General features: G+C 50.9%; 2 protein-coding genes and 1 long non-coding RNA gene across 4 annotated transcripts; all 3 read right to left on the reverse strand.

Annotated features, from left to right (window-relative positions):
* Window positions 1–3,972: 3,972 nt before the first annotated feature.
* On the reverse strand, window positions 3,973–11,249 carry Cldn15 (claudin 15). The gene is made up of 5 exons (XM_036172564.1): window positions 11,033–11,249; window positions 6,912–7,076; window positions 5,047–5,128; window positions 4,839–4,955; window positions 3,973–4,751 (listed from the first exon to the last, which is right to left on the reverse strand). Exons 1-5 carry the CDS (start codon window positions 11,247–11,249, stop codon window positions 4,649–4,651), a joined length of 684 nt encoding a protein of 227 aa, XP_036028457.1. The 3' UTR covers window positions 3,973–4,648.
* A 1,873-nt stretch (window positions 11,250–13,122) lies between these two features.
* Window positions 13,123–27,778, reverse strand: Fis1 (fission, mitochondrial 1). 2 transcript variants are annotated; one of them, XM_036172494.1, is made up of 5 exons: window positions 27,494–27,778; window positions 16,705–16,837; window positions 14,174–14,250; window positions 13,660–13,765; window positions 13,123–13,450 (listed from the first exon to the last, which is right to left on the reverse strand). In XM_036172494.1, the coding sequence occupies exons 1-5, from the start codon at window positions 27,515–27,517 to the stop codon at window positions 13,353–13,355; spliced, it is 438 nt and encodes a 145-aa protein (XP_036028387.1). In that variant the 5' UTR covers window positions 27,518–27,778; the 3' UTR covers window positions 13,123–13,352. The 2 variants fall into 2 exon arrangements, with proteins under 2 accessions (XP_036028387.1, XP_036028386.1); XM_036172493.1 differs by lacking the exon at window positions 27,494–27,778 and adding an exon at window positions 17,577–17,732.
* A 20,492-nt stretch (window positions 27,779–48,270) lies between these two features.
* Window positions 48,271–60,226, reverse strand: LOC118572428. The gene is made up of 3 exons (XR_004943493.1): window positions 60,115–60,226; window positions 56,931–57,116; window positions 48,271–48,589 (listed from the first exon to the last, which is right to left on the reverse strand). It is a non-coding gene; the product is annotated as an uncharacterized LOC118572428 (long non-coding RNA).
* Between the last annotated feature and the right edge of the window lie 9,712 nt (window positions 60,227–69,938).

The raw sequence follows: 69,938 nt of genomic DNA on the forward strand, positions 1-69,938 counted from the left end.
TGTGTGTGTGTGTGTGTGTGTGTGTGTGTGTGTGTGTGTGTAGAAGATACAGCACAAGTATAGAAATCAGAACAACTTCTAGGAATTGGTTCCTTTCTTCCTCCATGTTGGTCCCTGGGGTCAACCCCAAGTTGTCAGCACGTGTCTTTACCCACTGAACCATCTCACTGGCCCCGTTTCTTAGTTATGAATTTAGTTTGGAAGGAGGAGGAGGTTTTTAGAGTTTGTGTGTCTTGGTGTTTTGAGACTGGATTTCTCTGTGTGGCCCTGGCTGTCCTGGAGCTCCCTCTGTAGACCAGGCTGACCTGGAACTCAGAGATCCGCCTGCCTCTGCCTCCAGAGTGCTGGGGTTAAAGATGTGTGCCACCAAGCTCGGCTTGGAAGGAGATATTTTTTAATCTTTCTGGTTCTGAACTTTTTTTTTTATTTCTTTCTCCCCCCCCAACTTCTGTTCCCTCCTCTCTGCTGTCTCCTTTTTTTTAATGGAATTTGAGGAATTGCACAAGCTAGACTAGCCCCCTTCTACTGAACCTCACCTCCAGGCCTCAACTGGAGTTTTCTGGGTAATCTGGGTAAGCACTCGACCCCTAATCTACATCCCAAGCTCACTTTTCTATTGTATAGTTTGAAGCAGGATCTCACTAGTTGGCCCAGGCTGACCTCACTCTAGCTCCAGCAGCCCTTGAACTCGTAATCTTCATGCCTCTGCCTCCCCAGGAGCCATAATTATAGATTACACTATCATCAACCCTTTAAGTATTTTCAGGGTTGAGCTGGCTTCAAGGGCTGAGTAACTGGATTGGTGGGGTGAGAGCTGAGGAATGATGTAAAATAATGTGAGACAGAACCTGTTCTCTCTGATACTAAATGGGGTCAGTCAGGCCGACTCTTGTCCCTGATGCTACTAGTCAGTGTGCAGAGACAGTTGTCCTTAGGATGTCAGAGGTGGAGTGTGTGTGAAATTATTACCAGCATACAACCAAGACATTGCTGGGAAGCATGGGGACAGAACCTAGAGGTTCTGTTGCTGCTGGTGCTGGCCGCTGAGACTGACATGGCATTTACAGGATCCCAGACTCACTACTTATTTAAGTGGACTGCAAGCAGTAATCACGTAATCCATGAAATTACCCTGCTAAACACACAGCAGGGGTGTCCTAAGTATTTGTTGAACAAATGACCTTAATAAGCTACTAATGAGATCCAGCAAGGATTTGTGAGGCTTTTTTGTTTTTTGTTTTTTGTTTTGGTTTTTGGTTTTTGTTTCTTTGTGTTTTGTTTTGTTTTGTTTTAAAGATTTATTTATTTATTATGTATACAGAAGAGGGCGCCAGATCTCATTATAGATGGCTGTGAGCCACTGTGTGGCTGCTGGGAATTGAACTCAGGACCTCTGGAAGAGCAGTTGGCCCACTTAACCAGTGAGCCATCTCTCCAGCCCTTGGTTTGTTTTTTGAGACAAGTTCTCACTTAAAATTTTGGGTTGGTGAGATGGTTTAGTGGGTAGAGGCACCTGTGGCTGTCTGAGGACCCGAGTTTGATCGTTAGGGCTGACTCCCACAAGGTGTCCTTTGACTTGTGAGTGTATGCTGTGGCACATATGTGTACACACACACACACACACACACACACACACACACACTAATAAGTACTTAAGTGCTTTCTTTAGCCAGCCAGTGGTAGCACATGCCTTTAATCCCAGCTCTCGGGAGGCAGAGGCAGATGGATCTCTGAGTTCGGGGCTAGCCTGGTCTACAGAGTGAGTTCCAGGATAGCCAGGACTACATGGAGAAACCCTGTCTCAAATAAATAAATAAATAAATAAATAAATAAATAATTTTTTAAAAGGAAAACTTTTGTTTTTAAAAGTTTCCCTTGGTCTTTCATAGTCACATAGTGACCGACAAAATGGAAACCCAACCCACCGATCATGCTCAATACAGTTAAGCGTTCAGTTGTGCGACTCGGCTCAGGTTTCCTGGAAGGAAAAGGAGAGAAGAGGCAGGCAGGGGAGTTGATGTAGTTGAGTGGATGCGGTATAGAAAAGGGTTGCTTGGCAGAACCCAGAGGCGGACCCTGGTCATCACTCAGTGCTGCAGAAGACACCTAGTCAGCTGACGTCCCGTCCCGTTCTCTCCTCCCACTGGACTAGAGGTTTCTCTCTAGTGGCTTCATTTTCTTTTTTTCTTTTGGTGTGTGTGTGTGTGTGTGTGTGTGTGTGTGTGTGTGTGTGTGTGTGTGTGTTTGCAATATATACATCTGGTGTTCTAGTTAGCTTCTGCTGTTAACTTGATACAGCCCAAAATTATCTGAAGGAGTCTCATTTGGGGGACTGGCTGGATCAGAATGGTGTGTGGGCACATCTGTGGGGATATTTCCTTAATCCTTAATCGCTAATTGATGAGGGAGGGTCCAGCCCACCGTGGCTGTTTCCATCGCTAGGCAGGTGGGTTTAGACACTATAAAAATACTACTGGAAAGTGCAAGTAAGCATCATCCTGTGGTTTCTGCGTGAGCTCCTGCCCTGTCTTCCCTCAATGATGGAGTGTGACCTGGGAATTAAAAGCTAAAATAAACCCGTTTCTCCCAAAGTTGCTTTTTAAATTTTATTTATTTATTTATTTGTGTAGCTTTGCACCATTCCTGGAACTCACTTGCTAACCCAGGCTGGCCTCGAACTCACAGAGATCCGCCTGGCTCTGCCTCCTGAGTGCTGGGATTACAGGCGTGCGCCACCACCCAGCTCTAAATTGCTTTTGGTCATGGCGTTTATCACAGCCAAAGAAAGCAGAGATGTCTTGCTCAGTCACTTTCCACTGTATTTGTTGAAATGGGGTCTGTCACTTTTACCTGTAGGTCGCCAGTCTTGCCAGGCTGGCCAGCCAGAGAGGCCCTGTCTTCATCACCCCAGTGCCACATATACCGCCATACCTAGCCCCCTCCCCCCATCTGTTAATTCTAGAAATAAAACTCGGGTCCTCATACTTGAAGTCACGTTACCAACTGAGCTAGCTCCCCAGCTTTTTTTAGACATGGTCTCGTAGCTAAGGATGACCTCGAACTCCTGATTTGCTTGCCTCCGTCTCCCAAATGCTGGGATTACTGGTGCACCACCACACCCAGCCTCCTTTTCTTTTCTTGAACAGGTACCAGCTCTACTAGGTCCACATCACACTGCTCACAACACAGCATCCCCACCAAACCAGCTGTGGATATACACGAGCCTTTTTCTGGAAGATTCCACAGCTTTCCCACAGGAATGTGTACATACCGGGCCCGGCCCATCCTTGATGACCACACTCAGGCCCAGGTGAAACAAACAAGATGCTGTCCCAGTGGCTCCTTTTTGAGGATCCCATACCATATTTTGGTGTCTTACTTTCTAAGACTTCTAAAATGCCGACATCCACGCTCTTGGGTATCATTTTCTTAGTCTTCTCTTACAGAGTTTCCGCCTATATTAAAATATCTCTATTAAGGGACTGAAGAGATGGTTCAACAGATAAGAGCCTTGCAGCTCTGACAGAGGATCAGGGTTCTGTTCCCAACACCCACATGGGTCAACTCACACCCACCTGTAATTCCAGTTCCAGGGGATCCGGTGCCCTCTTTTGGTCTTCAGACACCTGCAGGCACATGGTGCGCAGAAACACACGAAGGCACACACACATGCATGTAAATAATGCATCTTTTAAAATATCTTTATTAAACCCCAAATCTAGCTCAAACACACAAACTCCTGTTCTAGACCAACTGCTCCTCTGTGCAGCTGTAAGAAAACAGGTTAAGAGTCAAAAGAGAGAGACTATTAGCTGGCCGGGGGTGTCCCAGCTAACAATAATTCCCTGAGGTGGGTGACTCTGAGCGGTAATTAGCTATTCTCCTTTTCAACTCACTTGCAACACCTTTTTGTTAAGAGCGTGCACACGTGTGTGTGTGTGTGTGTGTGTGTGTGTGTGTGTGTGTGTGTTGTTTGTGCATGAGCCTGTGTGCCTGCAAAGGTCGGAGGAGGGCTTCTAGCACCCTGCTCTATCATGCTTCACTTTATTCCTTTGAGCCAGGGTCTCACATTGAACCTTGAGCTGGGTTGGAAGCCAGTAAGCCTCAGAGAGCCTCCCCAACTGCGCTCGGGTTACAGGAATGTGACCATGCCTGGCTTTTTACATGGATTCTGGGGATTTGAACTCAGGTTCTCATACTTGTGTGGCAGATGCTCTAACTCACCGGACCATCTCTCCAGCCCCCTGGCACACTGTTTCACTGGATGAGACAGCTCAGGTGGACAGTCTTGACAGTCCATGGTTGGAAAATGTAGCCCCTTATGGGCTGCAACTTCATGACCCCCAAGCCCTGAACAATCACAATATACATTTATTCATACACATATTTATATGGTGTCACAAACTGCAGACACCTCTGTCCCCTTGGGTCCAGCTGTAGGAGGCCATGCAAGTTGCCTCCGCAGCTTCTGTTCCAGGGAGATGCTGGAGTGCGGGATAAGGTGTGCCCAGAGCAGGTCGTGGCTTCCAGGCACAGGGTGGAGCCTGGAAATGGTCTGTCCTGAGGTTATTAACTGGAGAGTGGTCTGAGGGTCCTGGGGACACTCTTCTGCTGGGGACAAGAAATGGTGTCCACCAGGCCAGACCTCCTACACGTAGGCGTTTTTGCCATATTTACCAAAGCTGATGTCAGTTTCATCTGAGGTGGCTTTGGGTACCACAACTGTAGAAGCCTTGTAGGGAAGGCCAGTCCTGTGGAATCAAGAGGAAGGCAGGGTCACGGGTGGTCATAGCACATTATAGTCCTCAATCCAGTCCTCCACCCACTCGTCCCCTCACCTGGTGGCTGGCTCTTCCTTAGAGGTGCAGCAGCAGGTGGAAAAGAGACAGATGCCACCCAGAATGGAGAGCAGAGAGGCACTCCAGCCCAAGTAGAGGGCGGGACCCAGCTCATACCTGGAGGAGTGGAAGAGGTAAGTGCCAGCCCAGAGGGGCCGGGCCGAGACCCACTCACCCACTGTCCCCAAGGGCAGGGTTCCTCACTTACTTGGTTCCAACATACAAGGGGTTGAAGAAGTCAGTGGTGATGTTGATGGCGTACCAGGAGATAGCCACCATTCCGCAGGCCCCTGGAGAAAAGGATGGAGGATCGTCCTAAAGGCCCTTCGTGTGGCCACAACCTCTCAAAGCAAGTGAGCTGTGAGGAGCCTGAGGGACAGGCCATCACGTTCAAGAGTAACAGTTCCTTCCCCCTGTTCTAGCCTGCCACTCAGACGTGTTCAAACTGCAATCTTCAGGCCACTTGAAGCCCAAGGTATCTTACTTTTTTTGTTTGTTTGTTTTTTGTTTTTCGAGACAGGGTTTCTCTCTGTAGCTTTGGAGACTGTCCTGGAACTCACTCTGTAGACCAGGCTGGCCTCGAACTCACAAAGATCCACCTGCCTCTGCCTCCTGAGTGCTGGGATTACAGGCGTGCGCCACCACCGCCTGGTACATTTTTTAAGACAAGCTCTTAGGAAGCCTAGGCTGGCCTTGAACTCACCACATAGCCTGGCATGACCGTGATCCATTATAGTTATGAACCGCCACACAAGAGTTTACTCGGTGGGCTCTGTGCACGCTAGCCCTCCAATATACCGAGGGACTAGGGTGGAAAGAAGATTCCCTGGGAGACAAGGAGGGTGGCCATGCCTAGGTAACAAAGATGGTGAACTTCTAAGATGGCTGGCTTCTCCCTCCCTCCTGGACTTGAGATGAAAGCCTAGCAGCGGAAAACAAAGGCCTTGTGGACTCCCTTTTTCCCCTGCCAGCAGTCTTTCCTGGATGAGCTGACAGTTCAATGCTGGATCAGGACATGTTACGCAACAGCTGAGGGCCAATCGGCCATCCTGTCTGTCTTCAAACCAACCAATCCTAAAGGAGAAAGGCTCTTCAGACTTAAAGGTCCTGCCTTTGAAAAGACACGGGACTTTTGCCTTCCCAATCCTCCCTCGGCTTTGCGGAGAGTCTTTTTCTGTGTGTCGGCTGCCTTCGTGTGCTTCCTCATCCCCAATAAACGCCTTTCTTCAACTGCTGAATCATCTGCTGTGTTCAAGGTTTCTCATCTGCGACCTGTCCAGCTTGAGGTTTTTCTCTGCCTCTTAATTCTTTAACTGGCAGAGAAAGTGAATCTGATCATGACCCCTACATGGTAACCATACCCATCTTGAAAGCCCAGCTGTCCAGAAAGTCTTTCCTACCCACTGACATCCCTGTGGCTTATCACCTCCTCACTGCCACACTGGCTAAGGGACCTTTCCAAACCTTCAGATCTAGAAAACGGGAAATACCCACCCCGTCAGGGTTTTTAAAAAATGACTACTGTTCTTATTTTGTTATTTGGGAGTGGTATATGTGTGTGAGTGCAGATGCTCATGTGGAGATCCAAGGGTAACTTTCAGAAGTTGGTTCTTCCCATCTAACCCTGGATCAGTCTTGGGTCATCACTCACCAGCCCTGCATGGTTTATTGTGAAGGACTGTGTGCAGAAATGTAATAAGCTGAACAGTGATAGGCCATCAGTAGCAGTGTGTGTGTGTGTGTGTGTGTGTGTGTGTGTGTGTGTGTGTGTGTACATGCTCTGTCTCTGCTCCCTCCCAGTTGTAAGTTTCAAGAGGAAATAGCCTCTCAGGCCTGGCTGGGATTTGGCTCAGCTTTGAGTAGGGCAGCCTTACTCTTGGACACTGGGTTGTGGTCTAGAGATTTGCAGAGTACAGACAGAGTAGGGTGAGGGGAGAGATGAGTGAGAGGGGACAGGGGTCAACCCCAAAGGGAAAGGTGAGGCAAGCCCTGAGAACAGGAGATGAGGACAGAGAAGCCAGGGGCTGTGGCAAGGGCCTCCCCCACCCATGCATCCCCTTTCTCCCCCATTACCAGCAAGTATGTGGAGGGTCCCTGCAATGGCCAGTATCTTGGCCTTTCTGGAGAGATCGATGTTCCCCACGTTGGTGCAGCGCAACCCCACCATGCCTAGAAAGAGGCCCAGGAAGCCCAGGAGGATGGCGGTGATCATGAGGGCACGGCAGCCCTGGACATACCCTGGGGAGTGTGCAGGGGTGAAGCCGTCAGTCCTTTCCTTCCACACACCCCCACCCTCAGAAGGCATGCTTTCCTCCTGCACCTAAACACTCCCAGCAACTCCCCACTTCAGGATCCATGTCAACCTCCCTCCTTATCCTTATCCCTTTTGTTCAATCTAGGATCCCTCCCCCTGTACCCCCTCTTCCCCTGCTGGGGTGCCACTGTTGAAACCTAAAAAAACAAAACAAAAGACCAAGCCTCATGTAGCCAGGTTGGCCTCATACTTGTTAAATTGCTGAGGGCGACCTTAAGCATCTGATCTTTTGCCTCCAAGTGTTGGCATGACAGGCACACACCACCAAGCCTGGTTTATGTGGTACTGAGGATGCACCCCAGGTGTGGGTAAAATTCCTTCCCTGGGGGAATGTCACCAACATCTACCTCTTCTTCTTGAGGTCCCAAGAACAAACTAAAGTAGGATTCCAACAAATATCACCTTGGGGGAACAAGTGAGTTTACTGGGCTGCCTCACAGAGAGCATGGGTGAGCACTGGCAGAGGGATGGCTGACCCCAAGGAGCCACAGCAGAAAGTCTTCACCCAGCATGGACGATGGCTCCCATGGGCACATAAATGAAGCCCCGTTTCCTAGTCTCTGCTCAGCCTGTATAGTCTAGACTCTCCCTGAGATCCCAGGCCCACACGCAATTAAGGCGGAATTGCAAACAAATGGTTGGGAGGGGTGACTGGGAGGTTGGGGTGAGGGTTCAATGACTCTTCCCATCCTCTCGTTTTCTGAGAGAATGTCAACAGTCCACAAGCCTGCCTCTGGTGGACTCTAGCAAGCAGGGCTACCTGATCTCACCAGAGCTTCCGGCCTGCTAGGCAAACACAATACTAACTGAGCTCCATCCCCTGCCTGTTTTTGTTTTTATTATTATTTTGGAGACAAGGTCTCACTTAAACCAGACTGGTGTCTTGCTAGGTTGCCAAGGATGATCTTGAGGTAACTTTTGATCCTCCTGCCTCAGCCTCTGGCTTGCTGGGATTACAGGCATGTGCCACCCTACCCAACACCATGCACATGGTTGGAGCTGAATTTCTTCTGGAGTAACCAGCAGGGGGCAGCAATGACTCAGGGCAGAGGGTCTAGGGCCCCGGGTTGTTGCGGGGTGGGGAGACGAGAAACCTGGGCCTAGGAACCCATCCCAGTCAGTTCAGCCCATAATCTTTTGGTGACTCAGTTTCTCTTTTCTCAAAGATGAGGGAAGCTGCTGGCTTCTCCTGTTTTTGACGGTTGCCAAGCACTCTCAGGGACCTTGTACCCCTTTCCCAGGTGGGGCACATGGCACTGTGTTGAAGGCAAAAGGCTTGTGTCTCTGCCAGGAAGAGATGAAGTAGCTTGGAGTTAAGAGGTATGGAGGAGGAGGGACAAAGTTCTCGGAGAGGACATTATGACTCCCGGCCACACCTTCTAGAAAATTCCCCACCAATCCTTTTTTTTTTTTTTTTTTTGGTTTTTCAAGACATGGTTTCCCTGTGAAACAGTCTTGGCTCTCCTGGAACTCACTCTTAGACGAGGCTGGCCTTGAACTCAGAGATTCGCCTGCCTCTACTTCCCGAGTGCTGGGATTAAAGGTGTGCGCCACCACCGCCCGGCTCCCCACCAATTCTTAATGTTCAAACAATGTTGATGGACAAAGGAACGATGACTGAAGGGCCAAGAGGTATGTGGATCCATTGGTGGGACCATGGAGAGGTGACACAGGTGTGAAGTCATGAACGGATAGTTGGGCCTGGCTGGGTGAGCCATGTCAGAAATCACCAAGGCACTCAAGAGGTTGAGATGAGAGGGCTGCAAGCTTGGGACCAGCCTGGGTGTCTCAGCAGGCCTGTCTCAAAATGAAAAATAAAAAGGGACTGGGCTGTAGCTCAGAGTGAGAGCATTTGCTTGCAATCCCTCAGTGAGGGGCTGGGGCGAGGCTCAGTGGGAGAGCCCCTGCCTAGAATCCCCCAGTGAGGGGCAGAGGGTAGTTCAGTGCTTGTTTAGCATGCATATGGTCCTTAGTTTAATCTCTAATACTGGCTGCAAAGAAAGATAGGATCCCCCTTGGGACTCAGCAGACCACAGAGGAATAAACTGGTCCTCAGCCCAGACAGTGAATTCAAATCTCAGCTTCCTGTCCACTTCCTCTGCCTCTAGGCAGGGTTGCTTTAACTCTGCAGAGTGGTCCAGCTTTGACAAAAATGAGGTTAATGATGTAAATATTTCTGAAAAGCATAGATGTCCATAGGGCGGGGGGTGGGGGCATCATCCACATAAAAGGAGAACTGGATACAGTAGTGCACACCTGTAATCCCAGCACTTAGGAGGCTGATGCAGGAGGATGTTTCCGAGTTTAGGACCAGCCTAGGATCACATAGTGAGATCAGGAACCAGACTACATAGCAACACTGTGCCTCAAAACACCACACATACACACACACACACACACACACACACACCCCACAAACCAACCCAAGCCAAAAAACACGGAAGGGAGGTGACAGGAGCCCTGGAGGCCTGGGGATCTCAAGGCCTTCTATCCTCCATCATCCCCAGCAAACTCCCATGTGACTTTCCTCCAAACTAGTGTTCTCTTGCAGGCAAAGAGCGGTGACACCATGTAAGGCCCTTCTTTGGTGACCAGGCTCACAGCAAAATGGCCTGTACGCCACCAGAGATGCAGCAGGCTGGCTGGGCACTGAGTTGCCCACATCTATGGGCCCTTCTAGGCACTTATTGCTCTGAGTCTGGGGTCCAGGATAGACCAGCTTTTCCAAAGGTTTGGGGTGAAGCACAATCAGAGGTCCCGGAGGATGAAACCCTTGCTGACAGATACCTCAGGAGATCTGGGGAGAGAGGGGTGCTGGAGATCCACTACTGCTCAGGACATCTTCCAGATTCGTGGGGCTATTTCAGAGCATTCACTTTCCCATCCTGGGCTGGTCTCAGAGTATCCCACCCACTCATCACCTGCAGCTGGGTTTCTAGAAAAGTGAGACCGTAACCCAGTGACAGGAACAACCAGGGAGGGTTCGTGGTCACCGACTCTTAGTCTTTGTAGCACGGGGGAGACTAGGAAGTCCAAATGGACTCTTTGGGGGATATGATGGCAGGTGGAGCCAGGGAGGGTTGTTGTGCAGGAGAGCAAGAGACAGGTAATGTCGGCAGCAAAGAAGCGCCAGGCCCAAGTTAGAGCTGCAGGCTGCAGGCTGCAGCCATGTTAGGACCTTCAAACAAAACAGAACAACAAAATCCACACTCTGAGGCCCACATACACATGCACGTCCACATAACCACCTCTCCAGCATCCACTCAGACTTCCCAGGAGACTCTCCTTCAAAACAAGCGAGCTGTGTCCAGCCTCCCCCCCCCCCAAACCTCTGAGTTCAGCAGGGCAGGTAGACCACAATCTGTGGCCATCTAGAGAGCTGCTAAGGCTGGCAGCCAATCCACCAAGATGGTGTCTTGTTTTCACCCCTGCCAACTGAGCAAACCCTCCCCAGAATAAAGCACTAAAATATACAGCCAACATCCCATCCACGCCTGCACATGTCGGGGCCTCATGACCACCTGTGCACTGGCACCGTGATTATTACTCTTGGCTTGCAGATGGCCACGACCAAATTTATTCCCTCATTCATCTGAGGCCTGGAGCTAGCAAAGGCCTGGCTTGCATCTGGAACTTGACTTAGCTGGTAGAGCATCACATATGAAGGCAGAGAACCATGTGTGTGAGAGAGAGAACACTCTCCCCTCCATTCAGGCTCATGCAGAACTCTTTGCCCAGAACTGAGAGCTTCATCTGAACTTATATCATTATGGTGCCCAAAGCCAGACCAAAGGCAACTACATCCACCCTCTCTGCTAGGATATCTCCACCTGGCCACCCAACCTCCCTCTGCCCCCTAAACCCCCCCTTCACCCCATACCAGAGAGGGCCAACATGGAAGGGAACTCCCAGCAGTTGGAGACTCCCATGGAGTCGGTGGCACAGCTGTACCACAGGTTCTCAAAGATGGTGTTGGTGGTGATGACATTCCCATGGACGGTAGACACTCTCCAGTAGCTGTTTGGTAAGGTCACTCCTAGCATCAGTAGTCCCAGGGCTGACATGAAGAAGCCGAAGGTCTCCACAGCTATAGACATGCTGGGATGCAGGTCCCCCAAGGGGCTCGAGCCCCAGGGATTGGGTTAGAGGTGGCACCTCCAGGTGAATTCTGGGGGCTTTTGGCCCGAAAGAGATGCTAAGGAAGACTGAGGAGGGAGAAGGCAGCCTGTCCAGCTGCGATCCCTGTCTGCCTTCTTCTGGAGCTCAGGTCTGATTGTCTGGGCCCAGTCTCTGGGACTCTCTGCTTCCTGGCAGGTCAGAGGAATGAGCCAAGCCCGCTCCGCTCAGCAGCTGTTGACTGTGATGGAGGGAATAAACGGGCCAAAAGTCCACCCCCTCCCCCGGCCTAGCCCGGGACTCCCCGCCCTAGGAGGGGGGAGGTTGGACTCACTAGGAGATTCAGGGATACAGCCAAGGAGCAGCCCCCAGGGATCCATCAGGAATCCAGGGGAAGTGGCCTGTCTCTGACTCAGCTGTCACCGGGGTCAGGGAATAAAATCAGAGGGACAAAGAGTTTTAGGTAACTGAGAGACCAGAGTGTCAAGAGAGAAGAAAACTTTCAACAGGCCCACCACAGGCTTCCATGATGGATTAAGAGACCCTGAGAGCAACCTAAGACACTGAAGACCCTGGGGTTGGGACACTTTAATCTCCGAGCCACCACAAAGGTTGATTACGGGGTGACAGGAGCTCTGGAATCCCGCCAACCGGGTTCCCAGTAGACTCCAACATTATCAAAAAGGACCCTGGGCTTGGATTTTTGGCTCTCAGCCTTGTTGACACAACATTATTGGCTTCTTAGGTTGTAATGGAAGTTGGGACCACAGATCACAGCTCCCGGCAGGGCAGGCATACTCCTATTGCCCCAGCGGTTGGTAATTGCCCTGGATCTGAATGCCGTGGGGCTGAGGTGAGGCCACTAAACGCTACTTTCCTCCAAACTTCCTGAACTTGAATTGTCCCTCCCGGATCTGACCTTTGACTCTACGGTATTGAGTTTGATCTCGCTGCCAAGGGGCCAGGGGCCCAGGGTTGAGGGATGGATCACAGGTCTAGGGCACGATTCTGGTTAATCTCTCTACCTATCCACTTAACTGGGGACTATCACCAGTTCTATTAATTAATTCTGACAAATGGAAACTCACCCAATCCTGGCTGAGCATAATTTCCTTCTTGGCCACTTCTTGCTTGGCAAGTTGGCACTAGGGTTCCCTTTCCAGAATATGTGAGGCAGAGCTATGCCCTCTGTTGCTCCCCATCCCCACCTTTTCTGGCATCAGGCTCCCCCGGGCTCCCCTCAGGTACCTCCTCCCACCCCCTAGCAAGCCTGGCAGGGGCTCTGGAATGACGAGTATGCAGAGAAACCAAACAGGCCCACGCACAGCCTGGCACAGGGGGCGTGGGGTGAGATCTGTGAGATCTCTGCCTCCCATCCCGCAGGCTGCCATTGGGGAATCCTGTGCCCAGCAGCCCCCACAGCCCCTGCCATCCTCACACGGCTTGCTTCCTCTCTCTACGTCATCCATCCATGTCCCCCCCTAAGGAGAAGGACTGGGTAGAGGAAGGGGAGGGGGCGGGAGGACAAAGGGAGGGAAGGGCGGAGGTTTTCGGAGGAAGCCCAGTGGGGGCCCCCTGCAGTGGAAAACTCCCAGGCAGCTTAGTGGGTCAGAGGAGACCACAGTCGTAAATCCTAGGCTGCTGTTCCCTCTTCTGTTTGCTGTTCTCTTCCAGGATTCTGGGGCGATGGAAAAGCCATGTCCTCCTAGGCCTGTTCCTGCGTCGAGGATTCAGGATAGGGAGGAAGGAAGGGTGTGGGCTGGGATGCTGGCGAAGGAGCCTGGAGGGGGTAGTGGGGGCCACAGTGCACCCAGAGAACCTGCTCCTCCCTCAACAGACGCTCAGACACAGAGGTTCCCAAGCCACAGCCCAATTTTATTTACACTCATTGCAAAGCATGACTTAGGACTGAACAACAGGTGTTGGGGGTGGGGTGGGAGGTTGAAGGTCACGGAGGAGGCTGTAGAGGTGGATGACGAGGGTTGGGGTAGACAAGGGAAGGCCATGATGAGGATGGACAGGACCCTCTTCCAGTGTCCCCAGGCTCCCAGGTGTGCCAGGGCAGAGAGCGGGTGAGGCTATCTTCAGGATTTGGACTTGGAGACTGCTAGTCCAATGAGTCCAGCCAGTCCCGCCACACCCAGGGCCATGCCACCAACAATGGCCATGCCTACCAGTCCATCTGGAAAGGAAAGAGGGGGGCCGTGAGCAGATCAGTCCCGCCCCCGGGGCCCCTGATCACACTCCCCTCCACAGAAGAGGGGTACCTGGACCCAGAGTCTGGGGGCTGGGACTCCAAGGCTACAGAAACCCTGGGAAGGTAGGTGTGATAAAGGGCTATGTGGGGGTGTTCCCAAGGGCCCCGGGCATGAGGGACGAGAGGCCTGTCACCTTTCTTCATGGCCTTGTCAATGAGGCGTTCCAGCTCCTTGGCCTGGTTGTTCTGGGGCTCAGTCTGCAGCAATCCTCGCACATACTTTAAAGCTTTCTCATACTCCTGCAATCAGAGGGAAAAACACCTCACACCGTAGGCTCTTCAGCATGCTCCTCTTGCTAGCTCCCACCCAAGGGTGTCCTTCTCTGGCCCCAGCTCAGGCTCATCCTTCCTCCTCCATTCCTGCTACAGCCCCACCCCACAGAGTAGAGTCCACAAACAGCCCAGCTGTGGGGGGGTGATAAGCTAGTGGAGATAACAGCAACAGGCACGAGGCTGCACCCCAATCCTGACGTCACCACGGTCCCCACACCCTGATACTCCCTCATCTTCCCTTAGAGTCTGTCCTGGAATTATTCTGTACCCATGCACTTACCATCGCCCCAGCCCACTGCCCTTTGCTGGCTTCCTGAGGGCCAGGGCGCAGCCTGGGGGGCAATTTGCATTGGGAAGAAGGGTTCTGCACCTTACCTTGAGACGATAGTTGCCCACTGCCAGGTAGAAGACATAATCTCGCTGTTCCTCTTTGCTCCCTTTGGGCAACAGCTCTGGATGGGGGAGGGAGGGAGAGAAAGATGGATGCTCTCTTTTTAAATTCACATTTATTTTATGTGCATTGGTGTGTTGCCTGCATATCTGTGTGAGGGTGCTGGGATCCTCTGGACCCGGAGTTACAGGATTGTGAGCTGCCATGTGGTTGCTGGGAATTGATTCCAGGTCCTCTGGAAGAGCAGCCAGTGCTCTTAACTGCTGAGCCATCTCTCTAGCCCCTGGATTCTCTAACACTGGGTCCCCCGGGTCCTGCCATGCTGATTCAATCTATGACCCTGGGAAGGTCACTGTCCTCGACCTCCATTATCATTTTCTACCACCCTTAGCTTTCTAGTTACAGCCCTGAGCAGCGTGAGCCCCCCAGACACCTGTAGCGGATGCGGGGATACCAGTCGCACGGATGGGTGCATCCCTATGGGCTAGCTCTGGGTGTCACTGCAAGGTCACTCCCTGCCTCACATTTGCAGTCCCTCCTTTGTGTCATCTAGCCGAGGATGACCAGGACTTCTTTCTAATCCTCCTGCCACCACCTCCTGAGTGGTACAGGACCTGGCCTGGTTTATGCCATGTGGGAGCAGAATGGAACCAGCGTTTCATACTCAGTAGACAGGCACCCTGCTGACTGGGCTTTTTCCCCCTTTCCCTGAGACAGGCTTTCTCTGTGTAGCCCTGGCTGTCCTGGAACTCACTCTGTAGCCCAGGCTGGCCTCGAACTCAGAGATCCACCTGCCTCTCTGCCTCCTGAGTGCTGGGATTAAAGGCGTGCGCCACCACAACACGCCCCCTTCTCTTTTAACTCAACTTTACCGAGTGACCCTCACCTGAAATTGTTTTCATTTTCTCTGTATGTGTTTATGTGATAGGAGTTAAGATAGCGACTCAGAGCTGAGATGGCTCCGTGGTTAAGAGTACCAGTGGCTCTTCCAGAGGACCAGGGTTCAATTCCCAGCACCCACATGGGAGCTCACAACTGTCTGTAACTCCAGTTCCAAGGGACCTGACATGCTCACATCAATGCACATAAAATTTAAAAAAAATAAAAAAATGGCCGGGCGGCGGCGATAGTGGCGGTGGCACATGCCTTTAATCCCGTCACTCGGGAGGCAGAGTCAGGCAGATCTCTGTGAGTTCGAGGCCAGCCTGGTCTACGGAGTGAGATCCAGGACAGGCTCCAAAGCTACACAGAGAAACCCTGTCTCCAAAAAAAAAAAAAAAAAAAAAAAAAAAAAGACAGGGACTCACTATGTAGCCCAAGCTGGTTTCATACTCTCGATCAGGGTGCCTGAGCCTGAGTGCTGAAGTTACCGGTGTGTGCAACCATACTTCGCCGCTAGGTAGTTGTGCAGTGTTGAGACCTTCTCGGTGTCTGTACTGAGCCCCCAGTGGGCTCAAATGTTCCAAGACCACCTCTACTGTTGTGTCCTACTACACAAGAAACCTGAAGAGTCCACAATGATCAGAGTCGAGGGACAGTATTTGCTTTGACAGGGCCCTGGAGCTCCTGGACACCTCAACTCCAAGCACTATGATGGTTGAGGCAGGATTCAGAAGTCGGAGCTCCCTGAGCTATACAGAGACCCTGAGTCAAACTCAAAAACAGCTAAATGACATAGGCATGCTCTGTCAGTGCAATATTGTCCCTTGATTGCCTCTGGGATTATCCCAAGATGCCCCTCAGATTCCAAAATCTACAGATGTAAAGGCCCTTATACAAAATTAAACAGTATTTGCATAGAATCTAGTTGTATTCCCCAAAGATGCTTTTTTGAGACAGGGAACTCAGGTAGACCAGGCTGACCTCGAATTTGATCTGGCCTTGAACTTCCTGCCTTCATCTCTGCAGTCAATGCTCTACTACTGAACTATATCCCCATGCCTCTACCTTTAGAGTGCTGGGATCATGTGTCCCGTTAGCCCCTCACATATTTTACATCTAGAACTTTCTAAATTACTGTTATCTAATACAATGTACATGCTATAGTAACAGCAATTTAATAACTGAACAAGAAATGTTTTGTGGACACTGTGGGTGTGCAGACGCAGGCACAGAGGCCAGAGGCCCTCTCTGCCCATTCCCTGGAGAAAGGGTCTCCCACTGACCCTGGGGCAAAGATCGCAGCAAGCAAGCCCCCAGCAACACTTCATTCCTAGTGTCTCTATATACAGGTGCTTGTGGCCACACTCAGCTTTTTTCGACGGGTGCTAGGGATTTGAACTCAGGTCCTCATACCTGCACAGGAAGCACTCTGAGTCATCTCCCCAGCCCGAGAACATGTATTTTTTCCCACTTGAATGAAGGTTCGGATGTTGAAATTGGGGATATAGAGATTCAACCTAGTCCTTTGCTGCTGTGAATTTACTGGTGGCTCCTGGGTGAGCTATGAGGTGAGGAGGGCTCCATGCGGAAAGGGATCCTGGACGGGTGAGGTCAAGGGGACCCAGCGCCTTACCCTCCAGGAGCAAGATGCCTTTACGGATGTCGTCATTGTATTTGCTTCGCACCAGGCACCAGGCATACTCAAACTGTGTGCTTTTGGAAACAGAGCCTGCTGCCTGCTCAGACTGAAATTTCCTTTCAAAATTCTGTCAATAGAGAAAAGAGGGATCAGTTAGAAGCAGAGGGTGTCCACTATTTCTCCGGCCGAACTTGGTGTCCGAGTCCCAGCTAGACCACACTTTCCCGTGCGCCGCCTTGGTACCCAGGCTCTGTGCCCTCCCCTCACAAGGTCCCCGCACCCAGCCCCTAGTGGTACCAAGAGGAGACGCCACCTGGTGGCAGCTGCGGGCACTGCTCCCAGACCAGCTGACCCCAAGTAGCTGAACTGTAAACATACTGTCCCAGCAGATAAATGACCTTCTACGCGGACTTCGCTTAAGGCTGCTGGTCCCGTCCCACCTACTCTTTTGAGCCTGGATCTGCCTTACCTTAATTCTAGAAATGGAAAGAAAATACCGCTACAAGGATGAGGGCTAACATGCAATGAACCATGCCGGACTCAACACTAGCAAAAGCTCACGCCGGTGACTGTGCTACCTCATCCCTTGCACGAGTACTCCAAATTCCCAACTCTGCATCACTCTTAACCCCCCAAGACTCCAGGCCTCAGGTCTGAGTTGCCGAAACCCTGGAAACTACAACTCCCATCAGGCCGAGGGATAAAGCGCAGGTTCCCGCAAGAAGCAGGACACCGCAGAGGCTGCTGGGAGCCGTAGTTCGGCTTCCCCAGCAAGCCTAAGCCGGCAGTATTCGGCCTTGGTCAGCTCTCCTCGGGAACAGTCCTTTCCGATTCTGCCCTCCTCCTTCCTCTGGCCCGGGCCTCACCTTCAGATCCTCCACAGACACCAGCTCGTTCAGCACCGCCTCCATGTCCACCGCCCCTGCAAGTCTCGCACTAAGGTCTCTACTGGGCCACGGTCTCCATGGTCCAGTGGCAGGGGCGGAGAGGCACTTCCGGCATGGGCTTGTGGAAGCCCCGCCCCTTCCTCCTGTGTCTGGGGCCGGAGGTGGCGCTAGCTAGCTAGAACCTAGGGCCAGTCTGACAACCCCTCGCTGTGCCGGATGTGTGGAGCCCTGGAGGCTATTTATCCTCAACGTTTGCTACAAAGTTCTTACGGGTACCTGGGGCCCGTACCCGAGGGCCTTGGCTTACAGACTGCAAGAGGATTTGGTCATCACTCCCCGCAGACTTGGGGCGCATGATCACAGCGGACACTCTAATGAGATTACGAAATGCTGATGGGGCAAGAGGGGTAGTTCGGGGGTTAAAGGCCCACACTGCTGTCGCAGAGGAGCCAAGTTCGGTGCCCAGTACCCACACTGGGTGGCTCCTAACTGCCTGGGGTTCCAGCTCCAGGGGGATCCAGGGCCTTTTCTGACCTCCCCTGGCAACTGCACTCCCGTGCATATGTCCTCACGCAGACACATAGGCATACGCATAATTAAAAATAAAACTTAAAAAAAAAAAGAGAGCAATAAGTGGTGACTTCTTTGGACATTTCATCTTGACCTTTAGGCACACAATAGAATTTAAGGCTCAAGGACTCAACATGCTTTTTTGTTGGTATGTTTTTGAGACAGTGTCTTACCATGTTGCCCTGGCTTGCCTTGAACTCAGATCTGCCTGCCTCTGTCTCCCAAGTGTCGGGATCAAAGTTGTATGCCACCATACTCAACATCCTAATGCATTTTTTGTTGAGTAAAATATTAAGAAAGTTATTACCAAACCCTTTTCTTTGGTTGCACAGTTTTTCCTCCCTCCCTCCCTCCCTCCCTTTCCTGTGTTTATGCTCCTGTGGAGGCCCAAAGTCAACCTTGGATATCACTCCTCAGGTGCCAGTCACCTGGTTTGGGTTTGTTTTTTGAGACAGATTCTTTCACTGCCTTAGGGTTACTATTGCTGTGATGAAACACCATGACCAAAACAATGTGGGGAGGAAAGGGTTTATTCGGCTTACACTTGCATATCACAGTTCATCATCAAAGGCAGTCAAGACAGGAACTCAAATAGGCTGGGAACTTGGGAGGCAGGAGCTGATGCAGAAGCCATGGAGGGGTGCTGCTTACTGGCTTGCTTTCCCTGGCTTGCTCAGTCTGCTTTTTTGTTTGTTTGTTTGTTTGTTTTCCGAGACAGGGTTTCTCCGAGTAGTTTTGGTACCTGTCCTCAATCTCGCTCTGTAGACCAGGCTAGCCTCGAACTCACAGAGATCCGCCTGGCTCTGCCACCCGAGTGCTGGGATTAAAGGCGTGTGCCACCACCACTCAGCCAGCCTGCTTTCTTATACAACCCAAGACCACCAGCCCAGGAATGGAATCACTCACAATGGGCCCTCTCCCATCAATCACTAATAAAGAAAATGCCTTACAGCTGGAGCTTACGGAGGCATTTTCTCAACTGAGGGTCACTCCTTCAGATAACTCTAGCTTGTGTGTCAAGTTGACAGTCTAGTCAGCATACTCACTGTCCCCTGCCCTATGATTCTGAAACCCCCAGTGATCACAGACCCTCTGCATCTACAGTCCCTGTTACTCCTACCCCTGCCCCTTGCTTATTGGCTGATTCATCCATTCATAATCGACTATTTCCTATGTGCTGCTCACTGTTGATGTACAGGGATTGGCACTGATAAACATAAAACTCCTGTCCTCGTGCATCTTACATGGAGGGGTGTTAAAATACATAAAAGCAGGGTTGGGAATGGTGGTGCATGCCTATAACCCTGGCACTTGGGAGGTGGAGGCAGGAGGAGCAGAAGTTTAAGGTCATCCTTTGTTACACAGCAAGTTCAAATCCAGCCTGGGGACATGTGGCTCTGTGGGGAGCCTGGCAATTCAAGGCTTTCTCGGAGGCCCGGATTAAAGGACAAAGGGGATGTCAGTTCTGTGTCATTGTCCAAGAGCAGACTCTGCAGGCTGGGGCCTGTGCCTCGAAGGAGTGAAGGGATCCTATTCCCCTTGGGCTGTGGCTCTCAATCCTCAGCAGACGTACATGTTTGAGCTAGTCTGTATTCTCTTTGCCCACATTGTCTGATTTAGCTCTCTGCTACTTTAGCCCATTGTCCCCTTAAAAATACCATATAAGATGCTGTATTTCTTAATACACTTGCTTAGCATAAGTCATCACCTTATGCAAGACCTCCCCATCCCAGCTATCTGTCTTCTTTTTCTCATCTCCAGTCTTGCCCCTTAGCACCTTTATTTCTGTGGGTTTAGACCAAGACTCTGTCTTTAAACTTTTTTTAAATTTTATTTTATGTGCATTGGTGTGAGGATCAGATCTCCTAAAAGTGGAGTTACAGACAGGTTTGAGCTGCCATGTGGGTGCTGGGAATTAAACCCAGGTCCTCTGGAAGAGCAGTTAGTGCCCTTAACCACTGAGCCACCTCTCCAGCCCCCCAGACCCTGTCTTTAAAATAAATGAAAAATGAGCTACAGATGGCTTAGTAGTTAAGAAAACAGTCTGGCCAGGTGTGATGATTGCAGGCCTTTAATCCCAGCACTCAGGAGGCAGAGGCACGTGGATCTCTGTGAGTATGAAGCCAGCCTGGTCTACAGAGTGAGTTCCAGGACAGCCAGGGCCATGTAGAGAGAACCTGCCTCAAAACACCAAAATAAATAAAGGGAAAAAGAAAACAGCCTGCTCTTCCAGAAGACCTCAGGTCGGGGGTTTACAACCCAGTTCCTTTGGCCTCTGGGGGCACCTCCACACATGTACACAGAGGTACACACACATATACACATAATTAAAAATAAATCTTTTTTGTAATGAAAAACAAACAAAACCCAAAACATTGTAACAAAGTGATATATATATTTGGCTTCTGACACAAGGTTTGTAAGATCCCTGGTTTTTGGTGTTTTGAGGCAGGGTTTTTACTATGTACCTCTGGCTGGCCTGGAATGGCCTACATAGCCCCGAATAACCTTAAACTCTTAGAAATCTACCTCCTCTGTGCTGGGATTAAAAGTGTGTGCTACCACACCCAGATAAGATCCCTGATGGGAATCATGGGAACATCTTAGTCCTGAATCCCTCGGATCTTCCTGAGGGGTGAGAACAATCTTCGTTCTCATGTGGTGGATTCAGGTGGGTCCTAGGTAGTTTCAGGATGGAGGTCGGTCACAGAACACAGTTCAGATGAAAAGCTTGGAACTTTGTGCCTTACCCACACCTCACTCATTAAGGGAGTGAAGTCTCTATAAAAGGCTCTCAACTGCAGTCCAGAGCTCCTGGGCTGGTAATCACGTGGAAGTATCATGAAGACCGTGCTGAATTACCCTCTATCCCCACCCACAGCCCATGCACCTCCTCCAACTGGCCACTCCCGACGTGTACCTTTCCTAAGAAACCAGAGATGGCAGGTGCTCCCCTGAGTCCCTCGGCTGTTAGAGCTTTTTATCCACCCAGAAGCTCCAAAGCTGAAAACTAGCCACTCAGAAGTGCACGTGGCAACCTGGGGCTCGGAGGGTGTCTGAAGCCGGCAGTATCCTGAAGAACGGCGCTATTTGACTTGTGGGTTGAGAGGCCAGCACAGGGGGACAAGCACCAGCACTGAATTTTAGGACAGACCCTAAAATAGGATCCACAAAGTGGAAAATCTCTTGGGATCTAGAGGAGTTGAACCAAGTTGGTGTGAAGATGTTTGAGAGGAGAGAAATCGTTTTCTTGTTTAAATGGGGGCTTGGGCTGTAGCTCAGTGTGCAGGGTGTTGCCTAGGAAGCATGAGCCCGGGGCTGGTCCACCAAAAGATGGCTCCGTCAGTAATGCTGCTTGCTGCAAAGGCTGAGTTTGGTCCTGGGCCCCATGTGGTGGAAAGAACCAACTTTCACCAAGTGGTCCTCTCACCTCCACACTCAGACTGTAGCATAGGTGAATCCTCCACAAAAAATGGACAAATGTGTGTGTGTGGCAGGGGGGGGGGAGCCCCCACAAACAAAAACCAAGCCCACACAGGAACTGAGGGAGTTGAAAGCATGATGAAAAGTTACAGGACAGGACCCAAGGAAAAGGAGGCTGCTGTAGGAACTGGGTGATGCTCACAGAGGGCGCAGAACCCTGGGACAATGACACAGAGGAATGAGCAACCAAGACAAACGGGAGGATAGTCCAGGCAGACAAAGGCAAGGGCAGACTGGGCCTGGTGGTTGTGAGCCCCAAATCCTAGCTAGAGCAGGAGCAGGCAAGAGGACCACAGGTTCAAGGCCCACCGGGCTTACAGAGTGACTTCCAGGGAACTTTAGTGAGACCACATCTCAAAATAAAGAATAAAAGGTGTGTGTGTGTGTGTGTGTTTCAGTGGTTAAGAGGACTTTATTCTCTTGCAGAAGACCCAAATTTGGTTCCCAGCAACCACAATGATTCCAGGGGATGTGACATACCCTTCTGGTCTCCAAGGACACCTGCACTCATGTGCACAGCACACTCTCTCTCTCTCTCTCTCTCTCTCTCTCTCTCTCTCTCTCTCTCTCTCACACACACACACACACACACACACACACACTAAAAATAAAATATTTTTAATTAACTTATTTTATGTGTGTGAATGTTTGTCTACATGTATATATGTGCACCATGTGTGTGTCAAGGGCCTTCAAAAGTCAGAAAAGGGGATCAGATCCCTCAAAACTAGAGTTATGGATGGTTGTGGGTGATGTGAACTGAACCCAGGTCCTCTGTAAGAGCAGCAAGTGATCTTAACTGGAGAGCCATGTGGCAGAATATTATTTTAAGGTGTGCTACTTTTGTTTATGTTGCGTTTGTTGAACTCTGTGAAGCTGTGTTACTGTGCCTGTATAAAACATTTGATGGTCTAATAAAGAGCTGAACGGCCAATAGCAAGGCAGGAGAAAGGAGAGGCAGGGCTGGCGGGCGGAGAGAATATATAGAAGAGAACTGAGGAGAGATGAGGCAGCCAGAGAAGGAGGAGGACTCCAGGGGCCAGCCACCCAGCTATTCACACAACCAGCCACGGAGTAAGAATAAGATTTACAGAAGTAAGAGAACAGGAAAAACCCAGACTCAAGAAATAGACAGGATAAGTTAAGAAATGCTGGCTAGAAACTAAGCCAAGCCAAGGCCGGGCATTCATAAGCTTCCGTGTGTAATTTATTTGGTAGCTGGGTGGCAGGCCACCCCCAAAAAGAGAAAAATCCCCCAACAATAGAGCCATTTCTCCTGCCCCAAATAAAATAACCACAAAAACAAACAAGAAACAAAGACAACTAAAGCCAGGTATGGTGGGGCATGTCTTTAATTCTAACACTGGAGAGGCAGAGGCAGGAGGATCTCTATGAGCTTGAGGCCAGCCTCTTCTATGCAGTGAGTTCCAGGCCAGCTAGAGCTAGATGGAAAGATCTTATCTCAAAAACAAACAAATGAGGACGTAACCTAGTCATAGAGCACCTGCCTAGAACCCCCAGTGAGGGGCTGGGGTGTGGCTCAGTGGTAGAGCCCCTGCCTAGAATCCCCCAGTGAAGGGCTGGGGTGTGGCTCAGTGGTAGAGCCCCTGCCTAGAATCCCCCAGTGAGGGGCTGGGGTGTGGCTCAGTGGTAGAGCCCCTGCCTAGAATCCCCCAGTGAGGGGCTGGGGTGTGGCTCAGTGGTAGAGCCCCTGCCTAGAGTCCCCCAGTGAGGGGCTGGGGTGTGGCTCAGTGGTAGAGCCCCTGCCTAGAATCCCCCAGTGAAGGGCTGGGGTGTGGCTCAGTGGCAGAGCACCTGCCTAGAATCCCCCAGTGAGGGGCTGGGGTGTGGCTCAGTGGTAGAGCACCTGCCTAGAATCCCCCAGTGAGGGGCTGGGGTGTGGCTCAGTGGTAGAGCCCCTGCCTAGAGTCCCCCAGTGAGGGGCTGGGGTGTGACTCAGTGGTTGAGCACCTGCCTAGAATCCCCTAGTGAGGGGCTGGGGTGTGACTCAGTGGTTGAGCACCTGCCTAGAATCCCCTAGTGAGGGGCTGGGGTGTGGCTCAGTGGTAGAGCACCTGCCTAGAATCCCTCAGTGAGGGGCTGGGGTGTGGCTCAGTGGTGGGGCACCTGCCTAGAATCCCCCAGTGAGGGGCTGGGGTGTGACTCAGTGGTAGAGCACTTGCCTAGAATCCCCCAGTGAGGGGCTGGGCTGTGGCTCAGTGGTAGAGCACCTGCCTAGAATCCCCCAGTGAGGGGCTGGGGTGTGGCTCAGTGGTAGAGCCCCTGCCTAACATTTGCAACTGTCTGGGTTCTATCCTGAGCATTTGCAGCTGCCTGGGCTCTGGCCCTAGAACTGAACAGAAACAAGGACTTGAAGTCTGACCAGCAGGGAGTTGGTGAAATTGTGAGGTGACCAGGTTGACAAACAAGTTTTTGCCTTGGCAGACCGGTGAACACCCATTCAACTCCTCCTCGGGGTAGGCCTCTTGAGCCATAAGGAAACGGGTTCTAGAAGGTTGCTTTTCTCATGTGTGTGTCTAGTGCACATGACAAGGACCATGACACAATTACGGAGATCAGAGGACGTGTGTGTGTGTGTGTGTGTGTGTGTTTGTGAAGCTGGCTCTCTCCTTCCACCTTTCCATGGTGGAGGGGGTCAAACTCAGGCACCAGGCCTGTTCAGCAAGTTCTTTACCTACTGGGCATCTCTCCAGCCCTGGACCTCAGTTTTAACCTCAGTCCTGCCTTAAAGGAGGTGTTTGCCCTCTTCATTTTTTCCCTCCCTCTTCCCCTCCCTTCCCAGTCTCTAGCTCAGGCTGGCCTCAGACTCACCAAGTAGCTGAGGATAACCCTGAATGCCTGATCTTCCTGCCCCCACCTCTCGAGTACTGGGATTACAGGTGCGGTACCAACACTTGGTCTGTGTGGTGCTGGGCAGTGAACTCGGGATTTCAAGCATGCTAAGTGAGCACTCTAAGGACTGAGCTACACGCACCGGCCCCTAGCCCCCTGCAGAACGCTCTTCTACTTGCTTTGAACCGAAGCTGCCTTCAATTCTACACCAGGTTCCCACTGCCACTTCAGATGAGGAGAGACAGTGCGGGCTGTGCTTACCGCCAAACAGGAGGGAGAGTCTGCGTAAATCCCCGTGTACAGTTTAATTACTCCTCTATAACAAAACCTAGGCCTCAGTCTCTATTTTTTTTTTTTCTTTTCTTTTCCAGACAGGGTCTCACTATGTAGCCCTGGCTGCCCTAGAACTTGCTACATAGCCCAGGTTGATCTTGAATTCAGAGAGATCCACCCGCCTTTGCATCCCTGGGATGAAAGGATTATGCCACCATGGCCGGCAAGTGTGTCTGTGTGTGTGTGTGTGTGTGTGTGCGTGCGCGCGTGTGCGTGTGTACCATGATGTCCACATGGAGGTCAGAGAAAAACCTGCAGACCTGGCTCTCTCCTTCCACCATGTGGTCTTGGGGATCCAACTCAAGCTGCCAGGCTCGGTGGCGAGCACCTTGACCCACTTGCCCCTGTTAGGCTGCTGACTATGACCAAAAGCAATTTAGGGAAGATGGGTTTACTTGACTTATCCACCCCAAACATTGTCCATTACTGGGGGAAAGCAGGGCAGGAACCTGGAGGCAGGAGCTGATTCAGAGGCCAGGGAGGGGTGCAGCTCACTGGCTTGTGGCTTGCTCAGCCTGCTTCCATATAGAACCCAAGACCACCAGTCCAGGAATGGCCCCATCCACAATGGGTTGGGCGCTTCTACATCAAAGTCCAAGAAGATGCCCCACAGACTTGCCTACATGCCAATCTGATGGAGTCATTTTCTCAGATGACCCTGGCTTGTGACAAAGAACTAACCCGCACACCGCTGAGCCATCTTCCCAGTCCCTAAGTTTGTAATTACTTGCTCACCACCACTAACTGGAGGCTTCACCTTAATCAGTAGGGGAAGTAGGAAGGCACAGTGCAGGTTAATTCGAATCCCCAAATGGGTGAAGCAATCACCAGCACCAGCACCCCCAGTTCTCTAGAAACTGTAAATCTGATTTCATCCTCATCGCTAGTGGCTGTTTGCTCTGTGCTATTTTTCAGTGTGTAATCAGCCACTTGGGTTGATGATGGGATAAATCCTGGTCTCCTGCCTTGGCCTGGGAGGTACAGAAAGGCAGGATCTAGATCTGTCTGCTCTTACTGAGCCCAGTTTACCCCTGAACCTAGTAGGCACTCAAGTCATAATTATTGAGGAAACAGATTCTTGCCATTGTTAACTTTAAAAACAATTTTTTTCATTTTGTGTACTGGTGTTTTGCCTGCATGTATGTATGTGTACCACATACAGGCCTGATGTCCTCAGAGGTCAGAAGAGAGTGTTGGATCCCTTGGAACTAGAGTTCTGGATGGTTGTGAATCACTATGTTGGGTAGTGAGAATTGAACTTGGGTCTTTTGCAAGAGCAACAAGAGCCAACTCTCCATCTCCTCATTTTAAAAATTATTATTATTTGTTCACGTGTGTGTGTGTGTGTGTGTGTGTGTGTGTGTGTGCCATGTGGAGGCAGAAGCTGACATCCAATCCCTTCCACTATTGCCCCCAACCTTATCTTACTAGACCAGGTCTCTCTCATTGAGCGAACCCACTAAACTGGCTAGTCTGCCCTGGATCCACCCATCTCTCCTGCTCTCCCCACAGATGTGCCCATTCACATCTGGCTTTTATGTGGGTGCTGAGGATCTAAACTCAGGTCATCAGGCTTGACAGGAAGTGCCTTTATGGACAGAGACATTTCACCTGCCTCCCATGTATATGTATGTACACACACACACACACACACACACACACACACACACACACACAGGAGGCAGGGTCCCAATAACCCAGGTTAGCTTTGAAGTCCTGTTTGTACTGCCTCCACTTCCCAAGTTGGGATTATGGGCATGTCCATCTTCATTATTAACTTTCTGGGACGTTCTGGGAAAACGTTCAATGAAAGGAGAAGCAGAGAAGGCAGGCTCGAAGATACTCATCTTGTATCACCTCAGAGGGAAACCACCGGGACCAGTTTTATTAAATGATACTACAGCGGGGTTAAACAACATGAGCATATTGGCTTCGGACCTGTAGATGGGAATATGCAAAGAAAACCAAAACTTTTTCCAACTCTGGCATGGGCGTGGGCAGAAAGGGCAGGGACATCGAAGATCCGTGAGACTAAAGGTAGGCGCGGTCGGGACTCTGGGCCCCTCCCTCGAGCCCATGCGAGCCTACTGGCAGGGGTTTGCTCAGGAGTGCCCAGCAAACCCCCCTGACCAGGACTCCGCTTCTGATGCTCTTCCAACCTTCAGTTACTTTCCCTCCACTTCTCAGCTGCTCTGGCTGTGCGGTAATTTAAGATGTATTATCGAGAGTAAATCCACTCACACACTATTTCTTAAGCAGCTACTACATGCCAGGCATTCTTCTCACTGCTAGGTGGGAGCACAGAACCCTGGAAGTTCTCATGGAAGTTACACCGTAGTGGAAGAGCCCGGACAGCTTATGAATACACATTATATAAGAAGGCCGTTCCTGCTTCCAGCCCGTCAACACTATCCAACCCAGCCTGGCACCCCTGCATTTCATGTCACATTAGGAGCACTCATGTCCTTATTAAAACACCACCTACAGCCAAGGGTGGTGGTGGTGGTGCATGCCTATGACCCTAGCACTTGGGAGGCTGAGGCAGGGGGATTATTGAGGCTGAGCTACATGGCAAGACTTTGTCTCAAAAAATAATAATAAAATACTACTCAAGACAGTGCTTGAATGTCTCAGCCCTCAGGATCGACCCCACTTACCCACGCAGTCTCATCTCTGGGCATCCACGTCCCCTGCACCCGAGGATGATCCCATGACAGCCTCCTTCGGTTTTATCCGTAGCGACCTATCAACCAGAGTCCTCCATCCTGCACCGCACCAGGGCTAGGGCCGGGGCTGTCTCTGCAGGCACTCTGGGGGTCCACCCCTTACCACGCACTCTGCAACCCTGCACGCGACAACCCCTGTGTCTCCTTTCCGGGGAAATGACAGCCACCTGAGGACAGCCTCCTGGCAGAAGGAGCTAGGTGGGCGTTACCGGAAGCACGCTTGGGACCCCTCTGGGAGCCCGAACTTCCGGATTGGCGCCTCCGCAGGGGCTGCTCTAGGAAGCCGGCTCGGTGACCTGGAGGACCGGGAGCTGCTCCATGGGGAAGAGGGAGTCATTGCGTCTGCGCAGTAGCTGCCCTCTGCAGGGAGGCGGGGCCGAGCGGGGCCAAGGGCGGAGAGAGAGGGCCGCACGGGCCAGTGAGCGCACGCTGCTCCACGAGGGGGCGGGGCGCCGCGAGGAGGGCGGGGCGCCGCGAGGAGGGCGGGGCGCCGCGAGGAGGGCGGGGCGCCGCGAGGAGGGCGGGGCGCCGCGAGGAGGGCGGGGCGCCGCGAGGAGGGCGGGGCGCCGCGAGGAGGGCGGGGCGCCGCGAGGAGGGCGGGGCGCCGCGAGGAGGGCGGGGCGCCGCGAGGAGGGCGGGGCGCCGCGAGGAGGGCGGGGCGCCGCGAGGAGGGCGGGGCGCCGCGAGGAGGGCGGGGCGCCGCGAGGAGGGCGGGGCGCCGCGAGGAGGGCGGGGCGCCGCGAGGAGGGCGGGGCGCCGCGAGGAGGGCGGGGCGCCGCGAGGAGGGCGGGGCGCCGCGAGGAGGGCGGGGCGCCGCGAGGAGGGCGGGGCGCCGCGAGGAGGGCGGGGCGCGACCTGATACTGGAAAGAGGGTCTCTCAGTCTATCAGATTTTTAAAAGATTATTTTTTACAGACCTGCAAGACGACTCAGCAGGTACAGGTGCTTGCTGCCAAGCGTGATAACGTGAGTTCGATCCCCGGGTGCCATAGGCTCAAAGGCGAGCTCTGACTGCCGCATGTTGTTCTCTGACCTCCATACATATACACCGTGTGGTGTGCACACACACACAATAAATAAAATGTGATAAAATAATTTATTATTTTAAATTCGGGTGTATGTGTGAGTGGCGCACATGTGTGTGCGTGCCTGTGGAAGCTAGAGGTCAGCCTTGGGTTTCTTCCTTCCCTCTTTACTTTTTGAGAGGGTCCCACTGTGAAGTCCTGTCTGGCCCGGGATGCCATATGTACATCAGGCTGGCCCCCAACTCACAGAGATCTGCCTGCCTCTGCTTCCCCAGTGCTGGGATTAAGGGTGTGCATCACCATACCATGTGCCCTTTCACTGAGCCTGTGTCAGAGTTTGATCGAGGCGACAGGCCTAAGTGTTCTTTAATCAGAACAGCTGAACACAGTCTCTCCTTGGAAGTGGGACAGTGGGGATGGCGCGGGGGCCCTTAAGGTTTTTCAGGAGACCTTAGGGATTCCATCCGCAGGTCAGTTCCCTCCGGTGTCAAAGTGGTAGATGACTGGTGGGTTTGGTGTGTGGTTCTCCTTATCAGTCAAGTCAACGCTCCTGTCCAGAGCTTTTCAGTCCACCTGAGGCTTTTTAGGTAATTAACCCTCCAACCTGGAGCTCACCAAAATAGTCTGCCTGGCCAGTGAGCCCCAGGAATCCCCCTGTCTCTGCCTCTCCAGCACTGGGATTACAAATGCCTGCCTCACTATGCACAGCTCTTTATGTGGACTCTGGGCATCCAGACTCCGTTCCTCATGCTTTGTGTGAGAAGCACTTTCCCAATGGAACCAGTTCCCTGGCCCACAACAAATAAGTTTTGCATTGAGATAAGATCATAGGCCTTTGGCCTTCAGCTTTGGAATGAGAGCTAACAGGCATTTCCCTACAATAACTAAGAGACCTGAAGCTACTTTCAGAGGATTTTGTCTTTGGCTAGGGCCCTTTTGTTCTACCAGTCAACAGGAATGGTGGGTAGGCAAGGAGAAGTTCTTTTTGTGTCGATAGACGAGAACTCTAAGCCCTGAAAACTAGGGGCCTGTAGCTCCAGGTTTTAGAAGCCAGTGGACAGTCCGGGACTTATTGTTCTGGACTTTAACCAGCAGAGCCCCTGACACTTGGCAGCTCTTGTGATCTTTGGCTTCTAGCAGAAAGGGAGGGAGGTCATCTGTGAATGGGTCTTGAAGTTGTGGGGCCCTCGGCTCTTAGGGATGTGTTAGAATCCAGCCACCAGGCTGCTGGGCACCTGCAGTAGTGCCCCCCCTACACACACACACACACCAACAGGCACCCTGTGGAGACATTGTACCTAGATAACTCACTTCCAGGTGCCAGGATCTCTTCCTTGGGAAGTGAGCTTACATCAGAGTGGGTGTGGGTCGCCACACATCCTCCTCTCCACCCGATCCTCCCTCCCGCCTGGGAATCAGAATCTGGCTACAGGCTCTTGCTGTGAAACCTCCCCCCATCCTCAGGAACGTATAAGAGGAAACTCCCGCTTCAGAGCTCCCACCATGCTGCTGTGCCATCTTGCTGTCTGTCTGTCTGTCTGTGGAATTAGTACTTCTAATCAGCGGCTCACCTCTAACAGTGCATCTCAGTGTCCCCTTGCACCCAATGTCACTAATGTTGCTGTTCTCTGGCCTGGAGCATCTGAGACCTTGGCGGCGCACGCCTTTAATCCCAGCACTCGGGAGGCAGAGCCAGGCGGATCTCTGTGAGTTCGAGGCCAGCCTGGGCTACCAAGTGAGTTCCAGGAAAAGGCACAAAGCTACACAGAGAAAACCTGTCTCGGAAAAAAAAAAAAAAAAAAAAAAAGATTTGTTATTTAATGTGTATGTGTGTGTACCTGAGTGTATGTATACGCATCACATGTGTGCAAGCGCCCAAAGAGGCCAGAAGAGAGTGTTGGATTATCTGGAACTGGAGTGGCAGGCAATTGTCAAGGGCCAGGTGTGGATACTAGGAATGTGTTGTGGAATATCAGCTTAAGACGTGTTACATTCCTTTATGCTGTGGAACATTTGTTTAATGATGCAAAGATGTGTTGCATTCTTTTATGCTGCATTTGTTTAACTCTGGGAAGCTGTGTTACTGTGCCTGTCTAGAACACCTGATGGTCTAATAAAGAGCTGAACGGCCAGTAGCTAGGTGGGAGAGAGAAATAGGTGGGGCTGGTAGGCAGAGAGAATGAACACGGAGAAATAGAGGCTAAGGAGAAGAATGAGAAGAAGAGAGAGAGGGAGGGAGGAGGACACCAGGGGCCGGTCACCAGCCACACAGCCAGCCATGGAGCAAGAAGGAAAGACTATAAAGAAAGAGAAAAAGCCCAGAGGCAAAAGATAGAGAGAAACGGAATAATTTAAGTTAGAAAACCTGGTAAGAAACAAGCCAAGCTAAGGCTGGGCATTCTCAAGTACGAATAAGTCTCAGTGAATTTAAAACAAACAAACAAACAAACAACTACAGGAACCGAACTCAGGTCCTATGAAGAGCAGCCAGTGTTCCTCACTGCTGGCCGTCCCTCCAGCTCTAGTGCTGGCACTGTTTTTCTTTCTTCCTTCCTTCCTTCCTTCCTTCCTTCCTTTCTTTCTTTTAAAGATTTATTTATTTATCATGTATACAGAAGAGGGCACCAGATCTCATTACAGATGGTTGTGAGCCACCATGTGGGTGCTGGGAATTGAACTCAGGACCTCTGGAAGAGTAGTCGGTGCTCTTAACCTCTGAGCCATCTCTCCAGCCCCCTGTTTTCTTTTTTTAACAGATTTCTTTCTTTATCTTCAGCTCTCTGCTCTTGCTCTACTTCCATGGTAAACACACACACACACACACACACACACACACACGATTGTAATTAAAACAACAACAGAGCACAGACTTCAAAAAGGTATTTTCCAATGCCAGGCAGTGGTGGAGCACACCTTTAATCCCAGCACTCAGGAGGCAGAGGCAGGAGGATCTCTGAGTTCAAGGCCAGCCTGGGCTACAGAGTGAGTTCCAGAACAGCCAGAGCTACACAGAGAAACTGTCTTGAAACACACACACACACACACACACACACACACACACACGAGTCTTTTCAAGTGTGCACTATTTGAGGCTTCCTCAGCCCCTGCACCTGCATGTTTTTGTTTGTTTGTTTCACCTTGTGCCGAAACAGCTGGGAATCCCACATTTAGGTCAGTAGGATCTGAACTTGGCCAAAATGCTTGCTTGGTTCCTAGTTAGTGGTGCTGTCTTGGAAGGTTCTGGACACTTTGGGAAATGGGGCATAGCCAGAGGAAGTAGGTCTCTAAGGATGGGCCTTTGAAAAATATGCACAGCCCTTGTTCTTTGCTTCTTGTCCAGTGTGATGATTTGTTAACTGTCAATACCACAGAATCACCTGGGAGATGGGCCTGAGCATGTCTGTGAGAGGTTATCCTGATTAGGAATATATATCCTGATATGGAAAAACCTGTTTTCTTTTCCCTTTTTGTGTTTGTTTTTGTTTTTTGTTTGTTTGTTTCTTGCCCTGGCTGGTTTGACTCTCACTGAGTAGACCAGGCTGACCTGGCCTCAGATTCACAGAGATCCACCTGCAAGTGCTGGGATCAAAGGCGTGTGCCACCACACCTGGCCTTTAAAAAAAAGATATTTAGTGTGTGTGTGTGTGTGTGTGTGTGTGTTATATGTACATGAAATGCAGATACCCAGAGAGGCCAGAAGAGGGTGACTTCCAGGCTGCTGTTGCAGAATATTATTTGAAGGTGTGTTACTTTTGTTTATGTTGCATTTGTTTAACTCTGTGAAGCTATGTTTCTGTGCCTGTCTAAAACACTTGATGGTCTAATAAAGAGCTGAACGGCCAATAGCAAGGCAGGAGAGAGAAACAGGCGGGGCTGGCAGGCAGAGAGAATAAATAGAAAGAGAAATATGGGAGGAGAAAAGTAGCTAGAGAAGGAAGAGGACTCCAGGGGCCAGCCACTCAGCTACACAGCAAGCCACGGAGTAAGAGTAAGATTTGCAGAAGTAAGAGAATGGGAAAAGCCCAGAGGCAAAAGGTAGATGGGATAATTTAAAGTTAAGGAAAGTTGGAAAGAAACAAGCCAAGCTAAGGCCGGGCATTTATAAATAAACATAAGCCTCCGTGTGATTTATTTGGGAGCTGGGTGGCAGGATCCCTAAAAACAAAAACAAACACCCATATTTTGGTGTCCAATGTGGGGCTACGGTAAAAGAAAATCTAACAACAGGCCGAAGTCCAGCTAATCCAACAATGGTTAGCTGTGAATAGAAAGTCCAAGAATCTAGTAGCTGCTCAGTCCCACGAGGCTGGTCTTCTGTACATGCTGGAAACCAGAAGAAGTAGGTTCCAGTGCCAGTGAAGTAATGGATGTGCTGGCAAGGTGAGGGCAAGCAGGCAGAGAGCAAGATCATCCTTCTTCCATGTCCTTATATGGGCTTCCAGTGTACATGTGGCCCGGATTAAAGGTGTGTCTTCCCACTTCAAGATCCAGATCAGAGGTCCCGACTAGAAGTAGATTCATCCACTTCAAACCAAGCAGAAAAATCTCTCACAGGTGTGCTGTCCATTTCTGGATTGTAGTTCATTCCAAATACATCCAAACTGATAACCAAATATAGCCATCACATACACATAATATAAACTACACTGTTTAAAAAGTGAGCCTGCATTGGTGTGTGTGGGGGGGGGGGGGGGAGCTGCCCCTCCCCCATCAATGCCTGATGCAGGTGGGAGAGCTGGCCCTATAGCCACAAGAGCAGGAGAGCTGTCTTTGCACCCCTACCAGCTGCTACACTTGGGAGAGCAGGCCCTGCACCTCACCTGGGCAACACAGTAGGCGGAGGAGTGGGTGAGCTGGGCCCGGAGTTGTAAGCGTGGGAGGACTGTCCCCGATACTCGTCTGTCGTGTGGTGGTGTAGGTGTGGGAGAGAGATGCTTCCCCTAAACTCCTACTTCCTATAGCCTGCAACATATGATTGAGATGACCTTCCCCCCTGCCAGCTGCAGCACTCAGAAAAGCTGTCCTTGTTCCTCACCTGGGTAGCTGGCTCTGTTGTCGGAGGTGTGGGTGACCCAGGCCTGATGTTTCAAGCAAGGAAGATCTGTCTTCATTACTCATCTGACATGTGGCAGCATAGGCAGAGGAGAGATGCCCTCCATCCCTCACCCATCACCACCTGAGACAGATGGGGGAGCTGGCCCTGGGTCATAAGAGTGGGAGAGCTGGCCCTGCCCCTCACCAGCTGCAGCACTCAGGAGAGTGGCCCCTGCACCTGGTCTGGGCAGCACAGCAGAGCTGGCCCTAATGGTGTAGGTATGGGAGAGCCGCCCCTGAGGATGTGAGAGCAGGAGAACTGGTCCTGCCCCTTGCTCACTGCTGCAAGGGTGAAATAGCCAGGGCAACGCTGGAGAGCTCACCCTGGTCGTGAGGACAGGCGAGAACTGGAGGGCTGACCAACCCTGCAGCTGCCCAGGCCCAGAACCAGGCTTATGACTTGGCCCGCCCCAACATCCGCCTCATCTGTGATCTGCTGGAGCACATGAAGGGGCCTGACCTGCAGACCCAAAGCTGCAGGATCTTCACAACACAGGGCAAACAGCAGGATATCCAAGAGGAGTCCCAGTGAGGACCCAGCATTGACCTCGAATCAGAAACCATGATGCTTTGCAATGAGCACTTGCAAGTACAGATGTATGGACAAAGGGGTTTGCTGGGTGACTCACTGTGTCACACTGCAGCTTCCATGACGAGATTTTTAATTTGTTCACTTTTTTTTCCTTTTCCCTTAAATTTTGTTTTATTTGGGGGTGGGTTGCAGGGCCAGAGGGCAGGTGTGAAGGGCTGGGGAAATGGATGGGATCAAGATGCATGACGTGAATGACACATGGAATAAATAAAGGGGGGGGGGCGGAAGCCAGCATGGCCTGTTCTAATGTCCTCTTCCTCTTTTGCCCAGTGGCCTGGGCTCTCCCTTCAAGTGCCATCTCCCACGTGCATCAGGAGGCCTTCATCAGAGGCCCAGGCTGGCCTTGGACTTTTGGCCCTTCAGAACTCAAGCCTGATAAGCCTCTTTGCTTCAGGAGATATCCAGTCTTGTGTGTCCCAGTCACAGCAACACAAAACGAAGGCGGAGGAGGTCTCCTAACAGACTTGTGGCTGCCAGTTCTCCTGGTCGCGATCTGAGCCCTAGACATTTGGTCACTCCCTGGGTGGCAATTCTCCATCGGGTGGGTAATGTTTCAGCATCTGTGCTTGGATTCACACGTTAGTGCAATCAGCTTTTTTTTTTTTTGACCAATTTGTTTGTGTTTGTAAGCACACGCATGCCTTAGGGTACATGTGAAGGCCAGAGGAGCCAACAGGGGTCAGTTCTTTCTCTTTCTACTATGTGGGATCTGGGGGATTGAACTTAAACTGTCAGGCTTGGTGGCAAGCTCCTTCACCCACTGAGCTCTATCCCTGACCCCATCCATCTCTTTTTCTTCCTTCCTCCCTCCCTCCCTCCCTCCCTCCCTCCCTCCCTCCCCCTGTCTCTCCCCCTCTCTCTCTCTTCCTTTATTCTTTTCTTTCTTCCCTCCTTCCCTCCCTCCCTCTCCCTCCCTCCCTCCCTCCCTCTCTCTCTCTCTTCCTTTATTCTTTTCTTTCTTTCTTCCCTCCTTCCCTCCCTCCCTCCCTCTCTCGCTTCCTTCTCCTTCCTTCTAAATATTTCGTGTGTATGAGCGCTCTGCCTGCACGCCAGTGTCTGCACACCCTGTGTATGCCCATGTTGGGTGCTCACCACCAGGTACGGGCGTGGCCGCAGCTCCAGGAGTCTTGCCTCCCTCTTCTGGTCCATTCAGGTATTGCATGCATATGCAACCCGCTCCCTCCCCAACAATAAAATAAATCTTAGAAAGACAAAAGTCTCTGCGAAGCAACCTCAACTGTTTCTATTTTTTATTGTTGTTTTCAGTTTGGCTTTTTTGGTGGTTTTTTTCCCCCTAAGAAAACTCGGGGAGCTCATCATCACGAAGAGGTTACCCCAAATGCCCCAGCCACCCCCAGCCGCTGGGGGATGTACAGGTGCTAAGGAAGGATGTTCTTGAAGGCCAGTTATGACTAAGAGCTACGTGGAGGCTGCTTCCTCTGGAGAAGCAGATCCCATCAAGCTGAGCGAGTCTGAGAACTCGCTTAGGCACGGAGTGTTCTTCGGTGTCAAAGTTGGCCAAGTATTTTTAAACTGCGGAGACTTTTTATTGATTTAAACCAGCTGAAGACGGGATGAAGGGAGTGCAGAATTGCAAAGAAATCGCTCATTAGACGAGGCTCTTTTTCCCTCCCCCACTATATATTTAGAAGGTTTTTTGTTCGATACGGAACAAAACCCTGAGCTTTATATGTGTTACGGGCAGAATGGTGCCCCAACCTCTATTCCCAAAGTCATAGAATCAAGTCCTAATTGTGGTTCCTGATAATAGGCTATATTTAGGGCTTTCTTTTCACCTCCCCCTCCCCCCTCCCTCCCTCCCTTCCTCTCTCCCTCTCTCCTTTATTCTTTGTTTTATTGTGTGTGGGTGGTTGGGGAGAGACCAGGAGCATGCGTGCCATCCCATGAGTATGAAGGTCAGGGAACAATTTGTAGGAGTCTTTTCTCGCCTCCCACCCAGTGGGTCCCAGGGATCAAACTCAGGTCATCAGGCTTGGTGGCTGGCACCGTTACCTGCTGGGCTATCTCCAGGCCCTCTTTATTCTTGAAGGGGGCTCTTGCTGCAGAGTCTAGGCTGGCCTGGAATTCCCAGTCCTTTTGCTTCAGTCTCCAGGGTGCTGGTCATCTTCCTTCACCCTGAGACCCCAGCCTCTCCCACCACAAGTGTCCCGCCTCCAGCTAACAGGGACTTCATCCAAGCTACCGATCTCTTAAGGTTATGTGTATGTGTGTGTCCAGGAATGCAGGTGCTCACAGAGGCCCGGAGAGGGCATTGTTTCACCCTGGAGCTGGACTTACAGACAGTTGTGAGCTGCTTAGTGTGGTTGCTGGGAACTGAACTCAGGACCTCGGCAAGAGCAGAATGTGCTCTTAACCACTGAGCCATCTCTCCAGGCCCCAAAGTTCATTTTTTTATAAAAGTTGAAAATGTTTATAAAACATTGAAAACGTGTGTGTGTGTGTGTGTGTGTGTGTGTGTGTGTGTGTGTGTTTGTGTAGAGCCCAGAGAACACCACCTTAGGAACACCACCCACATCCTTTGAGACAGGGTCTCTCCCTGGTCTGGAGCTCACCAATCAGACTAGACTAGGCAGGTGCTCTATCATTGAGCCACACCCCAGCCCCTCACTGGGGGATTCTAGGCAGGGGCTCTACCACTGAGCCACATCCCAGCCCCTCACTGGGGGATTCTAGGCAGGGGCTCTACCACTGAGCCACACCCCAGCCCCTCACTGGGGGATTCTAGGCAGGGGCTCTACCACTGAGCCACACTCCAGCCCCTCACTGGGGGATTCTAGGCAGGGGCTCTACCACTGAGCCACACCCCAGCCCCTCACTGGGGGATTCTAGGCAGGGCTCTACCACTGAGCCACACTCCAGCCCCTCACTGGGGATTCTAGGCAGGTGCTCTTCTGTTGAGTCACACCCCAGCCCAGGGCTATTTTATTCCCACTAGAAGCACATGAGAACTGCAGTTTCTCTGCATTCTTGCCAGGACATGATATTATCAATATTATTGCCTTAGTCATTTTTTGTTTTGTTTTGATTTGATTTTGGTTTTTATTTTCTTTCTTTCTTTCTTTTTTTGTTTTGTTTTGTTTTGTTTTTTTCGAGACAGGGTTTCTCTGTGTAGCTTTGCGCCTTTCCTGGAACTCACTCTGTAGACCAGGCTGGCCTCGAACTCACATCTGCCTGGGTCTGCCTCCCGAGGGCTGGGATTACCACCGCCCGGCTTGATTTTGGTTTTTCAAGACAGGGTTTCTGTGTAGCCCTGGCTGTCCTGGAACTTGCTCTGTAAACCAGGCTGTCCTTGAACTCACAGAGATCTGCCTACCTCTGCTTTCAAAGTGCTGGATTAAAGGTGGGCACCACCACCACTACCACTGCCAGGCTGTCTTAGTCATTCTAATAGAGGCTTCGCGCTACCTTATTGTGACTTTAATTGGCATCTTCCTAACAGTCAGTCATATTACTGTTATGTATCCACTTGAGGTAAATACTTCATCACGTCTGTTATTTTTTCTCCCCTCTCTCCCCCCGCCCAGCTTCCCCTCACGGCTCTCTGTTCTCCCTACTTTTTCTTCCTTCTTGGGATTGGGCCCAGGGCCTTTGCACATGCTGGGTGTGGTGCCAACCACGTGTGTTACTGTTGATCTGGCATCATTTCTGGCACTGTGATAAAATACTGACCAGCCTACAGTGGTGGCTCACGCCTTTAATCCCAGCACTCTGGAGGCGGATCTCTGTGAGTTCAAGGACAGCCTGATCTACAGAGCGAGTTCCAGGACAGCCAGGACAACACAGAGAAACCCTGTGTCGAAAAACCAACCAACCAACCAACCAACCAGCCAAATCTCTAACAAAAGGCCACTTAGGGGAGATGAGTTTATTTGGCTCAGGATTTCGGGTGACAGTCCATCACAGCAGGGATGTCACAGTGGTAGGGGTCACTGTTATGTAAACCAGGCTGACCTTGTCTTGCTAAGTACCTTGATGATGCCTTTCAACTCTTCACCTTCTGGTCTCCACATCCTGAGTATTAGGGTTATCAGCAGGGCCACAAAGCCTGGGTTAGGTAGTATTGGGCTTCCTGCATACTCGGCAAGGACTCTACCAACTGAGCTATAGCCCTGGCTCTTTTGCCTTGCTGTACCGGCCCCAAATTCTTCAGCTCTCTCTTTTTTCTTTTAGTACTGTGAATGGAACCCAGGACTTTGCACATGCTAGTAAACACACTACCCCAGAGCTGATTCCCCAGCCAATTTTTATATTCATTTTGAGAATTCATACTTGGGAGACAGAGGCAGGTAGATGTCTGTGAATTTGAGGTAAGCCTGGTCTACATAGTAAGAACCTGTCTAAAAAGAAACAAAACAACCCACCCCCCAAAAGCCTCATCCACTGTTTGGGCTGGCCTCGAACTCTGGGTCCTTCTGCCTGTAGAAACCCGGAATCATGGCTTTGCACCACTGCGTTTGGCCCTTAATATTCCTTCAGATAGGAGCAGAATCCCTCAGTGAAACTCTGGCCTGGAGATCTCCTTTCTTTGAGTGTGAGGATAGAGTTAACACAGCAGGTCTGTTTCAATGCGCAATCTCACTTATCTCTGTAGCCATGGCAATGACCCTTGGTCACATTCTGAAAACTGAACAAGGATCTTCACAGAGCTACTGGGAAGGAGTTATTCTCTGTGCCCAAAATAGAATCAAGATGAAGCCGGCTATAAACCACCACAGAGCAGCGCACCTGCAATCTTAGCCCTTGGGAGGTGGAGGCAGGGGGATGAGGAGGAGTTCGTTTGGACTATATAGTATGAGGCCAGCCTGGGCTACATGCAACTATGTATCAGAAAAAGAGAAAGAAGAACTAAAAGCCAGAGAGATGGTTCTGGGGGCAAGAGCTCTTGCTCTGCCAGCATGGGGACCTGAGTTCGAATCCCCATCATCGTGTAAAAAGCTGATCATGGGGGCTGGAGAGATGGCTCAGCAGTTAAGAGCACTGGCTGCTCTTCCAGAGGTCCCAGGTTCAAATCCCAGCACCCACATGGTGACTTAAACCATCTGTAACTCCAAGATCTGATAGCCTCACACAGACATACATGCAGGCAAGACACCAATGCACATAAAATAAAAAATAAAATAAAAAAGCTGATCTTGGCTATTCACATGCCTGTAACCCCAGGGCAGTGGGGGCCAGAGACAGGGGGTTCTATCTCCAAATGTGGTGAGAGACCTAGGCTCAAGGCAATATGATGGGATTGCCAATGTCCTCCCCACAGGCATACGCAATCGCACACCCATGTGAGCACACACAAAAAACACATCTATGGAAAATTTAACACCACGGTGAACAAGGCTGTCCTGGCAGCTCTGGTTTGGGTCGGGAATGCCCTCAAAGCCTCTGTGTTGAAGATGTCGCACCCACCTGATGGCGAGCCTGGGAGGTGATGGGACCTTCCAGGGTGTGGGGGGATGTGGGGGGGTAGGGGGTGGGGTGTGGGGTCTGGTTGGAGGAATCCATCGCTGTAGGACCTGGAAGACCTTACAGTGCCCCCACCCCTGCCTCCTCCTCTCTGCTTTCCAGGTGCCACAAGGTGAGCAACCTTGTCTGTCCTCTCACCTGCTTCCGGGCATGACTTCCGCCTTGTCAGAGACAGGCAGTCAGGAGACCCGGCTGAAACCCGAGCTCGGATACACTTTTCCTCTTCCGGTTGACTGCCTCGGGTATTTTGTCAGGGTAACAAAGAGCTAACCCAGCAGGTTTAATTCATTAAAATGATGGTGTGTGTGTGTGTGTGTGTGTGTGTGTGTGTGTGTGTGTGTGTGTGTGTGTGTGGTGCACGTCAGAGGACAACTTGCAGGAGCCAGTTCTCTCCTGTCTTGTGGTCCCGGGGACCAAACTTGGGTTACGAGGCTTTTACTTACTGACGTGTCTCCCTGGCCCTTTGTGTATGCCCGCACATTTGCAAACGCAGAGGCTCCTGCTCCAGCCTCACGGCCTTGCGGCAGGGTCTTTCACTGAAAACGGAGCTCGGCTGGCAGCACAATGTGGCCCTGGCTGTTTTCTGTGGGGTCTGGGGATTTGAACTCAGGTCTTCCCGCTTGTGCAGCAAACCCACTGAACCATCTCTCCAGCCTCACGGCATGTTTAAAGGGGGAGGAGGGCACGAGGGGTCACGATACTCATCTGGTGCTTTGTATGGGGCCGGGGTGGTCACACAACAGGCGTGTGACCAAGTCCTGTGGAGAAGTGTGACACTGGGGACTCAAGGGAGATTTCCAGGACAAGGACGTCCCAGATCAGCCCCTGCGGGCGGTTTGCTCCTGAAACAAGAAAGTGTGTGCTTGACCCTGCCACCCTTCAGCTATTTATATCTCTTCCCCGCTGTGCCTGCGTTGAATGTATCTGCTGAAATAAATCTTAACTGTGAAAATGCTTTCAAGTGAGCTGTGTGGGGCCAGCAGAAGCAAAGTAGAAAGATGGAGAATGATGGGAGGCGGGGAGGAGGGGGGAACGGAGCAAGTGTACACATGCACAGACATTCACTTGTGTTCATGAACACACGCACGCACGCGGACACACACGCATACGCACGCACGCACGCACGCACAATTGCTTGGTGTACTCAAAACTATTGTCCTGGGGCGCAGGAGAGATGGCTCAGCCAATAAGAATGCACTTGTTGCTCTTGCCGAGGACCAAGGCTCAGCTTCCAACACCTGCATGGCAACTCACAAGCATCCATAACTACAGTTCCAGGGGATCTGGTCCCTCTTGTGGTCTCCCACAGGCACCAGGCATGCATGCTGTGCTCACACACACATGCAGGCAAAACAATCATACGTACAAAATAAAGATAATCTTTCTCAAAAACAAACAAAACAGGAGCTGGAGAGATGACTCAGAGGTTAAGAGCACTGCCTGTTCTTCCAGAGGTCCTGAGTTCAATTCCCAGCAACCACATGGTGGCTCACAACCATCTGTAATGAGATCTGGCGCCCTCTTCTGGCCTGCAGGGATGCATGCAGACAGAACACTATATACATAATAAATAAATAAATCTTTAAAAAAAAAGGTTCCAGGAATACACTGTGGAGAAAAGAATCACTGCTTAAAATGAGATACTGGGGTGGTTTGTGTGGTTCCTGTCATGGTGAACACATTTTCTTTTTCAAGTATGTTCATCCTTTTTCATTTTATCTAGTGTCTTGTCTCTGTGGACAACTGGCCACAGGTAACAGCTCACTAAGAATTTTTTTTCAACCTCGGAGTGACGACTCTCATCAGCTCCAACTTAGTGGCCTGTTTTCCATTGTGTGAATTTTGAAACAGTAAAATGGGGGACCAATTGTATCAGCTATCAAAGCAAATTATACGTTGAGATAATTAGGTACTAGAGAAGGTTCAAGCAGATTCAAGGTTAATAACCAACTTGAACAGGAATTTAACAATAAAGGCAGAATTTCAAAATAGTTGGGAAGAGAAGGACTCATTAGAAACAATTGGATAATCATGGGGAAGAGTTGGTGCTTATTCTGCTGGGATCCAAGCCAGGGCGTAATATACTAGGCAGGTGCTCTACCACTGAGCCACACCCCAGCCCCTCACTGGGGGATTCTAGGCAGGGGCTCTACCACTGAGCCACACCCCAGCCCCTCACTGGGGGATTCTGGGCAGGGGCTCTACCACTGAGCCACACTCCAGCCCCTCACTGGGGGATTCTAGGCAGGGGCTCTACCACTGAGCCACACCCCAGCCCCTCACTGGGGGATTCTGGGCAGGGGCTCTACCACTGAGCCACACTCCAGCCCCTCACTAGGGGATTCTAGGCAAGTTCTTTAATGAAGTTAAAACGTTAAATTAATTAAAATAAAGCATGAGGGGATGTGAACAAGCATAGGGAAGGCTAGGCATGGCGGCACACACCTGTTATCTCAGCACAAAGGCGGCTGAGACAGGAAGATCAGGATCTAGGGCAGCCATGATGCTCAGGTCCTAAAGTGCTTGTGCAAGCACACGGACCTGGGCTTGATCCTTAGAACCCATGTAAAAAAGCTGGGCATGGTGGTGACTTCTCAGTCATATTGAGTCAGGCAGATCCATCCAGCCTGGCCTACTTAGTGAGCTCTAGACTGGAGAGAAGTCATGACTCAGGAAACAGTGTGGATGGTGTTAGAGGAACAACACCCAAGGTTGTGACCTATGACCTACACACATAAGGGTGCACGTACGTGTACACACACACACACACACACACACAACACCCTCCACCAAAGGCCAAATACATTTTTTAGAAATAAGTGTGGCCGAGTCTCATGTCAGAATCCGGTTTATTCCATATTACAGTGCTGGTACCATTGGGAACAGTGCCAACTGTTGTACATACAAAGCAGTTTTCCCAGAGGCTCCCAACCTTCTCAACATCGTAGCAACATCCACCTTGGAGAGAATCCTGGGATGTGGGAGGCATTGGCCAGCATCCCCACGCACCCTGGCTACTTTCCACGCAACAGAAACCCACCACAGTGACTACCTGAGGGCTTTCAAGGTCACAAAACTCATTCAACGTCAGAGAATTCACACTGGAGAAAAGCCCGATGCTCATGAAAAAGGCATGTCAATGAATCCCTTTCACTAGGGCCTTGCAGCTGGGCTTTGCTTGCAGACATAGACCCTGGGGGAGATAATGGGTGGTGAAGAACCTTTGGTCAGAATCCTAATCGACAGACTGTACCGGCTCTTTCATTCCAGATACCATCCGCTAAGTCATCGGAGCCCTAAACTGGTCACAAGTAAGGGACATGGACACGACAGGGCACTGAGGAAAAGCAGTGGGGTGTGTGCTGAACGCAGATGTTTGCTTGGAGAGGAAGTTACAAGAGAAGCTGGCAAGCAGAGATGGCCCGGTGCTTCTCATCAGAGAGCCACAGCAAAGAAACGGCACCCGTGAAGGTTGAGGGAGAGAGACCCGAGCACATCACCCCAGGCTGCAGGGTGTAAAGCCCTCATGTGGAGGGACAGGAAAGCTCCTGCTTCCCTTTATTGGATTTAAGAGCCTACAAACCGTGATCTCTGTAGGGAGGCTTTCTGGGGGTGGGGGTGAGAGTGGGAGGAGACTTCGGGCTAAAAGTGTCAGCAATGGCTTTGGCAAGTCTAATTCCAGTGACCTGGGGGCTAAGCAGGAGGAAGGATGTGAGATTCAGGCCAGCCTAGGCAACTCAGTAAGACCTTGTCTCAAAATCAAAAGTCAAAAGAGGGCTGGGATGTGGCTCAGTGGTAGAGCCCCTGCCTAGAATCCCCCAGTGAGGGGCTGGGGTATGGCTCAGTGGTAGAGCCCCTGCCTAGAATCCCCCAGTGAGGGACTGGGGTGTGGCTCAGTGGTAGAGCCCCTGCCTAGAATCCCCCAGTGAGGGGCTGGGGTGTGGCTCAGTGGTAGAGCCCCTGCCTAGAATCCCCAGTGAGGGGCTGGGGTATGGCTCAGTGGTAGAGCCCCTGCCTAGAATCCCCAGTGAGGGGCTGGGGTGTGGCTCAGTGGTAGAGCCCCTGCCTAGAATCCCCCAGTGAGGGGCTGGGGTGTGGCTCAGTGGTAGAGCACCTGCCTAGAATCCCCCAGTGAGGGGCTGGGGCGTGGCTCAGTGAGAGAGCACTTTCCAGAAATATGTGAGGTCCAAGGTTCAATCTCTGGTACTGTACATACAAAAAAATATTGGGGAGAGGGGAGGCCCTGATTCTGTCACAAGGCACACATTGAAATGCTCCTTTTTTGCCTTTTCGGTCCCCAACCCAAGCCTTCGCTCCTTTTCACCTCACAGGAGGTTTGCCCCCCCCCCCCCCCCCCCCCCCGGTCTGGTGACTCATCTTCCTTGTCCCTTTCATAAGCTGAGATCCACTTTGCTGGTTTTAGCCTATTCCCACTGAGCCAATGGAGTCTACAAGAGACAGATGTGAGCCACTGGCCTTGGCATTTGGGGCCCAGCTCCATATACTAGTGGGGCACACAGGCATGTCCGAGTCTACGTCACAGTTTATCATTGACTAAACACAACCCTGGCTGGACCCCCCGGGGTTATTCTGAGCCACCCCAGAGGAGGATGGCTTTTCCTAGAGTCTGCTTATGTGGGGTGTGTGTGTGTGTGTGTGTGTGTGACTTGACGAGTATATTGAGGCTCCAGGAGAAGGCTGGCTTTTTCATTTAGAAAACAGAGTTTCAAAGAGGAAGGGCCTGACCTTGAGTTCAGCTTCTCCAATGATCTCAGCCTTGTCCTCCGGCCTCCACCTCCCAAGGGGTAGGATTACAAGCATGTACTACCATGCCTAGTTTATGCGGTGCTGGGGACCCAGGGCTCCCTGTGCCTGCTAGGCAAGCACTCTGCCCACTGAGCCACATCCCCAGCCTCCTGTCTCCCCGTGGTCAGGGGCACTTCTGGCTCCTGCCGTCTATGCTTTAACAAAGGTAGAAAAAAGTGTGTGTGTGTGTGTGTGTGTGAGAGAGAGAGAGAGAGAAAGAGAGAGAGAGAGAGAGAGAGGGAGAGGGAGAGGGAGAGGGAGAGGGAGAGGGAGAGGGAGAGGGAGAGGAAGAAGGGAAGCAGGCACAATCTTTTTTCCAAGAGGACCGTTTTAAACAACACTAAGGCTGTTTCTTCCTGCATGTGGCCTTTGCACCTGCTGGCCCCAGATGCCACCAACTGCTCCAACCGCCGGCTGCAGATCCTGGCCATGGCCTTCAGAGTTTACTCACCTGGCCTGGCCTGATTTCTCACTCTTTGGGCTCTGGATCTCAGACACTAACACCCCCTCAAATATTTTTCTTAAAAGTTATGCCTCAGGGGTTGGGGATTTAGCTCAATGGTAGAGCACTTGCCTAGCAAGCGCAAGGCCCTGGGTTCGAGCCTCAGCTAAAAAAAAAAAAAAAAAAGTTATGCCTCAGCCCTGGCTGAGACACGTGGACTCATATGCATCTGGAAATTTCCCGAACTATTTATCCTTCCTGATCTGTGTCCAGGGGGCCTGAAGGGTTATGAGTAATCACTGGGCCTATTCTTTAGGCTGTGTCAGATCCTGCCCTTCATGGTTCGTGTCAATTTCTCCCACCAACACTGAGGAGCCACATTTAGAGACCCCTAGGGCAGCAGTGAGGGCAGGGAGGCAGGGAAGCTTCGGTGAAGAGCTGTTTCAGGCCCCAAGGGCAGGACGGGAATCAGGAGACAGTAGGCTGGCACAGTAAAGGCTGGAAGGAGATGGTTCCTCTGGCTCCTTTTGCTCATCTGCCTGGTCATCCTCTTCTGGGAGTCCCCCCTTGGTCTTGTTACCTCGTGGACACAAGGTGGTCCCAACAATTTCCCCATAAGTGAATGAGCAGAACTGGATCACACGACCACTTCTAGGTCAAGCAAGAGCAAAAGTGAAAAAATACAAGCTTGCTACAGCAGTACATGCAAGTGAGGAAAGCCTGCTGAGCTACAGCGGCACATACAGGCGAGGACGGCCTGGTGAGGCGCAGGGCAGCGAGGCAGCTTACTAGCCATGACCCTAATCTGAGCATTCTCTTCTTTTTCTTTGTTCCAAATAAAGCTTTATTCCCTCTTCCACAGTAAGTGGATTTTCCCTATATAGCAGACTTATTTAAAATTCTCCATTGTGAGTTTGGTCAGAACATTGGACCATCAAAGCCCTACTTACCATCATAACATCTTGCCACATACTGTCAATCAGTCTGATTTCAGGTTCAGATTTCAAAAAAAGGGGAAAATCTACCTGGCCTGACTGGATTTCCTTCTGTTTTTTGAGTCAAATGACTTTAAAAGTTGCTGGCTGGCCTGTATTAGATTCTGGTCCAAAGAACAGAATACATGAACAGAGGTAGAATCTTGTAGTATATGACTCTGCCACCTAGGTAGTGCTGGCTAGAGGTAGGATAGGTAAAGTGGAGCACAGTGGAGAGGGAGATTGATAGTGTGGGCTCTGATATGCCCAGAGCATAAGATGAAGCTACTCATCTGAAGACAGTGAACACATAATAAAAGGTAGAGGCATTAGGGACCTGCATGCCAGGGCCTCTTTAGGCATCTTAGCCCCAGATGATGTTACAGGGAGAGGAGGAACCCAGCTGGCAGACAGAGCAAAGGCTCCAGACACAGAGCCCTACTTGGACCATGCTGGCTATCTTCAGCCAATCCAAAGAAGGTCTCAGACAGAGTGGAGCAGAGAGAAACCGTTAACAATGCCTGCCCCCAACTCAAGAACCCCTTCAATTCCCACAACAGATATGCTAGTGTCTGCTGGTAAGAAGCTTATGTCTCTTACAGGGAGCTCATGCTCCTGTAAAGTATTGGATAGGCTTGGGCAGGCTAAAGTTGAGACTGTAAAAACAGTACTACTTTCAACCAGCAAATGGAATTGAAACGCCTGCAACCAACCCCAGGACTTTCATGGGCATAGTTACTAAGAAGGTGAGCATTTGAGTCTTAGCTCCTCTACCCAGGAGTTACAGGGCTTTGAGAGAGATCTGAGTAATGCTCTCCACACCTATTTCCCTCGGTTGTGATATGGCCCAAAGACGGGTTCCAAAGGCTTGTTGAGAAGATTCAATGAGACGCTGCATGGGACTCCCAGGTCACTGTGAGCGCTAACAAGTGAGGTACGGTTAGGAGAGTCTCTCACATACTCAGGAAGAGGCAGTGGCAGGCAGAGCTCTGTGAGTTCAAGGCCTGTCTGGTCTACAGTGAGTTCCAGGACAGCCAGAGCAGTTACACAGAGAAACCCTTTTTCGAAAAATGAACGAGAGAGAGAGAGAGAGAGAGAGAGAAAGAGAGAGAGAGAGAGAGGGAGAGCGAGCGCCAGGGACCTTAATGAAGGTACAATTGCCTCAAAAGACTGGCTGGGAGCCCTCAGAATGGGAGGTGGGGGGATGTGAAATGCAGCATGGATTTCAGTATGTTGCCTGGGCTGGCTTCAACCGCCCTTTGATCTCTTAAGTGCCTTGCCTCCATCTCCTAAGAGCTATGACTCCTGGTGTGTGTGCCGTCAAGACGTGGAGGGGGCGTCTTTACGGCTTTCGACTACTGTCTTGAGCAGGTTCCTAGAAGCCCTCTTTGGGGTGGACATCAGCAGCTCCCTGGAGGGCCTGGGCTAGGGTAACCTTTCACCTTAGGCCTTGGTTCCTTCAAGAGCCTGCATTTCTTTTCCTTTCATTCCCTCTACCCATTTCCGTCATTTCTTAGGGAATGGCGATATTAGGGGCAACTCGAGAGAATGTTCTAGACACTTAGTACAAAATGCATTTCCAGGACAGTAGTACAGAACACTGGAGACAAACGGATCCCTTTGTGGCCTCTAGCAGGCTCTCCCTTCCCTCTGCTTTGTACTTGGCGACCTGTCCACAGGTTCCCAAGTGCTGGGATTACAAGCATGCACCACCACATACCAAACCCGGGTTTCGTGCATACTAAGCAGGCACCCTACCAATTGAACTACAGCCCTATCCCTTCATGTACTTGCTTTAAAAGGTTAGAAGGGAGCTGTGGCCATATAAGAAGTTGGGTTTAGAGACATCTGCCACCTCCCCTTTTATACATGAAAGAAGAGATTTTTATAACCAACAGGGAAGGGGGCATCTATCCTTGGTGGACCCAGAACTCAGCCATATACTGAAAGAAGGGATGTAACTTTTACATGGGGGTTCAGAGGGGGTGGTAGGGTAGCTCAGTGTGTATTCCTTCACTTCTGTGTGTTACTTCCATAAACTGTCGGTCCACTAAGTCCTCAAAAGGTACGGACCTAGGTGCCACGGAAGCTGAGCCAGCAGAGCTCCAAACTCACACTGGGGGTGGTTCCTGATCCAGCCTCCCCCCCACACTCTGGATGTGGTGAACAGACACACCAGTGCCTATACTGTCATCAAGTGACCTCCCCCAAGGTCATTCCTATGTCCTAGCACCACACCCAACTAACTAGTACCATCTCCTTGGCAGAGGGGAGGCAGCGCGTGTGTGTGTGTGTGGGGGGGGGGGGGCTCCTGTCCCTTGATGGGTCTTCAGACCTAACGTGGCTGGGTGGCTCGTGGTAGGCAGAGCAGGGAGGAAGAAGCAGCAATAAGAAATCCCCTTCCTCCCCGTGTGACCTTGAAGGAAAGAGAAAATCATCTGGAGAAGGCAAGCTTCATCTTCAAAGGCAAATGGCCAGAGCCATCTCCTTATGCCACAGTATCCATAGTGACACACAGTCACCAAGCCACAGCACCCTTCCTCGGTGTTTTGGCACTTGAAGGTTCCATGGAGAACGCAAAGGACGAGATGTGGCTCGCCTTCAAATGTTAGATCTGTCAGAGGAGGAAAAAATAAGGTATAAATAGATCATAGGTGAAGAAGGTATTTGTAGACATCAAATTCTCATAGAAATGTGCCAATGTGTAGGGCTCTCAGAATCACTGGAGGGCTTTGGGCAAGTTTGAAAGATGGGCAGAGGGCCGGGTACCTGTCTCTTACTGGTAACTCCAGCAGGCCGAGACGGGAATGGCCAGGTTGAGACCAGCCTGGGTTATAGAGGTGGTCCTGGGCTGTGTAAGAACAGCATCTGGATAAAACCAGGAGAAGCAAGCCACACTCCTCCAAGGTCTCTGCCTCAGTTCCTGCCTCCAGGTTCCTGCTTTGAGCTCCTGCCCTGGCTTCCCTTTATGGTGGACTGAACCTATAGGATAAATCCATGAACTCTTTTCTCCCCAAGTTGCCTTTGGTCATGGTATTTACGACAGCCAGAGAAAACAAGCTCAGATAAAGCCTAGCCCTCACTCTGGGCCATGTTCTGCCCAGACATTTGGATGGGATTCAGTAGCTAACCAACAAATTCGCGTGGCAGAGAGGATCTTTGAATGCAATGAATAAGGGAAAATTTCCATTCATTCCATAATTCATACTGGAGAGACGCCTGGTGAATACAGGGAGAGAGGAAGTTCCTTGGATGGAGGCAAGCAGCCATAGAGAGGGAAAAATCACAGGGCGGATACAGCACCCGAATAGGCTCGAACCCACGTCAGAGCTCATCACTCTGGAGCCCATCACAGGAGACAACGCACATCCTTCCCCTTATGGAAAAGGAACCCCTCCAGAGAGGGGCCCCACCGCTCCCAGCAGCCTCAGAAGAGCCATTTGGAGTGAAAGCCTTTGAATGGAATGAATCGGGCGGGGGCGGGGGTGGTTCATAGGACAAATCAAGTCTTATTCATCAGCTGAAGGTTCCGGCTGCAAAGAGGGTGGATGCTTGTCATCAGTGACGAAGGCCCGGGGGCGCTCCCATCTCACAAGACAAGGATAGCAACGATGGGCGAGGAGGACAGAGATGGAGCCTCGGAGCACTTACGACCTAAAGTGCTCACCCAGGAGGAAATCATGACGGAGGAGACTGATTTAGAAGGGGGTCTTGATGGCTCTCATGCTTTTAGCAGCAGGCAGCTGAGACAGAAAGCCAGGTGCTGCCATGGAGGCCTGCAATCCCAGCACTTGGGAGACCTAGGCCAAACCGGTTGGAGAGGGGCCGGTGAGCTGGCTCAGTGTGTAAAGGCTCTTGCCACCAAAGCTGAGGGCCTGAGTTCAATCCCTGGATCCTACCAGGAGGAAGGAGAAAACTGACTTCAACGAGACGGCTTCTGACCCCTACGTCCACACAGTGGGATATGCCCCACCCCCAAATGATTAAGTGTAATTTTTTTTAAAGTAGTATAAGTAAATAATTAATTTCAAGAGAGTTTGGGCCAAGCCTGAGCTACACAGAGCCTCTGCCTCAAAACTGGGAAGGTAGTTGAGTTACTAGGGTGCTTGTCTAGCATGCACAGGGTCCTGGGTTCCATCCGCAGCACCACATAAACCTGGCATAAGGACGCACTCCTGTGATCTCAGCATTTCGGCAGTATAGACAGGAAGATCGGAGGTTCAAGGTCATCTGTGATTATACAGAGAATGAGGACAGCCTGGGCACCATGAGACCCAGGGAGGCAGGCAGGCAGGGAGGGAGCCAGAGCAGAAACAGACAGTCTAGGTATAAAGGAGTACTGATGCCTTTGGGACAGAGGTCTCCAGATGAGACACAGCCCTGCACAGGTGACCCCTGGGGTCCACTAAGGGAGCCCAAACCTGTATGGAAGAGAAGAATTCAGGTTCTGTGGCTCCAGAAGCTTCCTTCTCTCTCTGGGCTACGTGTTTTCTTCACACTCCCTCTCCTCTTCATTCCTGGGGAAAATCTGGCTCCTTCCTTCAGTTCCTTCCCTGGGCCTTGTGAGGGCTCCCAACTCCAGAAACTCCAGGCACTCTGCCTGCCCGCAATTAGGCAGAAGGGCCTGGCCACCTGTGCGTTCCAGAAACTGCCACTGCTATGGTTGGCTCAGTCGTGACAATTATCTTCAGGGCCCCTGTCCTATCTAGTACCGCTAGTATACAAGATAAGGAAGAAGGCCGCGTGAGTTCCAAGTGGTGGTCTTGGGATTTGAGGGGTACCTGCATCCAGAGGTTGCCGAAAAGGGTTTGGAAGAGGGAGAGAAAGGAAGAACAGTGGCATGGGCTGCCATGGGGGGGGGGGGGGAGGCTGCGCTTGTTTCTCATAGCAGCCTTGCAAGCTCAGCCATGGACTCAGTGCGGATCAGCAATAAAGCTGGGTGTGGCCATGTAGGCCTGAACTCCCAGCACTTGGGGAGGCTGAGGCAGGAGGCCCTCGAGTTCCAGGCCAGCCTGAGCTATCCAGTCAAGTGCGGTGGCTCCAGGCTTGTAATCTCAGCACTTAGGAGAGTAGTCGAGGAGGGTTTGGGGGTTCAAGGCTGGCATCAGCCATGCCATGAGTTTGAGGCTAGCATGGGTTATGAGATCCTGTTTCAAAAACACAACAACAAGCCGTGCGGTGGTGGCACATGCCTTTAATCCCAGCACTCAGGAGGCAGAGCCAGGAGGATCTCTGCGAGTTCAAGGCCAGCCTGGTCTCCAAAGCGAGTTCCAGAAAAGGTGCAAAGCTACACAGAGAAACCCTGTCTCGAAAAACCAAAAAAAAAAAAAAAACAAAAACCAACAACAACAACAATAACGAACAGACAAAAGCAAAAACAGATAGAAAAACCAAACAAAAGAAAGAAAATAAGATGCATGTGTAATCTGTAAGTGGCAGAGCCCACACCGGAAGCTATTGAAGCTAGTAGACCTACCTTAGACCAAACCACACGGTCTCGCTATCACCAAAAGGGATGAGGGGCAGAATTGGCGACACCGCTATGGGGGATGTATTTCTAGAGACTCTGTGGGCACTGGGAGGTCATGGGTGAACGGGAAAGGTCAAGGGTGAAACGTACATGCACCCACGGATCACACCTCCCGAGCCTCACAGGGGAACGGAGGCCGTAGTGCTGGGGAAGTGAACAGATAGGCCTGACCCCAGGCTCTCTAGGGACTCCCGTTCTGGAAGGGAGGCAGAGAATCCAGCTTGCTAAGTGTTTTGCAAGTGGATGCACTGGGCCTCAGGAGAGAATTACATCATCTGACACCATGGAGTCCGCAGAGACTTCTGGGAAGGTGATCTCTGGTGAAATGCAGGGAAGAACCTTCCAGGAAGTGCCTGGCAAGATCTGATGACAAGTGTGGGGGCAGCTGAAGGAAGCCTAAGGTAGTCAGGAAACAGAGGAAGCTGGGCATGGCCGTGCATGCCTGGAATCCCAGAGCCGCAGAGGCAGAGGCACAAGGCCAAACTGAAAGCTTGAAGCCATCCTGGACTACATTGTAAGTTCCAGGCCAGCCAGAGCTTTGTAGTGAGACCCCATCTTAAACATAAAACCACCACCACCACCAAACAAACCCAAAAGACAAAGAAAGAAAACATGTGGAGGGAGATGAGGAGGGATGAGGTCTGCATGGCCCAGTGACCCTGGTAAGGTGCTCAGTCCTTGGAGTGGGGAGGCAGCGGAGGGGGTTAGGTTGAGGGAACCTAACCTATTAGCTCAATCATCTAGTTTTTCCTTTAAAGCCCAAGGCTGCAAAATGGAGGAAGATCCAGTGAACGAGTGAGCTCTCTTCTTCCTCACGAGTTAAGGTGTGTGTGAGTGTGTGTGTGTGTGTGTGTGTGAGAGTGTGAAAGTATGTGTGTGAGAATGTATGTATGCGTGTGAGAGTGTGTAAGAATGTGTGAGTGTACGTGAGTGTGTGTGTGTGTACAACCTTGGGTATTATTTCTCAGGCACCATGCATGTTCCTCTCCTCCCTCTCTAGGTTATTTACTTATTTTATGTGCATTGGTGTTTTGCATGCATGTATGTCTGTACGAGGGAGTCAGATCCCTGGAACTAGAGTTGTGAGCTGCCGTGTGGGCGCTGGGAATTGAACCCCAGTCCTCTGGAAGAGCAGCCAGTGCTCTTAACCACTGAGCCATCTCTCCAGCCCCAACCTTGTCTCTTTTAAGGCAGGGTCCCTATGAGGTCAACCATTAGGCAAGGCTGGCTGGTCAGCAAGCCCCAGAGGTCCCCCTGCCCACCCCTCCGTTGTTAGCATTACAAGCATGAGGGCCACCAGCTGGCCTTTTATGTGGTTTCTGGGGATCCAATGCAGGTTCTGTGCTTGTGAGGCAAGCTCTTTACCAACAAGAGTCCTCCCTCGAACCTCTGCCTCTCAACAGGATCTCACTAGGTACCCTGTCTGCCTGTCCTAGCACTCTCTATGCAGATCAGGATTGCCTCAAACTCACAGCGATCCATCCACCTGCCTATGCCACTGTGTGAGCTCGAATGCCCAACTCCCAAGGTTTCTTAGAGGTATAGAGAGCAGAGTGAGCTGACAGTGGCTAAGGGTGACCTGGATAAAACAGTCACCGGTTTCTGTCCCTGGAGAAGGCTCCGAAAGGCATGAAGATCAGGTGCCCAGGCTGCTGTTTGCAGCTGGCTTTGTGGGGGACATTCATGGACACATATCGCCCCCTTGTGGCTGAGAGCAGTATTGCCCAGAAGAGCAAGACAGCCTACTGATAAAGACCGGCCCAGTATTTCTAGTGATGTCAATGCCAGGGCAGCACGGGGCTAGTGGCCTGAGATTCCTCTTTTAAGGGTGATTAATGAGCAAAATGTATAAACATACACATGCATATTCATCTAATCAGCAAGAGTTCCAAAGCTATTCAAATGTCAGCCATGATTCTTCACAACCACAAACTAGACTTCTCACGTTATTATTTTTACTTTTGTTATTAATAGGAAAATGTAATACAAAAAATTTTAAAATAGAAGAAGTGATCTAGTTAGACGTCTCAGTGGTTAAAGGCACATGCTGTGTGAGTCTGACAACCCGAGTTTGATTCCTGGGACCCACAATAGAAAAAAAGAGCCAACTCTCAAAAGTTGGTATGTGCAAGCCTACAGGCACGTGTGCACGCATGCTCGAACACCCACCCACACACACACACACACTACCAACCCCCCAAACACACAAAGGTCAGAAGCTATAGAACAGTGGCCCACAGCGGGTACATTAAGTGGAAGCCAGGCTGCTGAAATGTGAGCTGATGCTGATCTGTGAACCACCATTCAGGGCAACTTCCAGTTCCTTTCCTTCCAAACCAGGCTGGTCACAACGCCACATGGAGGGCCTGAACCTGGGGCTGGGGTTCCAGATGAATGGTTGCCCACTAGGCCTCTCTGTGTTCTTTGGGACCCTTCAGCTCACACACCTGCCAAGGGGAGGGGCTGCCCTTACTATGTGGTCCTAAACTTCCCTGGGTCTCCAAAGCATGACATGCAAAACATCTTTCCTACAAAGTTACAGGGAAGGGTTGGGGATTTAGCTCAGTGGTAGAGCACTTGCCTAACAAGTGCAAGGCCCTGGGTTCGATCCGATCCTCAGCTCAAAAAAAAAGAAGTTACAAGGAAGATTACATAAACTATAAAAATGTGCTGTTGCAGCCGGGCAGTGGTGACATACATCCTTCAATCCCAGTACTTGGGAGGCAGAGACAGGCAGGTCTCTGTGAGTTTGAGGTTAGCCTGGTCTACAGAGTGAGTTCCAGGACAACCACGGCTACATAGATGAAGCCTGTCTTTGTGTGTGTGTGTGTGTGTGTGTGTGTGTGTGTGTGTGTGTGTCTGTCTGTCTGTCTGTCTGTCTGAGAAAAAGGGGATAGATGAATGTGGGGTGGGTAAAATTGCTTGCTGCACAAGCCTGGAGACCTGAGTTTGATCCCTGACACCTGGGTAAAAAGCCCAATGGGGTGGAGTGAGCATGTCTGTAAATCTCAGAGAGAAGATGAGAGGCGGAAGACAGGAAGGAGGCTTGGCCGGCAGCTCGGGGCCACCTAACCTGGGTTCCCAAACACGGAAGAGACAAGAGACACCCTCCTCAACAAGGGGAAAGGACCAGGCCCTAAAAGCTGTCTTCTGACTTCCACATGTACTATGGCTTATCTGTGCTTCTTTATCTTTCTCTCAGACACACACACACACACACACACACACACACACACACACACACCCCTCAAATAAAATAAAAACCACATGTAAATGAGATAAATCGAAACAAGCTTGCTGAGGTTCAGCTGTACACTGAGACTCAAGTCTAGGTTGTGAAGGTGAGTCAGAGCCTCGTCACCCTGCAGGGACCTGGAGCCAAGGCCAGACTTCCATGTCCAACCCTGATCAGCCCCCATCAGGCACATCGGTTTGGTCTTTCAGAGGGCATCTTGGACCAGAGGGCTTGGGTCAATCTTCCATCAGGATGGCCCTGCTGTGGCACAGGGCCAGATACAGTAAAAGGGACAGGAGTCCTGTCATCTGAGATAGGGTGACAGAGCTCAGGAGGTCTCTGGTCTTCGGCATCTTCATGGAGCTGGACCATTAGGGGAATCCCTGACTTCTTGTCTTCTTTTCTCACTATGTGGCCCAGACAGGCCTCGAACTTGTGGTCCCCTGCTTCAGATTCCCGAGTTCCGTGATTACAGTGAGTATCATCAGGCCTGGCTCCCAGTCATCTTCTTCTCCTCTCCCCCAACACCTCTCTCTTTCCCTTCTTTTGGACACAGGGTCTCACTATGTAGCTCTGGGTGGCCTACAACTCACTCTGTAGACCAGGCTGGCCTCGAACTCACAGAGATCCTCCTTCCTCTGCCTCCCCAGTGCTGGGACTGCAGGCACGCCCCCACACCCAGCTCTCAGCAAGGAGGCACCGGCTACAGTCTTTTTACAGTGTCTCTCTGAAAGCTCCTGCAGAATGGGTACAGCTGCAAGCCTATGAAAAGCCTGAAATTGCCCACAGACTCCAAATGGGGTGTTCCAGGGACTGACCACGAACACAGGGTCTCCATATGCACAGCACCTGTGGATTACCCTCAAGCGTGGTTTTCTGCCGGGTCAGACAGTGGTGTGTGGTGGGGAAGGCCTTCCCATAATTTGTGGAAATCCTGAGATGTCCTCTGAAGGCTCACGTTCTGAATGCTCAGTGTCTGGCATGGGCTGCTATTTGTAAATTTATTTTCGTATGGACATGTGTGGGGAGGCAGGACACACGAGTGCCGGTGTCTGAGAAAGCCAGAAGAGGCCATCAGAGTGCCCTAAGCCACCCAACGTGGGTGCTAGGAACCAATCCCAGCCCTCTGTAAGAGCAGGAAGTGCTCTGCTGAGCCACCCCTCCAGGCTCTTGTGCTATCTTGAAGGCTGTGGAGTTTGTAGGTGATGGGGCCTGGCAGGTGGAAGTAGGTCACCGTGGGGAGGCCCACTTCCGGTTCCAGTCTACCTTCCGTACCCACCATCATATGGGAAGTCTCTGCCACACACTCCTGGGCCCCTGAGCTCTGCCCTGACTTCCCTGCCAGGATGGACTGAATCCTCTAAACCAGTGGTTCTCAACCTTCCTGATGCTGCGACCCTTGAGTACAGTTCCTCACGTTGTGCTGACCCCCAACCATAACCTTATTTCTTTGTTACTCCATAACTGTGATTTTGCTACTCTTATGAATCGTAATGTAAATATCTGATATGTAGGATATCTGATATGTGACCCCTGTGAAAGGGTCATCTGACTCCCCACAGGGGTCGGGACCCACAGGTTGAGAGCCACTGCTTTCCTTTAACTGTTTTCTTGTCAGGCATTAAACAATTTAAGGGCTGGGGATTTAGCTCAGTGGTAGAGTGCTTGCCTAGCAAGCACAAGGCCCTGGGTTCGATCCTCAGCTCCGGAATAAAAAATAAAAAAAAAATAAACAAACAATTTAAACTCGTGTGTGTGTGTGTGTGTGTGTGTGTGTGTGTGTGTGTGTGTGTGTCTGAGAAAAAGGGGGTCGATGAATGTGGGGTGGGGACCGGTGAGATAGCACAGCGTCACTGTGTGCCAAGTCCTTTGGAGCCAGAGTTGCAGATGGTTGTAAGCCAATCAATCTGGGTGCTGGGACCCAAACCCGGGTCCTCTGTAAGAGCAGCAAGTGCTCTTAACTACTGAGCCGTCTCTCTGGCCCTGTCCGGTGTTTTGGCTAAGGAACAAGAAAAGTACTTCACACTTGGGGCTCACTGCTTTCTCTCCCAGGCAGTGGAGGAGTGGTACCCCCGGAAGACAGGCTGGTCTCCGCTTACACAGACACTTTCCATCAGACCCTCCAATGCTACCTGGCACTAGACACACACGTCACACCAAGGGTCCGACTGGAACAAGGAAGGGACTTACCTGGATCACTCTTCCCTCTTCTGGCCCGCTTGGATCTCCTCTCCCAGGAATGGTATGGCTCAGTTTTCCCTCCAGGAGATCTTGAAGCCAGAGGAGGGTGCCTGAATGGGTGCTTCGAGGCTTCTCCTGGAGGTCCCTCGCGGATTAACTTCCAGAAAGTCCCCAACTCGAGGTGAACCCTTCGGTCTTAAAAACAGAACATTCAAATGTGATCTTTTACCTCATAGTCCACGAATAAGTCCTTTCTCTTCTGGACCCACCAAGTAACCATGGAGTACAGTACAACAATGAGATGTAATTGGTATAATTTTGTTTGTTTGTTTGTGTTTGTTTTTCAAGACAGGGTTTCTCTGTGTAGCCTTGGCTGTCCTGGAACTCGTTCTATAGACCAGGCTGGCCTCAAACTGCCTGCCTCTGCCTCCTGAGTGCTGGGAGGTAAATGGCACAATCTTAAGGGATGAGAGTTCTTGTTTGCTTGTTTGAGACAAGGCCTCTGGTAGCCCAGGCTGGCCTTGAACTCTGTATAGCAAGGATGTGACATATATATATATGTGTGTTTTTTGAAAGTCAGCGATTTTGTGGGTAGCCCTGATTGTCTTAGAATTCACTATGTAGATCAGACTGGCCTCGAAATCTGCCTGCCTCTGTCTTCCAAGCACTGGGATTAAAGGTGTCCACCACCACCACTCAGCACCAAGGATGCTCTTGAGCCTCTAACCCTCCTGCTTCCATCTCCCAAACACTAGGATTGCAGGTGTGTAGGTGTGTACACCCCCGTCCCCCCAAGTTTACGTACTGTAGAGATGGAAACCAGGGATTCGTATGTGCTAGGTAAGCACCCTAGCAACTGAGCTACGTCCCTGGCCCTTAGTTACTTAATGATCCATCTATACTGTGTCACAGCAAGAGATAGACACTTTTATTTTGGAGACAGAGTATTACTCTGTAGCCCTGGCTGGCTTAGACTTCTCTAGGTAGACCAGGCTGACCTTGAACCCACAGAGATCCGCCTGCCTCTGCCTCTGAGTGCTGGGATTAAAAGCACAATCTACCATGCCTTGAGAAAAAAAAAAAAGACTATTTTAAAAAACATTTATTCATCTGTGTGCATTTGTGTCCGAGTGTGTATGCAGAGGAAGCAGGGCTTCTGCCTGAACCTGGGGCTCAGGATCTCTCAGCTAAGCTGGGAGCTGAGGCATCCCAGCCATCCTCCTGTCTCTGACCCCTTGGGGCTGGTTTGCCGGCAGGAGAGTGACACTCAGCTTGTTGCGTAGGTGCTGGGATCTGACCTCTGGTCCTCTGCCTGAGTAATAGAAACTCTTAGAACTCTTAACTGCTGAGTTATCTGTGCAGGCCCTCCCCCACCCCAACCTCTGATCCTCTTGCCTCAGTTTCGGGGTTAGAGCAGGCTATGGGCTATGATGACCTCAGAGAGATTCTGACTTACTTCCGATTTCTTTTCTAGGCTCATTTGGTTTCTTTCTTTCTTTCTTTTGGTTTTGCGAGACAAGGTTTCTCTGTGTAGCCCTGGCTGTCCTGGATCTCGCTCTGTAGACCAGGCTAGCCTTGAATTTATAGACTCCGCCTGGCTCTGCCTCCAGAGTGCTGGGATTAAAGGCTTGCGCCACCACAGCCTGGCTTTGGTTTCTTTCCATGAGAAAGCTTGCTAACTACAGTTTCACACCCCTGGGGGGGGGGTGAGGAAGGAGGGGGGCTCTGAGGGAGGGAGGACGGGCCATATGAAGGGTTTGATGGCCACCCAGTGGAGGGTGTGACTGGCACGTGGAGAGGTGCTGACTGATGGCCTCCCAGGGCAGAGTCCTGGTGCTCAGGCAGGCAGCCGCTGCTGCTGTGAGGCAGGGTGGCGGCTGTGGGGTGAGACCCGGGCAACTGTGGGAAGATAATGGCAAAGAGCGAGTGCTGATAATAAAGAGGAATGAACAGAACAGTGACCCCCACCTGTGGTCCCAAGCTTCGGGAGCTGAGGCAGGAGGACCACAGTTTGGGGTCAGCCTAGTCTCCACAGTGAAGCCCTCTCTTACAAACACACACACACACACACACACACACACACACACACACACACACACACAAACAAAACCACACATGAAAACAGCAATAAAAAAGAACTTCCATATGTTAGCACACTGTAATTTATAATGCCCTTTTAAACCGACTACTTATTTGATATATCATCTGGGCATCAAGATCAAACCCAAGGCTTTGAGTATGTTAGATAAGGGCTCTACCACTGAGCCACACCCCAGCCCCTCACTGGGGGATTCTAGGCAGGGGCTCTACCACTGAGCCACACCCCAGCCCCTCACTGGGGGATTCTAGGCAGAGCTCTACCACTGAGCCACACCCCAGCCCCTCACTGGGGGATTCTAGGCAGGTGCTCTACCACTGAGCCACACCCCAGCCCCTCGCTGGCTGGGCAGATGGAGAATGACTCTAGCCAATGCACTATTGAGACTCTGGAGATTTCCACACACCCAGGGATCAGCAGAATAAATGCTGCTCCAGTACTGGAGACGGGCCCTGGCCACCATCAGATGCTGAACCATGTGATCTGGTCCTGAGAGGGTGGGGCTAAAGTGGCTCTTATCCAGCTGTGTCCCAGCTGTGTCTCCGAGCTGCACTACACAGCTCAAACTGACCTCACACTCCCACCAGCTCCCTGCCTCTGCCTCCCAAGGTGTGTGAAGCCCCACACCCAGCTTCGGTCCCATTGTTTTCATCTGCAACCCCTCCTTGTCCCATGAGAAAGGAACTGGCTAGTCCGCAGGGACACCCCCACCCCCACACTATCCCCGGAAACGGAGTCCAGGCTCCGTGAAGCAAAGGAGAGATACCACTGTCCACAAACCTGCTGCGGAGCCACCCTGCGGCATGCAGGTCGCCTCGAAAGCCATCAGATGGCAAAGGGGGAGAGCCTCACAGAGGTCCTGAGGTCCTCTTCGGGGGATGGAGGTCACAAGCCACATAAGGCTACAGATAGGAGGGCCTCCATGCTTCCACGGTCGCCTCGGGGACCCTCTCCGATTTCTAATCCAAAGTGGGCGCATAGGGTAGAGTGAGGACCGCACCAGGTCCTTACAGATCTCAAAGCTGAGCGAGGAGGGGGTCAACTGCTTTTCAGCCCTGGCAAGGGGGCACAGACGCCGGTGGGTCCTGTTCTTACCATGGCTCCAAGAACACATCTGAAGCTGATGATGCAGACCTTGTTTCCATTGTAGAGGGGTCTGTCCTGTGTCCCAGCAGCTTCCTGAACCATCAAGAATGATAGGACATCGGGAACTCTAAAAGGAATAGGGGTTATCAGGGGGGACAGAGGGCCTGTTCTCCCTCACCTCCCTTCCGCTCTCTTCTCTCCTCACCTCTCTTTCATGATTTAGCTAGGTAAGTCCTTGAATTACAGGCACAGGACACTGAAGGTTTTTTGTTGGTCTTATGTAGCCCAGGCTGGCCTCGAACTCACTACGTAGCCGAGGCTAACCTTGAACTCCTGGTCCTCTCTCTTGCCTCCACTTTCCAAGTATTGGGATTATAGATAGGCAGGCACTATCCCACCTAGTGTGTCTGGTGCTGTGGGTGGAACCCAGAGCTTGGTGCATGCTAGGTGAACACTGTCTGCACAGCCCCAGCCCGACTTCCTCCTTTTTAAGAAAACTGTCAGATCCCAAACATAGACCAGGCTGGCCTCAAACTCTCAGAAATCCGCCGGCCTCTGCCTCCCGAGTGCTGGGATTACAGGCGTGCGCCACCACGCCCGGCTTGTGTTTAGCTCTTTTTGATAGGGTCTTTACACACCCTTTCACTGTCATGGCCAGGCTGGTCTTGAACTTGTGGCAACTTCCCGCCTCTGCTTCTGGAATCTTGGGTGTGCGCCACTGTGTGCTCCCTCTACCTCTTCCCACCCGGTGTATTTTTCTTTATTAATGATTTCCTTTGTATTATTTTTATTTATGTGCATGTGTGTATGTTTGTGTGAGTATATGTGTGTGGTACCCATGGAGTCCAGAAGAGGGCATCAGAGCCCCTGGATATGGTGTTACAGGTGGTTGTGAGCCACCCAGTGTGGATTCTGGGATCCGAACTCAGGTTTTCTCAAGGGCAGCGTGCACTCCTAACTACTGAGTCATTTCTCTGCCCCTAGATTTTTTTTTTAATAGCTTTCTGGCTAGAAAAGCAATGTTTATTTACTACAAATACCTACTACTAAATAATAATAATAATAATAAAAACTTACAGCCTTATAAAATGTTCAAAGACAGGGCTCCTGTAGCTTTATTAGAACACTTGATTAGTATGTGGAAGTCACTGGATTCACCCACACTGAAAAAAAAAAAAAGTATAAAGGAAATGCCCTTCATAATCTTATCTCTCAGAGATAATCTAAATTACAATTATTCAAATTTTAATATGGCCTGAAAATCTAGAAAGCTTTAAAGGAGATGTAATCTGCCTATATGTAAAGGCAGGACATTTGGACTGGGGATGGGGGTGGGGGTTGGGGGATGTTGGGATGGTGCAGTCAATGGCTGAATTGGAACTCCAGAACCCGTGTTCAAACGCTGGCTCTCATGTTTATATATGTACCGGTGCACGCAGAGGTCAGAGGTCAACCTTGGGTGTCCTTCCTGTCACTGTCCTTGTTTTTGAGACCTGATCTCTTGAGAGCCTGAAGATGCCTGACTTGGCTGGGGTGGCGGGCCGGCGGGCTCTTGAGATCTGCCTGCGGTTGCTTCCCCAGCACGGCATTGGGACTACAAGTGTGCCCCGTTATGCTTGGAGGCTTTGTGATGTGGGTCCTGGGGACTGAAATCGGGACGTCAGGCTGGGTGGCTTTCCCCACCACCAGGCATCTCACTGCTCCCACTCTTTCTTTTCTTTTTTTTTTTTTTTTTTTTTTGTAGAGAGGGCACAAGGTTTCACTCTGTGGTCCTGCCTAGTCTGGACCTTGCTATGTAGATCAGGCTAGCCTTAGATCAGCCTTGATCCTCCTACCGCTGCCTCCTGAGCACTGGAACAGGAATGTGCAACCAGCCTGGCACGTTTTTGTTTGTTTGTTTGTTTGTTTTTGCCTGTAATCCCAGGACTGGGGGAAGCCGAGGCAGGAAGATCGCTCCAAGTTCCAAGCCAGCCTAGGGTCGCATATGCAGACGGTACCTCGAACAAACAACAAACAAAACCCTGAATAACCAAGAGAGGTGGTAAGATAGCTCAGCCGGTAAATGTGATCCCTGCAGAGCTTGACCTATGAGCTCAGGCCCCAAGACCCACATGGCCAAAGGAAAGAATCAGTTCCTGAACCCAGAATAGACACTTGAAAAAGAAGAAAAAGCAACCGAAAAAACTCGTCACTTATTGGAGTGTTTGCTCTGGGAGCACTGCAGACGTGGTGGCCTGTCAGCCCCCGGCTGGACGGTCCATTTGGGGTACATTATCGACTCTGACCTCAGCTCTCTCTTCTGTAATAGAGGAGGACCGTGGCTCGGGCAGCACCCATCATAATTCATTGGGTGTGTGGTACATGCTCACGTCTGTGCGCAAGCTCGTGTGCACCTCACAGTCCTATTCCCTCGAGACAGGGTCCTTCTCTGAACCTGCGGCCGAGCTAGCTAGGCTGGCGGCCCGCAAGCCCCAGCGATCCTCGGTCTCGGATCCCCCAGCGCTGGCGTAACGGGTGGGTGTGTCCACGCCCAGGTTTTTGTTGGCGTTACTGTTTTGTTTCTTGTTTTTGTTTTAACGTGGGTGCTGGGGATTCGAACTCAGGTCCTCATGGTTGCACACCAAGCGCTCTTATCCCCTGAGTCATCTCCCCAGCCAAAGGGCGGCATCTAAGTGCTCCACTCGGGCCCTTTTCTATGAGTTCGGGCTGATCAACAGGGATCATTTTGCTACTCTCGACAAAATGAAGGAACCTGAACGGTGAACCCGAGGCGCACCACCGGGGGTTACAAGACCGGAGAGGTGGCGAGCACGACACCCGGCTCAGGGCCCGGTTTCCTGCGCATCCAACCCGGTCTGGGCCTGATATCCCGGCTGAAAATCCTCACCGTGTAAGGTTGATCCGAGCCGCAAACACCTGCGGAGCCCCGGTACCCGCCGGGGACCCGCAGCTAACGGCAGCTGCTCGTGCCTAAAACTACATTTCCCAGAGCTCTCCGCGGCAAGCCGGTTCCGGGGCCGGGCTCGCGACCGGAAACTCATTGGCTTCGCAGTCGTTGGCGGCCCGCAAGGTGCTCTTATGCAGACCTGTCACTAACCCTCACAGCTGCCATCCGTCTGTTCACGCGCTCGCCGCCACTAGACGGGAGGAGGCGGAGGAAGACAAGCTGCAGCCTGTAAGGGAATGAAAACTACATCTCCCAGAATGCTCCGGCACACACGGCATCCTGCTTCCGTGACCGGCCTCCGGAAACCGGCTAGTGAAGGATCAGAATCCAGATGAGAGGAACGAGAAAGGACAGAATACGACATTTGATTTAAGCAATGCTGACGAGTACAGCGCCTCTTTTTCACCCTACCGATGCTCAGGGCCAGAGCAAAGGGCGAACAGCCCTCTGGGAAGTGCTAATGAAACTGCCTGGCGACCTATGGGAAATGTAGTCCATTGATCACTAGCCAGCCATTTAAGGGGATAAAGTTCTTCCTCTTGCATCTTGACCATTCAAACACAGAATTTGCCTCATAAGAACTCAGAGCAATTAGTTCTCATAAGTCTCTTCTTAATGTCAACCCTCGGAGCTGCATTCAGACACTGCGTTTCCTAATTGGAGCTTGTACCTGGCTAGCCTGTCTTCAGCCATCTTTTCGGGGTTGGCTATACACAAAAGTAGCCCAAAGCAACCCCTGGCTAATAAAATTGATAGACGCACTTCATAGCTTATACGGTAAACAGTTTGTAGGAAGAAAGCTTAAGAACTGCTAATGGCTTATTTGTTCTGAGTTTATCTTCAATCTACTCGAGGACAGGCACAAGAATGCAAGGCTTTGGTTTGTGAATCTCCTCCTGCTACACACCGACAGACAATAATTACGGAGAGTGGAATCTCCAGAGACAAAGCCAACCACCTGACCAGAGGGGCAGGACTAAATAAAGTTGGGATGGCTGATGGCCTTATAATCTGCTGGCTAGTCCATGGGATCAGACGCCCTCTTCTGGCCTTGGTGTGTGTGTGTGCAGATGCACATGCTTGTGCGCGTGCCTGAAGTCCAAAGGTCCATGCCACGTGTCTTCCTCAGTCACTCTCCTGTCCTTTTCTTTTTGGTTTTTGGAGTCCTGCCTTATTTTTTGAGGTAGGGTCTCTCACTGAATCTTCAGCTTACGGGTTTGCTAAACTGGCTGGCCAGCAAGCTACTGAGATCCTCCTGGCTCTGCCCCCGCCCCCGCTCCCAGGAGTGCCTCAATGCCGGGCTTTTGTGTGAGTGCTGGGAATCCGAACTCTGCCCTCAAGATCTTTAGCACTAAGCCATCTCTCTCCAGCACCTCCATCATATATATATATATGTATGTATAATCAATTTGGCTAACTGGCGGTCAGCAGGTGCTGGGGATCTGTCCATCTCTGAAATTGCAGGAAATCACCATCATGCCAGGTTGTCGTATGTGGAGGCTATGGCTCTGAACTCAGGTCCTCATACTTTCACAGCAGATGCTGTATTGACCTGGCCATCTCCCCAGCTTCCAAAGAGATGATATGGGGTTGGGGATTTAGCTCAGTGGTAGAGCACTTGCCTAGCAAGCGCAAGGCCCTGGGTTCGGTCCTCAGCTCTGGAAAAAAACAAAAACAAAACAAACAAACAAACAAAAAACAACCAAAGAGATGATATACTCTGTTTTTCAAGACAGGGATTCTCTGTGTAAGAATCCTGGAACTCACTCTGTAGCCTCAAACTCACAGAGATCCACCTGCCTCTGCCTCCCAAGTGCTGGGATTAAAGGCGTGCGCCACCAGTCTGGCTGGGATATATTCCTGATGTGTACTTGAAGTAGGTTTTTCTTTTCTTTAACTTTATGTGCATTGGTGTGGAGGTATCAAATATCCTGGAACTGGAGTTACAGACAGTTGTGAGCTGCCATGTAGGTGCTGGGGATTGAACACAGGTCCTCTGGAAGAGCAGCCAGTGCTCTTAACTGCTGTATTTTTTTTTTCTTTTTGGAGCTGAGAATCGAACCCAGGGCCTTGTGCTTGCTAGGCAAGCGCTCTACCACTGAGCTAAATCCCCAACCCCTATCTTAACTGCTGTATTAACAGGCTTCTCCGAGTAGAAACTCAGCACAAAACTCTGGTAAGACTACAGCTGTAGAAGATGAGGCACATCTGGTTTGAGTATCTAGAATCCCCAAATAGACCTTAACTGAAGAGTAAGTCAGCACCAAGCCTTTAGAAACAGGGCAATGTTTTCAAAGTTTGTAGAAAGGGCAGGATAGAGGCCTGGAGCTTGGTAGGCAGAGGATTCCCCTAATACGAAGCCCTCGGTTCCATCGGCAGCATCACATAAACTGGGCATGGTAGGGCATGCCTAGAATCTTAGTGTCTGGGAAATGGAGGTGGAGCAATCAAGAATTTCAGGTTATCCTTTGCTACATGGGGAGTTTGAGATCAGCTTGGGCTACACAGGACCCCCCCTCCCCCAAAAAAAAATCCAATTTCTCACTTCAGGGCAGCAGCAGGCTTTTCTTCTGTAGTAGGAACAGTTGGCTCACACACTGCCGTCCGTGGCTGTGACTTGAACAGGAAAGATGGCTCCCATCATAACACAGAGAACCATTCACTGCTAAAGCAGAAGGCACTTCAGAACTATAGTCTCTTCATATGAAAAGCAAGAATGCATTTCCTCATTTAGTGTGTGTGTGTGTGTGTGTGTGTGTGTGTGTGTGTGTGTGTGTGTGTGACTACAGACTGAATAGGGTCTCTTTCATGTTAGGCAAGCACTTGACAGCTGAAACCTGTCCCTAGCCTCACACTGGGGGATTCTAGGCAAGCACCCTACACTGAGCTACATCTTCAGCCTTCTTTTTATTTTGAGACAATATCTCACTAAGTTGTCCACGGTGGCTTTGGCTTTTCTCTGTAGACCATGTTAGAATTCTGCCCTCACTCCAGCTGCATGACCGCACATGTGCAGTTCAGGAGCTAAGCAAAGGGTCTTGTGTCTTACCTCATCAGTGTGCGCTGGTGACTATGTGCGTGCAGCATGGTCATACAATCAGCACATGCGTGGTGTAGCTCTGTAAGCCCACCTGCTCCTTAAAAAGCCAGACACAGACCCCCCTCCCTTCTCTGTTCTCTCTTGCCCCCACTATATCTCCCCCATCTTCTCTGCACTGGGGGGGCTCCCCCAGGCCTGGTTTTTTGTCCCCCACCTCTCCTCCTAATAAAGCTCTGATACTGGGTTTTGTCATGACTCGTGGCTCATGACCTCTCTGCATGGTAACCAGCTTTGGTAACCAGCACCACTTATCACTCTTTTGTTTCGAGACAGGGTTTCTCTGTGTAGTTTTGGTACCAGTCCTGGATCTTGCTCTGTAGCCCAGGCTGGCCTCGAACTCACAGAGATCTGCCTGGCTCTGCCTCCCGAATGCTGGGATTAAAGGTGTGCGCCACCACCTGGTTTCTACTTATCAAACTGGGCAATTTAGTTTTTCTTTTCTTTTCTTTTCTTTTCTTTCTTTCTTTCTTTTTTTTTTTTTTTTTTGAGCTGAGGACCGAACCCAGCCAGGGCCGTGTGCTTGCTAGGCAAGCACTCTACCACTGTGCTAAATCCCCAACCCAATTTTTTCTTTTTTTTTTAATGTGTAAGAGTGTTTGCCTGCATGCATGTATGTGTACCACATGCATGCAGTGCCCACAGAGGCCAGAAGAGGGCATCAAACCCTTTGGAGCTGAAGTTACAGATGTTTGTAAGCTGCCAAGTAGGTGTTGGGAAGCAAACTCAGGTCTTGGGCAAGAGCAACAAGCATGATTGAGTCACCTCCAGCTGTTTATTTTTGGTTTTTAAAATGGAGACATCCTCCTGCTTCTTTGTGTACACACCGCTTGCAAACCTGCATCCATGTGTATATGCATTATCCATATACTCACAAAACATATCCATATGTGCTCTGTGACCTGAAAAAAATCCCCTTAGAGCAATTATCTGACCCTAATCAGAGTATAGTGATCTCCAGGGGCTTTGCCTGCTCAACTTTTTTTTTTCCAGAGATGAGGACCAAACCCAGGGCCTTGTGCTTGCTAGGCAAGCACTCTACCACTGAGCTAAATCCCCAACCCCTTGCCTGCTCAATTTTAAGAAATGGACATTCAAATGGACATAAGCCAGGCATATTTTTCTGCACAGTGGTCTTCAGAACACTTCCTGTCACCTTATTGCCACAAACATCACCTTCTCATTCTTCCTGGAGACACTAATAAGCCATTTTCTGACTGGGTCCTTATTTATCTAGAGGTTGTCCCCAGAGGCAGTGGTCAGTTCTCTGTTACTGCAGCAAACTACCTGAGGTAACTTTTAAGGGAGAGAAGGTTGCTCTTTGGTTCAGGTTCCCCAGGTTTCAGTTGGTGGTGGGTTGTGTTTAGGCCTTTGGAAAGAGACATCCCACGGTGGAAGCAGAGGGTGGATCTGTGGCTGCATTCCTGCTGAGCCACACCTGGTCTGGCTCCAGAGAGTAGCACCTAGCCCCAATCCATCCTTTGTTTAACTGACCTTTTGTTTGCCCTATGTGAATCTTGTCAGGGAGTCTCCCAAGGATCAAAGGCCTCTGCAAACTTTGGTTCAGGAAACCAGAGAAAGCAGGTAATGGAGGAATTTGCACTTGGCACTGTACTGTTGGGAGCTTCTTTCAGGTTGTTTGAACATTTGGAAATCAACTGGCTAAACTGTAAATATAGGGAAAAATTAAAATGCCCTGGGTGAAGAGAAAGAGCTTTAGTCCTTGGAGGCTGGGTTTCCCCTGCAGCTGAGAAAGGCTAGATTTATTCTTAAGGTGCCTCTGAATCTTCTTTCCATGGATCTGCATGAACCCACACACCTGTGCCGGGACACTTTGCGACATGGAACAAATCTCCCCCTTTGTGGTCACAGAGAAGCACAGGAAAGACCATCAACCCATGGTCCCCTCAAAGGCCATGATCTCCATGACCTAAAACCCCCTGTTAGGACTGACCTCTCAAAGATGTCCACTTTCCAATACACCAGATCGATGATAAAGCTTTTAACACTTGGGCCTTTGGGCCACTTAAGGTTCCATGTTGTGGAATATTATTTTAACTAGGCAAAGGTGTGTTACATTTGTTTATGCTGTAATTGTTTAATGATGTAAGGATCTGTTACATCTGTTTGTGCTGCATTTGACTATGTAAAGATGTGTTGCATGTTTCACCTTGCCTGCCTAAGGCACCTGATTGGTCTAATAAAGAGCTGACCGGCCAATAGCTAGGCAGGAGAGGGGCAGGTGGGGCTGGCGGGCAGAGAGAATAAGTAGGAGGGGAAACCTAGACTTGAGAGAGAAGAAAGAAGAGAGAGACATGCTTGGGGCCAGAAGCCAGGCAGCAGCCAGCCAGATAATGAGAATCAATGAAAGCAAGATGTACAGAAGGAAAGAAAGGCAAAAAGGCCAGAGGCAAAACATAAATGAAGAGAAACAGGTTAAGTTATAAGAGAGAGAGCAAGAAGTAAGCGCTAAGATAAAGCCGAGCATTCTTAATGAGAAGTCTCTGTGTCTTGATTTGGGAACTGGTTGGTGACCCGAAAGGAAAAGCCTGCTTCAGTTCAAACCACAGCACCGTGGTGACTGACTACTAATTCTGGTCTCTGAGGGTGACATTTACAATCCACGTTCATTGGATTATGAAAAGTGGGAGGGGCGGAGGTCTGGGATCCACTCCTATCCCTGCTCCCTTTGCAGGCCTCCTTGGACTACAAGAGTTATAGGACGGCAGACAGAGGAATGTGGGCAGCCACTAGACACCAGCCTTCGAGGTGGTGCACGCCTTTAACCCCAGCACTGGGGAGGTAAAAGCGGGCAGCTATCTGTGAGTTTATGGCTAGCCTGGTCTAAAAAGTGAGTTCCAGGCTACCCAGGGTTACACAGTGAGAGCCGCCTCAAAAAGAACCCCCTCCCCCAACAACAACAAAACCAGTAACTCCGTCGGCTCACCTAGCATGATGACCACCCTGGGGACACCTTGATGTGAACCCAGTAGGTATCAGTTTCGGATTTCTGACCTCCAGTGTTTAGAGTGGAGCCTCACAATGAGAAGAGATTGAGGCAAGATTCTCACTCACTTATTTTTATTTCCCGTGTCTGTGTGTGTATCTGAGCACACTTGCAAGTGTGCTGTGGGGCGTGCGTGTGGAGGTCGGAGGACGGTTTGCAGGAGTTGGCTCTTCTCTGCCACCGTGTGGCTTCTGCAGATCAAACCCAGGTCGTCAAGCTTGGCAGCACACGCCATCACCCGCTAGGCCATCATCTCACCAGCCTTTTCTTGATACCATTAGTGGCACTCCATCAAGTTACCGAGAATGGTGAGTACTGTGAACGCTGGGACCCAATCCTGTTACCCCGTCACGTTTCCACCAGCGATCTCCTACATGCCGTTTTTGCTTGTCCTTTAGAAGCAATCCAGGGTCTCATGTAGCCCAGGCTAGCCTTGAAATTGTTACAGAGTTGAGGCTGACTTGAAGTCCTGATTCGCCTGCTTCTACTTCCTCACAGCTGTGGTTACAAGCATGTGCCCAAGTGACAAGTTTCCTTTGTGGGTGCACGTGTGTGCACATGGGTGGTGAAGTCTGGAGGACAGCCTTGGTAGCCGGTCCTTCAGGCACCACATCTGGTTTTCTTTGTATGTGCCTCAGTGTGTGTGCGCATGCATGTGCATGTGTGTCTTTGCAGGTGCTGCAGTGTGTGTGTGTGTGTGTGTGTGTGTGTGCACCTTCAGAGGCCCCAAAGTGATGACAGATATCTTCCTTGATTACACTCTTTGTAAGTCGAGGTCTCTA

This window comes from Onychomys torridus, chromosome 22 (genome assembly GCF_903995425.1).
Source record: "Onychomys torridus chromosome 22, mOncTor1.1, whole genome shotgun sequence".
NCBI lineage: Eukaryota > Metazoa > Chordata > Mammalia > Rodentia > Cricetidae > Onychomys > Onychomys torridus.

Coding starts and splice junctions, on each gene's coding strand:
- Fis1 (XM_036172493.1), bottom strand. CDS start 17,621: ATGGAGGCGGTGCTGAACGAGCTGGTGTCTGTGGAGGATCTGAAG. Junction 14,251..16,704: donor AGGCATCTTGCTCCTGGAGG/GTAAGGCGCTGG, acceptor TCCCCCATCCAG/AGCTGTTGCCCAAAGGGAGC. Junction 13,451..13,659: donor TGACAAGGCCATGAAGAAAG/GTGACAGGCCTC, acceptor TTTCCTTTCCAG/ATGGACTGGTAGGCATGGCC.
- Cldn15 (XM_036172564.1), bottom strand. CDS start 11,249: ATGTCTATAGCTGTGGAGACCTTCGGCTTCTTCATGTCAGCCCTGGGA. Junction 7,077..11,032: donor TTCCATGTTGGCCCTCTCTG/GTATGGGGTGAA, acceptor CACACTCCCCAG/GGTATGTCCAGGGCTGCCGT. Junction 4,956..5,046: donor CCCTTGTATGTTGGAACCAA/GTAAGTGAGGAA, acceptor CCACTCCTCCAG/GTATGAGCTGGGTCCCGCCC.